At 42.0% G+C, this 72,089-nt stretch overlaps 1 protein-coding gene across 1 annotated transcript; it reads left to right on the top strand.

Moving 5' to 3' along the window:
* The first annotated feature begins 40,436 nt into the window (after positions 1-40,436).
* Positions 40,437-59,437, top strand: LOC119826904 (sterile alpha motif domain-containing protein 7-like). The gene is made up of 7 exons (XM_038348420.1): positions 40,437-40,537; positions 41,664-41,788; positions 42,749-42,827; positions 44,410-45,023; positions 47,166-47,284; positions 51,300-51,410; positions 59,321-59,437. The coding sequence occupies exons 1-7, from the start codon at positions 40,437-40,439 to the stop codon at positions 59,435-59,437; spliced, it is 1,266 nt and encodes a 421-aa protein (XP_038204348.1).
* The last annotated feature ends 12,652 nt before the right edge of the window (positions 59,438-72,089 follow it).

Below are 72,089 nucleotides of genomic sequence, written 5' to 3'. Positions count from 1 at the left end.
GAATCTTTCATGAAGCAGGAACCCTGAAGGACTGGCTCACCTTCTTTAGGCAACTTTTGTGGGTGTGTCATGTCCAGTTAATACAACATACCATCAAGCAGTCCAGGCAAGAGCAGTTTCTTGCTCAAATGGGTAGCAAAATCCATAAGGAGCCTCTTCAATGCCCATCATCTTCTTGAAGTAGATTGGTGCTACCAGAAGCAGACATGTCTCATTGTCATGAAAAGTCCTAAGTTCTTGAAACATTTTAAATGCCATGTTCTCTTAGTCTTTAAAAGGTTTGAAGGATAACTATCCTCCATCTGAAATACATCTCTGCACATCTAGAAAACCTAATTAACATGGCTACAAGCTTAACTATTATAGATGATTATCTATTAACCTGTATTTCTTAATTATACATTACTTTTTATATGAGATGCACAAAACAATACCTTAAACAAGAGCAGAAATATACATATAAAATTGAACTTAAGTTTGTATCAATAAATCAATATCCATACCAATGCCAAGTGTTCATCTCTGTATAATATCCCCCTCTAAATGAAAACAAAGATTTATAAACAATATTTGGGATTTGGGTATTGTTCTCTCCAAACTACTTCCTTCGGTTTTTTGGATGAAGTAATTTTGGGGTTCATGGAGACCTTTCAGGGGCTCTTGGTCCACCAAAACACATTAGTCTGGAAGGAATTTACAGGCTCTCCTCCTCTGTAGAAGCAAAAGAAGAACTTATTTTCCAAAGCAACATATCCTTAGATTCAAATTCTGAAGTCACGATACCTTTAAAGTATATATGTTGGTTTAGCTTAGCAGCCCCCAGAACCAAATATCTCTCTGTACTTAGCTCAATAACAGTTAAAAAATTCAAGGACAATAATATATATAATCTAGACTCTCTGTGCATATTCCATCTTTACATGGCTTATTTTTCTTTTCTCCTTTAATCTAAGACTGTCTGTATTCTGTCTCTTTAAAGACTTCGTTTTATTTATTTATTTTTTATCCAACGCTGTGGCCCATTTAGAGGTCTTTTTCATCTGAATCTGTCTTTATTGTGTATCTGTAATCCTTTCTGGCCAGGACCACTTCTTAAAATGCTAAGCGGTGTAACTAGAACTAAGGCTGCTTTGCCTTTTGGCTCCACTCAGTCCAACATGGTGGAGGCATGTTCACTGCCTCTGTGAGTCATGTACACCACCCTAGTTGCAGGTATTCAGTGGGTTTATATCATACCATTAAGCAGTTTGTAAGATGCTGCTTACAAACCCCATTTAAATGTTCTGCCTCCTGAAAGAGTGAGAGATGTTTGTCCAACTAGCACAAAGCAGAAAGCCTTCAGAAAGGAGCCACACAGTTTTTGCTGCTACTGCTGAGTCAGAAAACCTTCCTTAAAGGAATCACACGCCTCTGCTTGCTTCTAGCAAACAGAGCCTACCAGAGAAAATGCTGCTACCAAGAAGCTGTTCTTAACTCTGAACTTTTGTGTCTAGAATTCCTTTCAAGCTCTCTCAGGTTTTATGTGGATGTAGTCAGCTCACATTGCCTCCAATGTTGCAAATGAATCTTTGTGTGACTTCCCAGGTAGTTGTCATTTATTGCTTATTTTGGAAGTTGCTTGATTGCACTTCCTGTTTACTCAAGTAATACTGTTTCCCTTCTTAAGTCTTTGATGGGGTTGAAGACTAGATAGTCATAGTTACCTTCCTCTCATGTCTTAGTCACACTATGTCTAATACAAGACTTAGACTCCTTAGGATAGGATAATTATTGAAACCTTCAGCATATGTTTCTTGCTTAATATTGTTTATACTGGTTGTAATTCTAATTTTATGCTTGTTATTTGTTTTTATTGTATAGAGTTTTGTATTAGGCTTACAACTCTCTTATTTAGACAAAAGGGGGAGGTGCTGTGAGAACTCCTTAAGCCTATAGCCTTTAAAATACCTGCCCACTTGGACATGGTCTCTTATACTATAAATGCAGCCACAAAGCTTGTGCTCTTTCTCTTTCTCTCTCTCTCTCAGCTGTGGGATTTGGTTCCTGTTTCCTGCTCATGCAGAGAACTGTGATCTGGGAGTCTACACCTAAATAAAGAACTCTTTATTATACTCAATTCTGAAGTAGTATGGGACGGTTTTATAACATCCTTCTACAAGTTAGGCTCATACTTACCTATTTTTACTTTTTTTGGTTTTGCTTTTAGTGCTGTATCACTGCTTTGAGGTTTTTTTTTTTTGGTTTTTCGAGACAGGGTTTCACTGTAGTTTCTAGAACCTGTTCTGGAACTAGCTCTTGTAGACCAGGCTGGCCTCGAACTCAGAGATCTGCCTGCCTCTGCCTCCTGAGTGCTGGGTTTAAAGGCGTGTGCCACCACCGCCCAGTTTACTGCTTTGAGTTTTATAAACGAATCTGTGAGGAAGTAACACCTATGTAAGATTGTCAGGTGCCATGAGAGTTACAGCAGTTGACAACTAGTGCCCAAATGTCAGCCCACTAGAGGAATAATTACTTGATGGAGGTTAACCCTGTCCATATAAGATCTGCAGGACCATCAACTCTGGAAACTGTTGCTCACTTTTGTTAAAGCAGCTTGGTGTCACTCCAATATTTGCATTGTGGAATATAATCTCACGTGATGTGTATATGTAATCATGTAATTTTATGATTACATATCAATCTTTGGAGCACATAATTTGTGTATGATCAGGAAGATGGTTTTTCATTTGGCTATATAATTTATATACATACATACATACACACATATATATGTATATATATATATATACTATATATATGCATGCTTTATAACTAGATCTATTTGTCCCATGAGGATTGTAGACACTTAAAAACCTGGTCTGTTCCTTTTTACTCAGACTAATATCAAAAATAACAATTTCTCCTCAGTCTAACACAAACTGCATATGATTAGTTCACTTTTACCTCAAAGTCAATTCAAACTAGAGTAAAGCCTTTTTGAAAATAGATCATAAGTTTAAAACCTTGCAGCTGTGCACAAGGTCAGAGATGCAGATGTCCAACAATGTTATAACACAAAGCACCCTAAGAAAAGCATGCCAGTTCTTTGCTTGCCAGTCTGCTGGCAATAGAGCTATGTCTCAAAGTTTATCTCACTGGGCACTGACCCCCTGCCCTCTGGCCACACTCTTCATCCTGTAACCTTGGACCCTTGTGTTGTCGTGGTAAATGGCTCAGCTCCTTATCACTGGCTCTAGCAATGTGCTTTTGTCAAATGAGAGGCAACTCATATTTTTTATCACTTCAAGGCTCCTGGGAAAGGAGAGTTTTTAGGCTAGAAGAAGAAGCTAGGAGCAATTAGAAGTAGGGCAGGAGAATTAGAATAGAAGCAGAACAATAAAGAGATTGGCGTAAAGAAGTGTGGAGTAAGAGACTCATTTCTTGCCCTTAGATCCCTAGCCTTCCCCTGAATGTAGATTTCTTTCTGAACCTTGAGAGAGCTTGGGGAATCACCCTCAATAATGCTCACATTATAAGATGTTTTTCATCTATAAATAAACATTAGATTTCCTTTTTACTTAATTCTTCTTTAATATATTTCAAATAAATATTCAGTGTCCCAGACATATTTTTTACTCATTTGTAAGTCATGTAATTAATTTTTTGAGGTGTGATCTTACACATAGCTAGTCTGCCAAAGCCTTTATTAATTCTGAGAATTTAATGTAAATATTTTGTGGGGAGGTTCTTATGTAAATGAATATTATTCAATATGTGATTCAGGAGTCAATGCCCATTACTGGAGAATTTAGTGATGCTCTGGGTAAGATAAATTTTGACTGAGAGTTGGGAAATATTTTTATGAAGCTGACAGAACAAGGGAATGCATATGCTGAATCTAATAATAAAAATTATGTTTTGTATTGTATATCCTTAGTTTCTTTATTAGGCCACCTCTTATTTTTTCTAAAATATCAGACTGGCAGTTTTGAGAGAATGTCTTTTCTTGTGGTTAGGTTAAAAACACTAATATTGCTGGGCGGTGGTGGCGCACGCCTTTAATCCCAGCACTTGGGAGGCAGAGTCAGGCAGATCTCTGAGTTCAAGGCCAGCCTGGTCTACAAGAGCTAGTTCCAGGACAGGCTCTAGAAACTACAGGGAAACCCTGTCTTAAAAAACAAAAAAACCCACTAATATTGACAATATGATCAGCTAATCACAGCATTTGGTCCTTACTTTTCATCTACATGATATGACACACATAGTATTTAATAATCTTAGGTTTGCAGTACATTGTTGAGGAAAAGCAGTACAGATGGCTTGGTTATTAGTTTTCAGCACTATTGACTGTTTTCCTTGACACATTTTTTCTAACTTACAGTGGAATTTATGAGGATTCTTCTAGTCTTAGCCTTAAAAAGGATTTTATGTATACTGTAAGTATTGTTAAATTCCGTCAAATGCTTTCCTTCTTCTATATAGAGGGTCACCTATCTCATCTTGAAATTTTTTCTTACAAATATGGTGAATTATATTTATGTTTTAAAGCCCTACTTCTGAAGTTGTGGGAATAAACACAATTTTAACATAGTGTAAATTTCTCTTCACGAAATCTTCATTTAGAATACTTTTGGTTTTCCTTAGGAGAAAGACTGTTCTGTAACTGTCTGTGATTTCTTGTTGCAGGTCTTCATCAATAACTATCTATTGACAAAGTGATGGTCAGTACTCCAGCAGCTGTAAAAATAACATGAAACCATGTGAAAAGCCATGGACCACACTCTGAGACAGAGAACACCAAGTGCTGAGAGGAAACATACAATATTGGTGTGGAGAGAGAAATGAAGTGAGCGTTTACAATTTTAAAATAAATGTGTCCCCTTAGGGAAAGCTAAGGAGTTAAGAGAAGTAATTGTGTATGGCCAGGAAGGGTCAGCCAGTTCAGAGTGACTGACTAGAAGCAAGAACGCAAAGATGATCTTGTCTTGTTTTTTTATTTTATTTTTTTAAACAATCTTTTTTCTTTTACATATCAATCTGGTGTGGGGCAATTGTCTGTATTCTATCAATTATATTTTAAATAAATGCTGATTGTTCAGTAGCTGGGCAGGAAGTATATAGGTGGACAACCAGACAGGAAGTAGAGGTGGGTCAAAGAGAACAGTAGAATTCTGGGAAGAGGAAAGCTTGGTCCACAGTCCTGGCCTAGCCACAGAAGAAAGCACGATGTGACTGCCTTGCTGAAAAAGGTACCGAGTCACATGCCTAACATAGACAAGAATAATGGGCTAATATAAGTTATAAGAGTTAATAGGAAGCCTGAGCTAATGGGTCAATCAGTTTATAACTGATGTAGACCTCTGTGTGATTTCTTTGGGACTTAACAACTGTGGGAACTGGGCAGGACAGAAAACCTCAGACAACACCAATCCAAGTTCCCCTCCTCCTTCTCCCCCACCTTTTCTCTACCCCACACCCGTTTACTACTCAGAGAGGGTGAGGCCTCCTATGGGGAGTCAACAAAGTCTGTCACATCACTTGAGGCAGGACAGAGACCCTCTCCCCTGTATCTAGGTTGAACAAGGTATCCTTCCTTAGGGAATGGGCTCCAAAAAGCCAGTTCATGCACCTGGGATACATACTGGTCCCACTGCTAATGGCTCCACAAACTGCCGATGCCCCACAACTGCCACCCACATTCAGAGGGCCTAGTTAGGTCCTATGCATGTTCTCCAGCTATCAGTCTGGAATCAGTGAGCTCCCATTAGCTCGGGCCACCTGTTTCTGTGAGTATCCCAATCATGGCCTTGACCTCTTTGCTCATGTTATCGCTCCTCCCTCTCTCAGACTGGACTCCAGGGGCTCAGCCCAGTGCTTAGCTGTGAATCTCTGCATCTGCTTCCATCAGTTACTGTATGAAGGTTCTATGATGAGAAATAAGGTAGTCATCAATCTGATTACAAGGGAAGGCCAGTTCAGGCACCATCTCCACTATTGCTAGGAGTCTTAGCTCAAGTCATCCTTATGGATTCTGGGGGATTTCCCTAGTGCCAGATTTCTTGCTAACCCCATAATGGCTCCCTCTATCAAGATATGTCTTTCCTTGCTCTCTCCTTCTTATGTATATATGTGAATGCCTGCTATCTGTTTGTGAACCATATTCATGCACTTGCCTGTGGAGATCAGAAGAAGGCTTTGGAACCCTAGAACTGGAGTTACAGATAACTATGAGTCTCCTGGTATGGGTTCTGGAAACTGAACCTGGGTCTTCTAAAAGAACAACAATTGCTCTTGATGAGCTATCTCTTCAGTCCCCAGTTATGTTTTTCAAAATAACTCACAGGAACTAACTAGGGTTCCTTTAAGTTGGAAGCTCCTTCTAAGAGAAATGCTTCCAAAGACTTTATAACTGCAAACTATACTCCACTTCTTAAAGATGCTACCACATCCTAACAAACCACACTAAAAAGCCAAAGCTTCCAACACAGGAACCATTGGATGGCCAACTACATCCAAACCATAGGAGACTGAACTACTAGAGAATGAAGAAATTCTAAGATGGAAAAGAATTGGGGATAATTATTCAAAAAAATTACATACAGTTAGATGTACCTTACAGAATAAAATTAAAAAATTGAGGAGTCCTGCCCATATTAACATTCTTTAAGGTTTATGTTCAACAGAAATATTAGAATATTAGGAGAAAACTTATCTGTGAGATATCTTGGGTATGGGATTTGTGCAATGAGAAAACATCTAGTTAGTATTTTACTGTCTTTAATTTTTAAGAACCATTTGACCAAGACAGGTTAGGAAGTGGCAACACCAGCTTCCTAATACATGCCCAGTGCAGGAAAGTAGTGGTTCTACTCATTTAGTCTCCTGGGTTTTAGTGTAAATTTCTACCATTGCTGTTCATAAGCTGAGAGTAACAGAAAGCACACCGTTGAAAATTAAATGCTTCTGCCCGAGAATGACATATCTCTCAGCTCACAATGCCTGAGCAATCCTTTTATAGGGCCTCATCTATCTTTAAGTAACAGAAATATGCACAGATCATGGAGTCCCCCAAAACCCAACTAGCAGACTGAGTCCTGTATGTAAAAGCAAAGAGCCTGTATTCAAGCTTAAGCTTGGACTCTCAGTCTGTCTGATGCAGTGGTTGAAAGCACAGAGTGCCAAGACCAGTTGGGGTGAGGGGATTTCCAGGGTTCAGGACCTTGATTGGCTGATATTTGTCTAGGGGTCTTGGAAAAAGGACACTAGGTGAGTCCTGGGCTCGGGATTACTGGTGATCTTACCTAAGCTTATCTAATGGTTGAATGTCAGATACTTCCCTTTAGATGTTGGCTCTCCCTGGGTAATGTCAGCTTATGGCTTTCCCTGGAACCTGGTGCAGCCTGCCATGGCAGCTGTGCAGCCTGTGCTCCGTGTATGCCCAGGCTGCCCTGGGTCCCACAGCTAACACTGGTGAACACAGTTAATGCCTCTGAATTGGATGTTCCCTGAGACATTTTTAAAAGTCTGCTTGTTTATAAAGAAAGCAATACAATGTTATTTGTTGTGTTGGTCATTACCATATCTGTATTTATTTTCTGCTTTTAATTTCTAATACTTTTTATTCATGTCATTGTTGTTTCTATTTTCTTTGTTGGGATAAAAAATGTAAATATGAAGGTTTGGTTATTTTAATTGCTACAGTCCTCTAATGCCATCAGTAGATTAATAGTTAGAGAAGAAAGAAATATGCTGTATGAATAGAAAATGAAGTAAGTTCATGAATAATAGTAATCATATTCTCTTGTCTCTTATTCAGATGACTATCATTTGTGAATGTTTCTGTATTGAGTTTTCTATTGTGGAGCCAAAAGCATTTGCTCTAGGCATCTAACCAATTTGTTCTTGGGTTTTAATGAGATAAACTAATTAAAGGTAACAAGAATAAACATGAGGTCCTTATATGAGCTAGGTAGTGTTGGAGACCAGCTTCAATAAGTGTACCACTTACAAGGGTAGGGGCATGGGCATTAAAATAATAAGTAATGAGAATGAAGGCATGAGTGAAAATAATAAAACAGAAAACATAGGATAGTACTTGGAAAAAGTTCCAGTGAATACTGAAATCATCTGTGTTTAATTTTCCATACACTATTATATCCCAATACAAAAGAGGGGAGAAGGCAAAAAGACTGCTTTAACATGATACAAAGGACACCTAGAACAATAATTTGTTTCAATACTTGAGACATCAAGTCATTAATCCTTGAGAAAAGCATTCTGTTGTTTAGGCAGTGAATCCACCCTAGGTCAAGTATCCTGAAGGCAGTTACTCCCTAAGTCAAACCTCTTAATTCAAAAGGAGCAGAAGTAACCTTGTATTCTCTGACCTTTGGTCAGAGTGGAGAGGATCTACCTCTATGGGCCATCTTAATGTCCAAAACACCAAGTAATCACACCCTAGGTCAAGGGCAGCCGCACTTGTTGTTAACAACTTTGAGCAACCTCAAACTCTCTGACCTTCAGACAAGGTGGAAGAGGCTCACATTTCTGGCCTCCACATAGTCTTTCCTTTTATTAATTTTAATAAAACCCGTGCTTCTGCAACATAACCGATGACTTGTCTGTCTTAGGTGAACATTTTCCTGTTTTTCAGACTTTCCTGTCTTCCGTACATGCATTCTAATCACGCATGCCCATTGTCTTAAGTGTCTGGTTTGGAGAAGATCTTGCCCATCGCTCACCACAACCTCTGTAAGCAAAGGGCTAAGGAAAAAAACCATCTTTAGGAACCCGGAGTCTTTGAGCCACTCTTTGTCAAGAGAGTTTACCAATAACGAGATAACCATGCACAAGCAGATGATGCTTTGCCATATACATGCTCCTTTGCCTGCGGTATCTTCCTAATAAAAGGAGTAGATGATCTTCGGGGTGGAAATGCCCTTTTTAATTGGACTAGGGTGTGTATTAACAGTTTTTACTTGTATCAAGATCTAAATTTGTCTTATTGAACATGTCAAATCCAAGAACTCACTGACAATGTTAAACTTCCCTTGGATAAGTTCTCATCTTTCTAATCAATAGCATCTTATAGTGAACTTAAGTAGTTACAAACGTTAACAGGTCAGTACCCTACGTCTATCATAGATATTAATAATAAACACAATTTGTCAAATCTCAATTCTCGTAAATCCACTCTAGTCAAAATACAAGAAAAGATTTCTGTGATGGGTGAGAGTCTAATTGCGATGCTGCTTTTAAGTTCCAGTCTCTGAGCAGTAGCAAAAACCCTTAGGCTACCCTCCTCTTCTCTGAAGAGGGGCTTCAGTTACTCTTTGTAACAAGTCTTTTTTTCCAGAGGGGAAACCTGAGGTCTTAGTTCTCAGGTTCTTTCAATATTTTAACATTTCAATAGCAGATTGAATATCTCACTGGCAATTTGTATCCCAAATATAAAATAGTCAAATGTTCAATTGACATTTTGGGGATGGCTCCAAGGTAAACAGGACTCACTAGGTCTGGAAGTTTGCAGAGCAAGTCCATCAAGAGGCTGGGAATCGCCATCACCATGATCTTCCTTCCCTTTTCAGACTTCAGCAATCTTATTAAGTCAGGAATAGGTTCAGAAACCTCTTTCTGCTTCTTCTATGGAGTCATCAGCAGCTGCGATGTCATCAGGGCTGGCCTTCTGCTGTACATGAGGTCATCTCATTAAGCTTTATTTTCTTTCTGTGAAAAAAGCACAAATATGTCCTCAACCCCGTATTAAGACAGAATTGGGTTCTTTCCATAATCCAGTGCCAGGGTCTTTCCACGTTGCTTTAGCAAAGGTCACCTTGGTGGCACCCTTTGGAGTGGTGTATTTCAAATGTCAAGACATTTTTTCATTCTTTGGAAATTACATGCATTATGCAATGTATTTGAATTATATCCATCCCCTATTATCTCCTTCCAACATCCCCTTCAAGAATCTCCAATAGCCCTGTTTCAATAGTCTGCCTGCAGCAAGGTAGGCCCTTTGTCAGTGAGCCGCTTGGCCAGCAAGGAGACCTGACTGTCTACCAGAAGATCCATCATTCATAGGGGTGAGTGAATTGAATTCATTGGGGTGAATTGAACTTCTAAAAGAAGACCCAAAGGGGATTATTCAGAGGAAGAAATGGGCAGGCGCCAATGCAAGAATTCCTCCAACAATTTGAAAAAAAAAAACATGAACGCACCAGAACCCAGCGAACTTACAACAGGAGGACTTGAACACACTAATCAAGAAGAAGTAGAAAAAGTTGACTTTATGAAAGTAATAGAGTTCCTTAAACAGGAGGTGAAAAACTCCCTTAAAGAAATGGACAAGAAGAATAACAAAAAGTTCAAAGAATCCAGTAAATCCGTAAACGATATCCTAGGAAACCAAGAAAAAATAATCAAACAGATAATGGAAACAGTGCAAGACATGTAAACTGAAATGGAGGCAAGGAAGAAAACACAAACCGAGGGCCAGCTGGATATGGAAATTCTATGTAAACGAACAGAGACTACAGAAACAAGCATAAACAACAGAATACAAGAGATAGAAGAAAGAATCTCAGATTCTGAAGATACCATAGAGAAAATAAATGCACTGATCAAAGAAAACAGCAAATCCAAAAAATTCTCATCACAAAACATTCAGGAAATCTGGGACACAATAAAAAGACCAAACCTAAGAATAATAGGCATAGAAGAAGTATAAGAATTACAGTTCAATGGTCCAGAAATTATATTTAATAAAATTATAGAAGAAAACTTCCCAAACCTAAAGCAAGATCTTCCTATTAAGATTCAAGAAGCTTACAGAACACCAAATAGACTGGATTAAAAAAAATCATCCCCTCACCATATTATAATCAAAACACAAAACATACAGAATAAAGAAAGAATATTAAGAGCTGCAAAGGAAAAAGGTCAAGTAACTTATAAAGGTAAACCTATCAGACTAACACCTGACTTCCCTATGGAAACCATGAAAGCCAGAAGGCCCTGGATAGACGTTTTGCAGATGCTAAGAGACCATGGATGCAAGCCCAGATTACTATACCAAGCCAAGCTTTCGTTCACTATAAATAGAGAAAACAAAATATTCCAAGATAAAAACAAATGTAAATAATACATTGCCACAAATCCACCCTTACAGAAAGTAATGGAAGGAAATTCACAAACAAAGGAGTCCAGCATTGCCCAAAATAACTCAGACATCTAGCGACCCTTCACCAGCACATCTCAAAGAAAGGAAACACACATTCTCTACTACCAAATAAAATAAGACGAACCTGCCCTGGAAGAGAGCACAGACCCCCCTACCCCCACTTCCCTCTGCAGGCTTGTGTCGGTTTCTCCCGTCCCTGTGTCTCCCAAGCTTTCCCTAGTGTTCTCAGGTGTCCTGCTCCTGTTCTAAGGCCATCCACCCAGAGGAATCAGACTCTGGCCTCCAGGCAGGTCTGAGGATTCCTGCAAGGGAGTGCGGGCTTCTTCAGATTGTGCTGCCAGGTTCGCTGTGTGGTATTCCATCCCGCCCTGCCCTCACCTTGGCCCTTTTGTCTGGGCTGCGACCCTGGGCTGCCTGGAATCCCTGATCCTGTGCCCTGACATTCCATCTGAACTGGTGAGTGAATGCGGACCCTGGGGCAACCTGCCCTGGAAGAGAGCACAGACCCCCTACCCCCACTTCCCTCTGCAGGCTTGTGTCGGTTTCTCGGCGTCCCTGTGTCTCCCAAGCTTTCCCTAGTGTTCTCAGGTGTCCTGCTCCTGTTCTAAGGCCATCCACCCAAAGGGGTCAGACTCTGGCCTCCAGGCAGGTCTGAGGATTCCTGCGGAGGGGTGCGGGCTCCTTCAGATTGTGCTGCCAGGTTCCCTGTGTGGTATTCCATCCCGCCCTGCCCCCACCTTGGCCCTTTTGTCTGGGCTGCGACCCTGGGCTGCCTGGAATCCCTGATCCTGTGCCCTGACATTCCATCTGAACTGGTGAGTGAATGCAGACCCTGGGGCAACCTGCCCTGGAAGAGAGCACAGACCCCCTACCCCCACTTCCCTCTGCAGGCTTGTGTCGGTTTCTCCCGTCCCTGTGTCTCCCAAGCTTTCCCTAGTGTTCTCAGGTGTCCTGCTCCTGTTCTAAGGCCATCCACCCAGAGGAGTCAGACTCTGGCCTCCAGGCAGGTCTGAGGATTCCTGCAAGGGAGTGCGGGCTTCTTCAGATTGTGACGCAAGGAATAGGTCCTCCTCTGGCACTGGGGAGATCCAACCAGTTTCAGTCACAGCAAAGATTGGTCTAGGACACCAAACGCCTCCGGGCTCCTTTTGAAGGAAGAGATGGGCAGGCGCCAATGCAGGAGCTCCTCCAACAACATGAAAGGCAACATGACATCACCACAAGCCAGACATCCCGAAACAACAAGAATTGAACACCCTACCCCAGAAGATGTAGAAGAAACCGACCTTAAACAGTACTTTATGAAAATAATAGAGGACCTTAAACAGGAGGTAAAAAACTGCCATAAAGAAATGGAGATGACAAACAAAAAGGTAGACGAAATAAATAAATCTCTCAAAGATACCCAAGAAAAACAAGAAAAAGCAATCAAACAGGTAAGGGAAACAGTACAAGACCTGATAAATGAAATGGAGGTATTGAAGAAAACACAATCTGAGGGACGACTGGAAATGGAAACTCTGAGTAAACGAACAGAAACTTCAGAGACAAGTATTTCCAACTGAATACAAGAGATGGAAGAAAGAATCTCGGACTCTGAAGATACTATAGAGGAAATAAACTCACAGATTAAAGAACTAAACAAATCTAACAAATTCTTAACACAAAACATTCAGGAAATCTGGGACACTATGAAAAGACCAAACCTAAGAATAATTGGGGTAGAAGAAGGAGAAGAATTACAACTCAAAGGCCCAGAAAACATATTCAACAAAATTATAGAAGAAAACTTCCCCAACCTAAAGAAGGATGTTCCTATGAAGGTACAAGAAGCCTACAGAACACCAAATAGACTGGATCAAAAGAAAGCATCCCCATGCCATATAATAATCAAAACACAAAACATACAGAATAAAGAACAGATATTAAGAGCTGCAAAGGAAAAAGGTCAAGTAACATATAAAGGGAAACCTATCAGAATTACACCTGATTTCTCAATGGAAACCATGAAAGCCAGAAGAGCTTGGATAGATGTGCTACAGACACTAAGGGAACATGGATGCAAGCCTAGACTATTATACCCAGCAAAGCTTGCATTCACCATTGATGGAGAAAACAAGATATTCCAGGACAAAAACAGATTTAAACAATACGCAGCCACAAATCCAGCCTTGTAGAAAGTAATAGAAGGAAAATCACAAACCAAGGAGTCCAACAACACCCACAATAACTCAGGCATCTAGCAACCCTTCACCAGCACAACTAGAAGAAGGGAAACACACAAACTCTACTACTAAAAATGACTGAAGTTAACAAACACTGGTCATTAATATCACTTAATATCAATGGACTCAATTCACCTATAAAAAGGCACAGGCTAAGAGACTGGATACGAAAACAGAATCCAACATTTTGCTGTTTACAAGAAACACACCTCAACCACAAAGACAGACACCTACTCAGAGTAAAGGGTTGGGAAAAGGTTTATCAAGCAAATGGCCCTAAGAAACAAGCGGGTGTGGCCATACTAATTTCCAACAAAGTTGACTTCAAACTAAAATCAATCAGAAGAGATGGAAAGGACACTTTATACTCATAACAGGAAAAATCCTTCAGAATGAAGTCTCAATCCTGAATATCTATGCCCCTAATATAAAAGCTCCCACTTATGTAAAAGAAACACTTCTAGAACTCAAGGCAGCCATCAAACCACACACACTAATAGTTGGAGATTTCAACACTCCTCTCTCACCAATGGACAGGTCAATCAGACAGAAACCTAACAGAGAATTGAAAGACTTAATGGAGGTAATGAACCAAATGGACTTAACAGACATCTATAGAACATTCCACCCAAATAGGAAAGAATATACCTTCTTCTCTGCGGCTCATGGAACCTTTTCGAAAATTGACCATATACTTGGTAACAAAGCAAACTTCCACAGTTACAAAAAAATATTAGTAACCACCTGTGTCTTATCGGATCACCATGGATTAAAATTAGAATTCAACAACAATGCTACCCCCAGAAAGCCCACAAACTCATGGAAACTCATGAACAGTCAACTACTGACCCACACCTGGGTCAAGGAAGAAATAAAGAAAGAAATTAAAGTCTTTCTTGAATTTAATGAAAACAAAGACACAACATACTCAAACCTATGGGACACAATGAAATCAATGCTAAGAGGAAAGTTCATAGCACTAAGTGCCCACTTAAAGAAAACAGAGAAAGCACTCATTGGTGACTTAACAGCACACCTGAAAGCTCTGGAAAAAAAAGAAGCAGACTCACCTAGGAGAAGTAGAAGACTGGAAATTATCAAACTGAGGGCAGAAATCAACAAAATAGAAACACAGAAAACAATCCAAAGAATCAATGAAACAAAAAGCTGGTTCTTGGAGAAAATCAACAAGATTGACAAACCCCTAGCCAAACTAATCAAACGGCAGAGAGAGAACACACAAATTAATAAGATCAGAAATGAAAAAGGGGACATAACCACAGACACAGAGGAAATTCAGAGAATCATTAGATCTTACTACAAAAGCCTATATGCCACAAAATTGGAAAATGTAAAAGAAATGGACACTTTTTTAGATAAGTACCATATACCAAAGTTAAACCAGGACCAGGTAAATGCTCTAAATCATCCTGTTAGTCGCGAAGAATTAGAAACTGTTATCAGAAACCTCCCTACCAAAAAGAGCCCAGGACCTGATGGGTTCAATGCAGAATTCTACCAGAACTTCCAAGAAGACCTAATACCTATACTCCTTAAGGTGTTTCATAATATAGAAACAGAACAGTCATTGCCAAATTCCTTTTATGAAGCTACAATTACCCTGATACCTAAACCACACAAAGACTCAACCAAGAAAGAGAATTACAGGCCAATCTCACTTATGAACATCGATGCAAAAATTCTCAATAAAATACTGGCAAACAGAATCCAAGAACACATTAGAAAAATTATCCACTATGATCAAGTAGGCTTCATCCCAGAGATGCAGGGCTGGTTCAACATACGAAAATCTATCAATGTAATCCATCATATAAATAAACTGAAGGATAAAAACCATATGATCATCTCATTAGTTGCAGAAAAAGCATTTGACAAAATTCAGCACCCCTTTATAATAAAGGTCTTGGAGAGATTAGAGATACGGGGGTCATTCCTAAATATAATAAAGGCTATTTACAGCAAGCCGACAGCTAACATCAAATTAAATGGAGAGAAACTCAAGGCCATACCACTAAATTCAGGAACGCAACAAGGCTGTCCACTCTCTCCTTATCTCTTCAATATAGTACTTGAAGTTCTAGCAATAGCAATAAGACAAAACAAGGGGATCAAGGGGATTCGAATTGGAAAGGAAGAAGTTAAACTTTCATTATTTGCTGATGATATGATAGTGTACATAAGCGACCCGAAAAACTCCACCAAAGAACTCCTACAGCTGATAAACTCCTTTAGTAGTGTGGCAGGATACAAGATCAACTCCAAAAAATCAGTCGCCCTCCTATATACAAAGGATAAGGAAGCAGAGAAAGAAATCAGAGAAGCGTCACCATTCACGATAGCCACAAATAGCATAAAATATCTTGGGGTAACTCTAACCAAGGAAGTGAAAGACCTATTTGACAAGAACTTTAAGTCTTTGAAGAAAGAAATTGAAGAGGACACCAGAAAATGGAAGGGTCTCCCTTGCTCTTGGATTGGGAGGATCAACATAGTAAAAATGGCAATACTACCAAAGGCAATCTATAGATTTAATGCAATCCCCTTAAAGATCCCATCAAAATTCTTCACAGATCTTGAGAGGACAATAATCAACTTTATATGGAAGAACAAGAAACCCAGGATAGCCAAAACAATCTTATACAATAAAGGAACTTCTGGAGGCATTACCATCCCTGACTTCAAACTCTATTACAGAGCTACAGTATTGAAAACAGCTTGGTATTGGCATAAAAATAGAGAAGTCGACCAATGGAATCGAATAGAAGACCCAGATCTTAACCCACAAATCTATGAACACCTGATTTTTGATAAAGGAGCTAAAAGCACACAATGGAAGAAAGAAAGCATCTTCAACAAATGGTGCTGGCATAACTGGATGTCAACCTGTAGAACAATGAAAGTAGATCCGTGTCTATCACCATGCACAAAACTCAAGTCCAAATGGATTAAAGACCTCAATATCAATCTGAACACACTGAACCTGTTAGAGGAAAAAGTGGGAAGTACTCTACAACATCTGGGCACAGGAGACCGCTTCCTACATATAGCCCCAGCAGCACAGACATTAAGGGCAACATTGAATAAATGGGACCTCCTGAAGCTGAGCAGCTTCTGTAAAGCAAAGGACACTGTCACTAAGACAAAAAGGCAGCCTACTGACTGGGAAAAGATCTTCACCAACCCTGCAACAGACAAAGGCCTGATCTCCAAAATATATGAGGAACTCAAGAGACTAGACTTTAAAATGTTAATTAACCCAATTAAAAAATGGGGCACTGAACTGAACAGAGAATTCTCAACAGAAGTTCGAATGGCCAAAAGACACTTAAGGGCATGCTCAACCTCCTTAGCAATCAGGGAAATGCAAATCAAAACAACGCTGAGATACCATCTTACACCTGTCAGAATGGTTAAAATCAAAAACACCAATGATAGCCTTTGCTGGAGAGGATGTGGGGTAAGGGGTACACTCATCCATTGCTGGTGGGAATGCAAACTTGTGCAACCGCTTTGGAAAGCAGTGTGGAAATTTGGGATCAACCTACCCCAGGACCCAGCAATCCCACTATTGGGAATTTACCCAAGAGATGCCCAATCATATTACAAAAGCATTTGTTCAACTATGTTTATAGCAGCATTATTTGTAATAGCCAGAACCTGGAAACAACCTAGATGCCCTTCAGTGGAAGAGTGGATGAAGAAAGTGTGGAATATATACATATTAGAGTACTACTCGGCGGTAAAAAACAATGACATCTTGAATTTTGCATGCAAATGGATGGAAATAGAAAACACCATCCTGAGCGAGGTAACCCAGGCCCAAAAAGATGAACATGGGATGTACTCACTCATAATTGGTTTCTAGCCATAAATAAAGGACATCGAGCCTATAATTCATAAAAAATCCTAGAGAAGCTATATAAGAAGGTGAACCCAAAGAAAAACATATAGTTATCCTCTTGGATACTGGAAGTAGACAAGATTGCTGGACAAAAAATGGGAATATGGGGGTGTGGGGGGATGGAGGGATGGGGGGATGGGGAGAGAAAAGTGTGAAGTGGAGGATGGGAAGAGCTTGGGGGAATAGGATGGTTGGGATATAGGGAGGGTGGATATGGGAACAAGGAATTATATATCTTAGTTAAGGGAGCCATTCTAGGGTTGGCAGAGGCTTGACTCTAGAGGGGTTCCCAGGTGTCCAGGAAGACGCCCCCAGCTAGTTCCTTGGGCAGTTGAGGAGAGGGTGCCAGAAATGTCCAGATCCTATTGTCATACTCATGAATATCTTGCATATCACCATAGAACCTTCACCTGGCATTGGATGGAGAAAATGACAGAGCCCCACATAGGAGCACCAGACTGAGCTCTCAAGGTCCTGATGAGGAGCAAAAGGAGGGAGATCATGAGCAAGGAAGCCAGGACCGCGAGGAGTGCTTTTACCCATTGAGACGGTGGACAGATCTAACGGGAGACCACCAAGTCCAGTCGGAATGGGACTGATGGAACAGGGGACCAAACCGGACTCCATGAATGTGGCTGACGGTGGAGGAGGACTGAGAAACCAAGTACAATGGCAATGAACATGAACTCTACAGCATGTACGGGCTCACTGTGAGCCTTGTCAGTTTGGTTGCTCACCTTCCTGGACTTAGGGGGAGCTGGGAGGACCTTGGACTAAACATAGTGAAGGGAACCCTGATGGCTCTTTGTCTTTGGAGAGGGGTGGAGTGGGGGTATGGGTGGAAGGGAGGGGAGGGAAGGGGGAGGAGAAGGGGAGGAGATGGAAAACTTGAATAAAAAAATGAGAAAAAAAAAAGAATGATCGTCATGAAGGCCATGTGTTCCCAGGTAATTGTTCCTCTCCCACAGTGGGCTTCAGAAATCTGCATGCCTTTTGTCTTTGACAAAGTCAGGTGATGAATAGTTTTTAGTTTTCTTAAGAAATTCAATCCACATTCTAAAGTAAAATTCTATTTCAGGCAATTTTGAAAAAGAATATGATGATGTCATGATCAAGATGGTTTTTGCTGTCGTACAAATAATTGGATTTTTCAACTCTATCTGTAATCCCATCGTGTATGCCTTTATGAATGAAAACTTCAAAAAGAATTTTTTGTCTGCAGTTTGTTATTGCATGATAAAAGAACGCTTCTCTCCAGCCCAGAAGCACCAAAATTCAGTAATTTCAATGATGCAGAAGAGAGCAAAGTTCTCACGACGACAGTGTCCAGCAGAGGAAACCAAGGGAGATGCTTTCATTGATGCCAACATCGAAGTCAAATTGTGTGAACAGCCAGGGGAGAAAAGGAAGCTCAAGCGACAGCTTGCTTTCTGTACTTCTGAACTTTCTGAAAATTCAACTTTAGGCAGTGGACAAGAATTGTAATGATAACTTCATAATTAATATTATTTGTATGGAAAGTTCTTTTGAGCAAAGATCAAAGACTATTTTTAAATGATGGCAAGAAGGAAAACAAAGCACGTTTTCCATTTAAACTGACAAAAATGGACCGAACGTGCTGACTTTGTTATCTTTACTTAACGACCAAACACATGACTTCAGGGATGACAATGAAAGTTGTGTGTGTTAATATGTATTTATCTATAAATAAGTAATAAATTCGAAGTAGAAAGCCATCCCAATGGCTCCCAAAAGAAGAATGACCAAATAGACAATGCTACATCAGTGGGCTCTATATTTTCAAGGAGCATTGATGGTCATGTGTGTGAGGTAAAGTAATTTTAGTAACGGGAAACTATGCATCCAAGGACTTCTAGTGTGTGTGTGTGTTTGTGTGTGTGTGTGTTGGGGTTTGCTCGTATGTCTGTGTACCATGTGCAGGCCTGGTGTCCATCGAAGCCAGAAGAGGGCATCAGATCCCTAGAAACTGAGCTGCCCGGTGGATGCTGGAGATAGAATTGATATATGGGTCCTGGGAACAATACCTGGGTCCTCTCTTTCATTGGATCTTTTACTACAGCCAAGCCTATAAAATTCCTTTATTTGACATTCCATTAGAAGTTACTTTTTTCATTCTAAATTCACAAAATGAATCTTCCAACAATTTTGTTTTATTGCCCAAAGCTGAGCACACAGCCCCTTAACTCCATTGCCTGTGAGAGCAGCAGACCCTTTAACCAAAATGGTGAGAAGTCAGTGCTGTGAGCAAAGACAGGGAACGAGTACCTGCTTTTCAGATGCAGTATCTGGGGTTGTATGGGGTCTCTGGTAGAGATACTGCTTTTCAGATGCAGTATCTGGGGTTGCATGGGGTCTGTGGTAGAGATACTGCTTTTCAGATGTAGTATCTGGGGCTGTATGGAGTATGTTTAGAAAGAACAATGGGACACTATCATTTAGTCAGATATTAACATTTTTAATTTTATTTTTTGGATAAAGATAACATACTTATATTATTTCTCCCTTCCCTTTCCTCCCGCCACACCCTCCCATATACCCTTTTCTACTCTCCAATGTGTGCCTTCTCAGTGTGTCTCATTCACCCCTTTGTTGGTGCAGGGAGAGACATAAGGAGAGAGGGAGAAGAGAGGGTCCTGCACTGGTCTAATCTCTTAAAAGGATTCATATTAAAAATACAAATATAAAAATATATTCAGATAGTTATTTCAAAAATGGAAGCTTGAGGCCTAAGAGACTATGCCTTACTAACTCATTTCCAAATTAAACACGCCTCAAGGTGTTCCATCATACAACTACCTGGACTTTGTGGGACTGTTCCTGATTGAGGAGGAGAAGCCTTTCTTCACCCCACATCAGACACCAGTGACAGACAAAAGGAATGATTCCTCCAAAGTCCAGTTTGATGAGCCAGTTAGTTTATCTGAGTCTCTTACAAGAGTCTGAGTGCGGGTTTCTTCAACAAACACAGACAGCTTCCTTCTGGCAGAGGCATCCCTGACAAGTCACGCCCCTTCCCACATCCCTTGAGGTCTTCAGGGCAGGTCAGGGCGCAGAATGTCTTAGTGGTTCTTACTGCTTATATCACTTTGGGGAGAGATGGACCCGTTAATCTTCTGAGTTTTAGCTCCCACAACCACTTATCAGTTTGTTAACTTCTTGGGTCTCATGTGCCTTTGTCCTCCCTCCAGGAGAAAGTATTTCAATTCAGGAGAAATTGCAATACAAAACTTGAGTGTAATAGTCACATTTGAATTTTGACAATGGCAAGTAGAGGGGCAGAACTTCAAGCGACTCTACTGGAGTCACGTTTCCCTTTCCTATTGTGAAAAAGATTTAGTTAGTCCCTTGAAATATAGAAATTCCCAATACTGTACACCTGCCCCCTTGTTCCTATAGCTGCCACTAAGAATATTTGGTAAAAAGGAAAAAGAGCAATTTTATTAAGAAATTCAAAATGACACCACATTGTCATCTGATTTCTTCTGTACCATGAATATCCAATTGTTTCCTCTGTGCTAGAATGTGATGTAATACCCAGATAACAAATCAAATAAAAGTATTAGCTATGAATAGGAATTCTTAAAATTTAGCTATTAAAGACGAATCTTTTCTTAAACCAAAACAAGCCACTCTTCATGACATCAGGACTGCAAGCAAACTCTCAAAAGTCCCTTGATGCTAAAATAACAATAAATTTTTTCAAGCTCAGTCAATGTAATATCACCCATAAATTGTTTACATTCAGCTTCCAGTGGTTGATTTACAAAATATTAACATAAAGCTGGGCTGTCCAGCATTTTTCCAGGAGCACTTTTATTGCTATCTCTTTACAAGTTAGCATTATCATAAATAGTCACCGGAAAGGCAGATTTTTCTCTAGCCTGTTCTTGTAAAGAAGCAATTCTGTAAATCAATAACTGTAGTAGGTCAAATGGGATCCTAGGATTTGGCAATAGTAAAGACCCATCAACTTCAGCTTCTCGTCGCCCTGAAATCCCAACGCCCTTTCCTGGCAATTTTGGCTTTGACTCTCATGGATCCTGACAGCTTTGCCAGAGTGCTTTTCCCAGTGTTTCCAGACCTCCAGTCCTACAGCTGGAGGTGCTTTGTCTCTCAGTATGGGAGCAGTAACAACTGGGCAGCTCTACCAGCAGCTTCTGTCCGTACAGGCTGTTATCATAAGCCGTCTCAAGAAGCGTTAAGACAATCTCTGAAGGGTTTTAAGAGGTAAAAGGCAATACTCATGGAGCATTTTTATAAAATATTAAAAAGAGGATCCTTCTTTATAGATCCCAAGTAACATGTTAGCCAGTTTTTAACAGTGTGCATCAAGCAATTTACCTGTATTTTACTTAATGAAAAAATAATTTCTGTAATTTTTATGAGTGTTACCTTAGTAGCCATATCATCTAGTAACCTAACAATCCAATCTGTTTCAGGTGCTTCATTTTTCTAGAAATTAACCATGAATTTTTAGAAAACTACTTAAAAACGAGAATGAAATTTTCAGTAATGATAAACAGACAAGACCATATCCAATAATATAATTTAAAATCAAGGATTTTGTTCTTTTAGTTCATTTACTATGAAAATTAAACATTCATTTAAACATTAATTAGACAAGAGAAACATGCATCCTCCATACAATAAGTTACTAATATCTTTGAAAAGTTAAATAGCATTAATTTAATACTTTATGTCCTGACAGCAATTGTTATTTCCAATATTAGGAAAATATAAAAACATTTCCCACGAAGAGACCTTTAATACTGAGTTATTCTGCTCTGAGGGAAAAACAACAACAACAACAAAAATTTTAACCAAAGTACATACAACAAAATTCTAAGCTCTGGACTTTCTGCTGATGGCTCAGGCTGCAGAAGGGAGGCTGGCTTGTTTTTATTCAGATGCTTCAGCTGTGTGCCCCCAGAGACAGAGAGGAGAGAGAGAGAGAGAGAGAGAGAGAGAGAGAGAGAGAGAGAGAGAGAGAGAGAGAGAGAGAGAGAGAGCTCTGACTTTTACCTACTCAGTTTCCACCAGAGAGAGACACAGGGACAGAGAGACAGAGACAGAGAGAGACAGAAACAGAGTGCTCTGAATTTTTACCTATTTTGAGTTTCCTAGAACAGAAAGAGCCTTTTGACAGACAGCGACTGCGCAGAGGGACCAAGCGGTGAGTGATCAGCCACCCAGCTGGACACTCCAAACTCTAGGCCCTTGGTAATGGAGCAAAACACCGGTCCACCTGCCTCAGCTTCACTAGCCAGCCAGGAGTCAAGCCTACTGCAGATAAGCTGCTCCAACCTCCCCCTTCCCCAATCTATTGGACTCTGTAAGCTTTAAGTCCCACTCCAGCCCCAAACCCACCCATCCCCCACGACCTTAGATGATCTCTGACGCATAAACTGCACAGAGAGAATCAAGAGGTGAGTGGTCAGCCACCCAGCTGGGTGGCTCAGCCTCTAGGACCTAGGTACCAGGGCAAAACCCCAGACACCTCCCTCACCTGGCTCAGCTTCACTAGCCAATCAAGAGGGAAACCACTTGCAGGCAGGCTGTTCTAACATACCCCCCCCCCCATTGATCAGACCCTGTAACCTATGAGTCCCACTCCACCCCTACACACACACACTCCTGGAGACCTCAGCGGCTCCCTGAGACACAGATAGCAATCACACAGTGTAGACCAAGAGTGGCTCCCTAAGACAGATACAGCAACTGCAACAGTTGGTCCAAGAGGGGTCCCGGAGACAGGACACTGCAAGGATTGGACTAAGAGGCAAAGACACGGCCAGCACCAACTTGAGGCAGAGACGGGTAGGCACCAATGCAAGAATTCATTCAACAATCTAAAAGCAACATGGTAACACCAGAACCCAGAGGTCACACAACAGGAGGACTTGATCATCCTAAGCCAGAAGAAGCAGAATATGACCTTAAATTTAACTTTATGCAGATAATAGAGGCCCTTAAAGAGGAAATGAAGAATTCCCTTAAAGAAATGGAGAAAAAGACAAACAAAAAATTGGAAGAGATGAATAAATCTCTTAAAGAAATCCAAGAAACCCAAGAAAAAAAGAATCAAACAGGTGAAACAAACAATTCAAATACTTCAAGACTTGAAAACTGAAATAGAAGCAATAAAAAAAACACAAATGGAGGAAATTCTGGAAATGGAAAATCTGAGTAAGCAAACAGGAAGTACAGATGAAAGCATAACAGATTACAAGGGATGAAAGATAGACTCTCAGGAGTCAAAGATGTGATAGAGTAATCAGATTCATCAGTCAAAGAAAATGTTAACTTCAACAAATCTTTAACACAAAACATCCAGGAAATCTGGGAAACCATGAAAACACCAAACCTAAAAATGATAGGGGATAGAAGAAGAACTCTAGCTCAAAGGCACAGAAAATATATTCAACAAAATCATAGAAGAAAACGTTCCCAATTTAAAGAAGGATATGCCTATGATGGTACAAGAAGCTTACAGAACACCAAATAGACTGGACAAAAAAAAGTCCCCTCGCCATATAATAAACAAAACACTAAACATACAGAATAAAGCAAAACTATTGAGAGGTGCAAAGGAAGAAGGCCAAGTAACATATAAAGGCAGACCTATTAGAATTACACCCGACTTCTCAATGGAAACTCTGAAAGGAAGAAGGTCTTGGAAAGATGTACAGCAGACACTAAGAGACCATGGATGCAAGCCAAGACTACTAGATTCAGCAAAGCTTTCAATCACCATTGGTGGAGAAAACAAGATGTTCCATGAAAAACCCAGATTTAAAAAATACCTATCCACAAATCCCGCCTTACAAAAGTACTAAAAGGAAAGTACCAACCCAAGGAAGCAAGCTACACTCACAAAAGCACAGGCAACAGATAACCTCACACCAGCAAATCCCAAAGAAGGGAAATGCACAAATACTACCAACTAAAGAATCAGGAACTGGCAATCACTGGTCACTAATACCTCCTAATATCATGGATTCAATCCACCTATAAAAAGACACAGACTGCCGGGCGGTGGTGGCGCACGCCTTTAATCCCAGCACTCAGGAGGCAGAGGCAGGCGGATCTCTGTGAGTTCGAGAACAGCCTGGTCTACAAGAGCTAGTTCCAGGACAGGCTCCAAAGCTACAGAGAAACCCTGTCTCGAAAAAAAAACCAAAAAAAAAAAAGACACAGACTAACAGAATGAATACAAAAAGAGAATCCATACTTCTACTGCATACAAGAAACACAACTCAACCTCAAAGACAGACCATACCTCAAAGTAAAGTGTTGGGAAAAGATTTTTCAATCAAATGGACAAGCAGGTGTAACTATTCTAATATCAAACAAAATAGACTTAAAACTAAAATAAATCACAGGAGATGGAGAAGGATACTTCATACTCATCACAGGAAATATTCATCAAAATGAAGTCTCAATCCTGAATATCTATGGCCCAACTACAAGAGCACCTACATGTGTAAAAGAAACATTACTAAAGCTTAAATCACACATCAAACCCCACACACTAATAGTAGGAGACATCAACACCCCAGTCTCACCAATGGACAGGTCTGTCAGTAAGAAATTTAACAGAGGAATAAGAGAGCTAACAGATGTCATGACTCAAATGGACTTAACAGACATCTGTAAAACATTTCAGCCAAACACAAAAGAGTATACCTTCTTTTTAGCACCTCAAGGAAACTTCTCTAAAATTGACCACATACTCAGTAACAAAGCAAACCTCAACAGATAAAAAAATTGGAATAACCCCCTGTATCTTATCAGATTACCATGGCTTAAAGTTAGAATGCAACAACAACACTAATTGCCGAAAGTCTACACACCACTGGAAATTGAACAGTACTCAGTGGAATGACCCATGGGTCAAGGAAAAAATAAAGGAAGAAATTAATGACTTCCTAGAATTCTGAATGTGCAACATACCCAAACTTATGGGACACTATGAAAGCAGTGCTAGGAGGAAAATTCATAGCTCTAATTGCCTACATAAAGAAAGTGGAGGGGCTGGAGAGATGGCTCAGAGGTTAAGAGCATTGCCTGCTCTTCCAAAGGTCCTGAGTTCAATTCCCAGCAACCACATGGTGGTTCACAGCCATCTGTAATGGGGTCTGGTGCCCTCTTCTGGACTGCAGGCATACACACTTTCAGAATATTGAATATATAATAAATAAATATAAAAAAGAATGTGGAGAAATCTTATACTAGTGACTTAACAGACACCTGAAAGTCCTAGAACAAAAAGAAGCAAACTCACTCAGGAGGAGTAGATGACGGTAAATAATCAAATTGAGGACTGAAATCAATAAAATAGAAGCAAAGAAGAAAATACAAAAAAAAATCAATGAAACAAAGAGCTGGTTCTTTGAAAAAAAATCAACAAGATAGACAAACCTTTATCCAAACTAATCAAAAGGCAAAGAGAAAACATCCAAATTAACAAAATCAAAAATGAAAAGGGGGACATAACAACAGACATAGAAGAAATTCAGAGAATCATTAGGTCATACTTCAAAAACTTGTACTCCACAAAATTGGAAAATGTAAAAGGAATTAACAATTTTCTGGATAAATATTACACACCAAAATTAAACCAAGACCAGATGAATAATTTAAATAAACCTATGACCTGTAAGGAAATAGAAGCAGTCATCAAAAGCCTCCCAACCAAAATAAATCTAGGGCCTGATGGTTCCAGTGCAGAATTCTACTAGAACTTCAAAGAAGAGCTAATGCCTATATTCCTCAAATTGTTCCACACAATAGAAATAGAAGGAACATTGCTCAGTTCTTTTTATGGGGCTACAATTACCCTGATACTGAAGCCACACAAAGACTCAGCCAAGAAAGAGTTACAGATCAATCTCCATCATGAAAATACTCAATTGATGCAAAATAGTCAATAAAATACTTGCAAACTGAATTCAAGAACACACCAAAACAATCACATACCATGATCAAGTTGGCTTCATCCCAGAGATGCAAGGATGTTTCAACATACAAAACTCTATCAATGTAATCCATCATATAAATAAACTGAAAGAAAAAAACATATGATTATCCCATTAGATGCTGAAAAGCCTTTGAAAAAATCCAACACCCCTTCATGATAAAGGTCATGGAGATATCAGAGATACAAAGAATTTCTTTTTTCTTTTTTCTTTTGGTTTTTACTGGTGTTTATTCACATTCTTACAGCAAACAGGGAGAGGGCCTCTTTTGTCTACACCCTTACCAAATCTTTTTCTTTTCATCTTTGACAGCAGCTATCCTGACAGCTAAGACACAGATAACTGGAAATTTGCATTTTTCTAATGATTAGGGTTAGAAGTACTTTTGTTGTTGTTGTTTTTGACAAGGAATATTTCTAAACATAATAAAAGCATTATATAGCAAAATGACAAAATCTAATTAAATGGAGAGAAAAATCAAAACAATCCCACTAAAATCAGGAACAAGAGAAAGCTGTCCACTCTCTCCATATCTATTCTAGTACTAGAAGTTCTAGCTAGAGCAATAAGTCAACAAAAGGAGATGAAGGGGATACAAATTGGAAAGGAAGAAGTCAAACTTTTGCTATTTGTAAATGATATGATAGTAGACATAAGTGACATCAAAAATTTGATGAGGGAACACCTATAGCTGATAAACACCTCAGCAACATGGCAGGATACAAGATCAACTCAGCAGTCCTCCTATATATAAATGATAAAGGGGATGAGAAGCTGAAATCAGAGAAACATCACCATTTACAACAGTCACAAATAACAAAATACCTTGGTGTAACACTAACCAAACAAGTGAAAGACCTATATGACAAGAACTTTAAGTCTTTGAAGAAAGAAACTGAAGGAGATATAGAAGATCTCCCATGCTGTTAGATAGTTAGGATCAACATAATAAAAATGTCAATCCTACCAGAAGCAATCTACGGATTCACTGCAATTCCATCAAAATCACAACACAATTTTTCACAGACCTCAAAAGAACAATACTCAACTTCACATGGTGTAGTAGGAGGCCACTTGTTTGTTCCTGGCTGCCCACACTCAAAATAACCACAAAGAAACTGTATTAATTAAATCACTGCTTGACCTATTGGCTCTACCTTCTCATTGCCTAGCTCTTACATCTTCATTTAACTCATTTCTATTAATATATATATATATATATACATATATATATATATATATATATATATATATATATATATATCACCACATGGCTGTGGCTTACTGGCAAGGTTCTGGCTCATTTGTTCCTGGCGGTGGCTAAATGGTGTCTCTTTACTCTACCTTCTTTCTCCCAGCATTGTAGTGAGGGGCTACGGGCAGGCCTGCTTTTCGTCCCGCCCAGCTCTGGGCCGCCTGGCTAGCTTATGCCCCAAAATAACAACACACACACTGTATTCATTTAAACACTGCCTGACCCATTAGTTCCAGCCTCTTATTGTCTAATTCTCACATCTTGATTAACCCAATTTTAGTAATCTGTGTAGCACCACGAGGGGTGGCTTACCAGGAAGATTCTAGCCTGCATCCATCTAGGAGAGGAGAGTCATGGCGATTGTCTGAGCCATTTACCTCACTTCCTTCTTCCTGTTCTGTCTACTCCACCCACCTAAATTCTGCCCTATCAAAAATCCAAGGCAATTTTTTTATTAACCAATGAGAGTCCTCCATCATCAGCATTTAGTTTAGTTTTCCCTGCCTACCTCTATTCTGCCCTGCACAGGCCCAAGACAGTTTCTTTATCAACCAATGGTATTCACAGCATACAGCATGGAATCCCACATCACCTCCCTTTTCTGTTTAAATAAAAAAGAGGGTTTTTAACTTTAACATAGCAATTATATATAATAAAACAGTTATCAAGCAAGAATTACAGTTACAATATTTATATCTACTTTATCTTTCAGATAACTAAGGAAAACTATAACTACCTATTTTTCAACTCCATCAAAGACTCCAGGAGCATATAATATTACCTAAGTAAACACTGAGTACATTGTAAGCAACTTCCAAAACTTAGAATTGACAGAGACATCTCACTGCCTAAACAGACACCCAAAGTTCTTCTGTACCATTCTGTCTTCAGTCTACAGGCCCATAGTATCCGGAAGACCTTTCCATGAAGCAGGAAATTTGAAGATCTGTTCTGCATTGTAAAGGCAAAGTCCATCAGTCACTTGAATGTCTGGCAGACTCTTTCATGAAGCAGGAAGCCTGAAAGACTGTCTCACCATTTTTAGGCAATTTTAGCAGTCATTTTTATTACTCCAAGCCCATAACTTTCTCAGTGAATTTTTTAGTGGGGCTATTAAGAAAAGTAAGACAATTTAAAATTAAGGGGGTTAAAGAAAAGCTAATGAAGACCTCTTGTGTTTATTGTCTTTCTTACCTTACCATTTCCAAAATGCTCATTCTGTAGGAGCGAGAGATAAACCAAGGTCTGGAGATGTAGCTCAGTAGTAGACTGTTTGTCTAGCACACGTGATGCTTTGAGATTGGTCCCTGGAACACACATGTGTGCACATACATGCACACATGCACACATGTGCAAGCTCAGCATAAATATATGAACATTACACATATGCATGCACGCACACACAGGAACAAAATCAGTGGAGCTGCCATTATAACCATAGTGATTAGTCATGTGCACGAGCTAAGGCGTGCTTACTGTTTCTGCCTCAGTCATCTCCATGAGCAAGCACTCTATGAACGCTCTAGTCCACACAAGGCTTATGTCAAATGTGGCTGTATACTCATAACTGGAAACATGGTAAAATAGCAATAACAGTTTTATGACTAGTTATTACTACAATATTTTTAAAAATCATAATCTTGCTGGGCAGTGGTGGCACACACCTTTAATCCCAGCACTTACAAGGCAGAGGCAAGTGGATCTCTGTGAGTTCGAGGTTAACCTGGTCTACAAGAGCAAGTTCTAGAACAGGCTCCAAAGCTACAGAGAATACCTGTCTTGAAAAACCAAAAAAAATCATAATCTCATTGAGCTGAAGGTTTTAACTATTGAAGGTTTTAATTATTTGCCACTCCAGTTCTCAGGAGAGTGAGGTCTAAAATGAGGGAGACTAAAGCCTCGTGTATTAATCAACCTTATTCAGAGTACCACACAGTTTCTACTCTGAGGATGAAGAAGAATCACGTGATTGAGGTGTTCAGTCACAGGACTAGCCCATATGACAAAAACATGTTTTTCCATAGAGGCTCATGAATAACAACAGCTAAAGTAAACTCCCTCCTACCCACTATACCTGGGAGGAGCACAAAACACATCCCTAGAGCAATGCTGTGTTTGTAGAAACAGGTCACAAGATTCTTGTCTTGCTTTCTTGGGGTTTCTCACAGGCACTCAGAATTCTTGCACCCCAAGAATGGAGTCCAAGACTGTGTTCCAACAATTCAGGGTTTAAGTGTATTTCCTGGTTTGCTTAGATCTTGGAATAATCACCATCTGCACTTCATCAAAGAAGGAAAAACACAGATGGAAAAGAAAGGTTTTCTCTTCTGTCCTCAAAAGTATTTAATTTACAAAGAAAAATATATCCTTGTAAAAAATTAAACAAATAAGTAAACAACATTAGCATATTGTGTTTCTATATCTACAAGCTTACCTTTTAGAAAGGAGAACTCAATGGTGTTAATGAAATCAACTTCAAATGCATGTGGGAATCAGATGTGTCAGCATCAAATGGCTCCGTAAGACCCTCAGATCCTGTAGTTTTCAGCATGTCCTTAACTGCATCTACAGGATGGCACTGATGCAAGAATTTTAATTGGAATCAATATTGAAAGCCAACTGTATGTTTGTATGTCAATGATATAAGTGAAATAGCAGCCCTGCCTTCTGGGAGCCTGAAGGCTACTCTCTCAATAAGGACATGCTAACAACTCCGGTCATTGAAAGAGGCTAGGGGTGGGGGAAAGACTGATTTTGATCTTATGTTTCTTTTTTTAAAGTATCTAGCTGAGACATTTGTTGTTAAGGTTAGACTTGCTAGAGAGACACTGAATAACTTAGCTCCAGATATCCCCTGGTTAACAAGACAGGGCCACCACTACAGAATCCCAAAGCTGCATTTATGTCTGAGTGAGGCTAAAGGAAGGTGCCTGACAGTAGAGGGTGTTCTGAAGTACTAAGTGGGCAGAGGAGAGAGTTTCCTTAAGTCCTGACTGGCTCTTGTCCCATGGTTCCTGTGGTTTCCTAGAAGCACTGGCCTGGAGCAGAGCCCTGAAACAGTCCTGGCTTGCCATGGCCAGGCCAACAGCCAGCCTTGGCTAGTTTCCCAGAGTCACTCAGGGTTCCAGAGACCTAGAAGCACCTCCACACACTCAGATGACATAAAAGGAGCAGAAAGCATCTGGGAAGTTTGCTAAGGTGGCCACTAAGGCTCTGGCAAAATTAACGCTGTGGCTGAGAGCTAGGTTGTGGACCCTGTAAACCAGGGGGAGGGGACATGGCAGTAAGAATGACCTGATGAACAGGCCTTGTAATATATGAAACCAGTGCCGGGCTATCAAAGGACAAAGCATGACCCCTCAACACTATCTAGTGGCCCTTCTCCCCACTCCTACTTCTCTACTGTCTAATGTCTTTCCTTCTTTTGAAAAAGAGTCTCATACATTCAAAGCTGGCCTCACATTCACTAGGGAGCCAAGCATGACTTTGAACTCCTGATCTCATCGCAGGCATGGGCCACCAAGCCTGGTTTGTGCAGTTTTGGGTCCGACACAGACTCTCTGAAAACTGAGCCACACTGCAGCACAGTACTAATTTCTTGTGTATCACGATGACCATCCCTGCAGCACAGAAGCCCCTACAGGAGGAAATGGGTTTCAGTGCTTCTTAGGAGCAAAGTGTGCTTGTGGGAGGATTGGGCAGAGGCTTGACCTGTATCAGCAGGAGTGTGAGGCAGGGGCTTGTTAAAAGCCACAGACAGGAACAAGAGTACACTACACTGGAGCAAGGGGTGGCTTTGACCTTCAAGTCCTGACCCACTATGACCTATTTCAAAAGACAGAGCTCACCTCCCAAGTCCTCCACAGCCTTGAGTGCATCACCACAAACTGGGGTGCAAACTTACAGGACTCCCCTATGATTAACAAATAACCACCATCCTTACCCACCTCTCTCCCTGCCTGTGAGCTTCCTGCAACAGTTCCCCAAACAGCCGAGGTCCTGTAAACTTTCCATCCTCACTTTGGCAATCATGACTTTGAGAGGTCTCCTCAGCACTCTAGAGGGAGGACCCTATACGAGAGGCTGGAGCAGCTGGGCCTGGGGAGAAGCTAGGGAGGAGCCTATAGGAGAGGAGCTAAAAGATGAGACTATAGGAGAGACTGGAGCAACTGGGCTCTGGGGAGAAGCTAAGTGAGAAATCTTTAGGAGAGGTGGAACAACTGGGCCTGGGGAGAAGCTAAGGGAAGAACCTATAGGAGAGGTGGAGCAACTGAGCCTGGGGAGAAGCTAAGAGAAGAGACTATAGGAGAGGCTGGAGCAACTGGGCCTGGAGAGAAGCTATATTGCAACCAGAGTAGAATTAATGCTTTGACAAATGTAGCATAAACAGATTGGGATATACTAACTGAGTTCCAGAAGTCAGTCACATGTCCAGTCAGATCCCTCCACATTTCTGGAAACTTCTGTTTCTCTCACTCCTTCCATTCCACTTGCCAGAGTTCATTCCTTAACAGGTTCAGAGGTATTCAGGAGTAGGAGCTGGTGTGGGGAGTAAAGATGCAACACCCACAGGTGGGATCTTGGGGGTAAGAAGAGGCCACAGGTCATCTACAGTTTGGTCCTGAGCTTCCTCCCAGCAAGCGCAAAGAGAGCAACATGCTACTTCCATGATTCCTGCAATCCTACTGTGGCCTTATTTTTAGGAATAATCGCAATTACTCTTAGTAATACAAGCAAGAAAAGTTTACCTTGTAGATTTCCAACAGAAAACTGCATCTAGATGAAGGGCGTAGAACTGTTTGTATTATTTTTCTGTTGGTAATGTTTAAGATACTAAGCTGGGCTATGGAGAGAGCTCAGCAAGTGAACTGCTTGCTTTGCAAGGCTGAGGTCTTGAGGTCATCCAGAACCTGCTGTAGAAAGCTGGGCCTTGTTGCCGAACACTAGACAGACTCTGGCTTTTATATGCATTTTGTTTGGATTTTTTTTTGTCTTATTGATTTGCCTTTTTATCTTATTGATTTTTATTTTGTGTTTTTTGTTGTTGTTTTCTTGATTTTTTTAAAAGAGAGAGAGAACATGAGGTTAAGTGGGTAAGGAAGTAAGAAGAGTGGGGGGAGGGTAAAGAATATGATCAATACAGAGCTAAATTACAATACAGTACCAAAAACAGCCTGGTATTGGCATAAAAACAGACAGGAGGACCAATGGAAGCAAATCAAAGTCCCAGATATTAATCCACACACCTATGAATACCTGATTTTTGACAAAGAAGTAAAAAATATAAAATGGAAAAAAGAAAGAATATTCAACAAATGGTGCTAGTATAACTGGATATCAACATGTAGAAGAATGCACAAAACTCAAGTTCAAATGGATCAAAAACCTCATCATAAAACCAACCACAGAGAACCTCATAAAAGAGAAAGTGGAAACTTGGATGCATTGGCACTGAAGACCACTTTCTAAATATAACCCCAGGAGCATAATTAAAGAAACAATTAATAAAAAGGACCTCCTTTCGTAATTTGGAGGATGTCTTATAGAGATGCTAATTCATGGCCTTCGTGACAGCTAGTATACTTGCAAACAGATAGATGCAGATGTGACAAGAGGCCATTCACCTGGTTACCTAGGAGACAGCCTAATGTATTTCCCCGCTCAACTGATGGGATGATATATAAACTCTTTGGAGAATAAATGAAGGAGCTGGCCCTTCAAGGATGACCGTAAAAAAAAGGACCTCCTGAAACTGAGAAGCTTCTGTAAAGCAAAGGACATGATCAAGAAAACAAAATGGCAGTATACAGAATGGAAAAAGATTTTCGCCAACCTCACTTCGGAAGGAGGGCTGATCTCCAAAATATACAAAGAACATAAGAAATTGGTCATCAAAAGAACAAATAATTCAATAAAAAATTGGGTACAGACCTAAACAAAGAACTCTCAACAGATGAATCTAAAATGGCTGAAAGACACTTAAGGAAATGGTCAACATCCTTAGTCATCAAAGAAATGCAAATCAAAACAACTCTGAGATTCCATCTTACACCTGTAAGAATGGCCAAGTCAAAAACAGTGATGACAACTTATGCTGGAGAGGTGGTGGGGTGAAGGGAACACTCCTGCATTGCTGGTGGGAATGTAAGCTGGTATAGTCCCTTTAGATATCAGTATGATGATTTTTCAGAAAATTAGGGCACAACCTTCTGCAAGACACAGCAATACTACTTTTGGGTATATACCAAAAGGATGCTCAATCATACCACAAGGACTTGTGCTCAACTATGTTTATATCAGCATTATTTATCATATTCAGAACCTGGAAACAACCTAAATGCCCCTCAACCAAAGAATGGATAAGAAAAATGTGGTACATTTACACAATGGAGTACTACACAGCAGAAAAAAATAATGACATCTTGAAATTTGCAGGCAAATAGATGGAGCTAGAAAACAGAATATTGAATGAGGTAACCCAGACCCAGAAAGACAAATATCATATGTACTCACTCATAAGTGGTTTTTAGACATAAAGCAAAGAAAAATTAGCCTACAATTCACAATCCCAGAGAACCTAGACAGAGTACCCTAAGAGAGACATATATGGGTCTAATGAGCACAAGAAGTAGAAAAAGACAAGATCTCCTTAGTAAATTGGGAGCATAGAAAAGGGGAGAGTAAAAGTGCAAGGGAGAGGAAGGGAGTGGAGCAGAGAAAATATGCTGCTTAATAAAAAAATTAAAAAGAAAAATGATCAAAATATAGTATATGAAAAATTACTAAAATAAATATGTAATAATAATAATAAAGCTGTGTCTGGTGAACCCCCACTTGTAATCCAGCACCGAGGAAGTGAAGACTGGAGGGCTCCTGGAGCTCATGGCCAATCAACCTATTCTGCCTAGTGAGTTCCAGCCAGTCAGAGACCCTGCCTCAACAAAATAAAGGAACAGCATCCCAAGAAACAACAGCTAAAGATGACCTTTGACCTCCACACATAAGCTCTCGCTCACACACACAAGCTCTCACGCTCACACACACAAGCTCTCACACTCACACACTACATTTTAAAGGTGAAATAAAACAATTCATTGCCTATGATAATAGCTAGAACATAGCGTACGGACTAGAAGGAATTACCTAAGTGTTTTGCTTATACCACCGGCTTCATTTCTCAGAAAGCACTCTGTGTGGCTCTTCAGAGATGAAGACACTGAATCGCAGTAACTTACCCATGCAGCTAACAAATGGCACAACTTGCACTTGACTGTGTCCTTTGTGTCCCCACTGCTGAGCACGGCTTCAGGAGCAATGACCTGTGGTAAACACAGTCAGTCCGAAGGATCTCAGTAGTTAGTGGCAAATCCTGATCTTCAAACCGGAAACTAAAGTGTTAAATGTACAACAACTTTAAATTTTTATATTAAATTCTTGTTTTGTGTTTTACTCTAGTGTATTACAAACTGGACACTATCAGTTATATAGTATAAACTGTATTATAATATATGGTATGTTATTGTAACAAACCATATTAACTTTTGCTGAACAGTTTCCTTGACAGTGCCTGAAACACAGAGGTTCTTTGTCAAGGCTATAAATGTGTCTCAAGCAAAGGAAACAGGACATACTTTACAATGTTATGTCCTCTTCCTATAGAGTGCCAACTCTCTCACCTAGGGCGTGAAGGGTTTTTCTGACTTCACGTGAAAACAAATAGCTGTTGGATCTAAGAAGTTCATCCTTTAGATGCTTAAAATTAAATCATATGGTTCTATAGAAAATAACTTTCTTTTCCCACTTGCAAGAGAAACATTCCCACTCAAAGCCTATTGGGAATACAGAATGAGAAATCATTGTGTTACTTATCCTTAGATATTTTCCTTTCTATTAAACTGAACAGTGGTATTGGATGAATGCCCACAAAGCATCTTAAGGGCTAAGGAAGGATTATGCTAAAGGCTAAACCCTGAGACAGGTTTATGTACCCTGCATTGCACTTCTCTTGGGCTTAACATCTTTTAGCCTATCTGCAGAAGATGTCGGAGCACAGAGTTGCTGTTGGGAAACAGAATTAAGCAACTTAGTTGAGTTCGTATTTAAGGCAAGGTTTTCTTCCAGTAAGACATTTCAGAAGGGGCTCTCAGTCGGGGCAGCCACTGACCACCCAAGAAGCTGCTACAGCAGAAGGGCAGAGGCTCTGGTGGTCCTCACACGGGAGGCGCAAAAACCAATCTATAGAGAGGACGTAAGTACACAAATCCTGTGGGTCTAGCTACTGAATCATTCAACCTAGCTATGCTTAGCAAAATATTGCCCACAAAAAGGACATTTTATCACAGAAATTGGTTAACTTTATAAATTTCATTGGGTATGTACTAGCGGTATGGCAGCTCATAAGCATGATTTAACTGAAGTTGCCCAAAAGTAAAGCCTCTCTTCCATTTCTGCCAGATAAACACTGCCTGGCTTTGTTTGGTTGACCAAAAGCAGATGTGGAAGGGAATGTTTTTATAGGTCAGTTCAAAACTGACTTTGAAGCATAAGCATTTGGTCATCTCCAAATAGATAATCTTTTTACGTTACTGCTGTGCATTAACTATCCATTTGTGTTTTCTTAGCCTCTAGCGTGTGCAATAACAATTTGCATCATGACATTTCCACACATGTAATGTACTCTGAGCACATTCACCCTGTCACCCTTGCTCCTTCTCTTCCCACTCCTTTGAACCCTCCTTCCCAAACAATGCCATTCTACTTCTGTGTCTTGGGTGTGTGAGAGACTAAGGGCTCAATTAGTGTGTTACAGGCTCATGGAGGAGGGGTTATTTATGAGTGTGGGCAACTTACCAGAGCCTGTACTGCTGAAGAAAATGCCTTTTCCTCCACCATTGTCACTGATTGCTTGTAGATACTTGGGGAGGGTGTTTTGACTCATTGAGACAATGTTGTACTATGCATTCTAGGATAGTCTTGAACTCATGACCTTCCTGCCTCTGCCCCCTGTCAGGGATTTCAAGCATGCACCACCATACCCAGCTTTATACTGCTTTAATGGCCTCCATCACTATAATTAATTACATTTTAAAAGTTATGTTGTGTGAAGCATAAACTATCGGATTAGAAATTTTCAAATTGGAAAAATCAATGATAACCATGAAAAAAATCTATGCCACTATTTCTTAAATCATTCTCTAACTACAATACCTAATATTCATGTCAATTGCATTGGTACTTCTATAATTTCACGTTAGCATACATACAAGCTCACATATGCTGGACTTTGCTTCACAACACCTAAATTGTATTGACTCCAAGCAGAAAAATATATAATTTCTACTTGGTTAGTGAGGATAAAGTCTTATCTTTTTATTCTAATAATCATGAGTGTGCCTGGAACTTGATATTGCAAGAAAACAAGGATGCTCCTAATGTCAAAGAGCTTTCTAGAATGAAAAGAAGCCAAAGAGAAGGGTAGCATGCATGCAGCCATCTGTCCTCAACAATACTTCCCAGGGTGTGTGAGGTGAGATGCATTCAGGAAAATGCTAAAGCATATGCTAGGCAAAGGGGAAATTCACTAAAAATCGTTCTCAGTGTTTCAGAAATAACTGTCATTGTTGGGGGTGCTGCTCGTTATTATCATTAGTTTTTCTTTATTCTGTGCTAGGGTGTCAAAGTAAAGATTTATTGTTTTTAAAACAAAAATAAATCACACTTAAGTCTAGTTGCTTTTTAAAGTAAACTGTTAGTGATATAATTCAAACAAGTGGGAAATAACTTTCTAGGGGCTTGAGAGGTGGCGGTCAGTGATTTAATGCTACTGAAGCTGGAGGACCTCAGGTTAGACCCCTGGGACTCATGTACAAAACCGTGAAGTGGCACATGCCTGTAATTCCAGCACAGCGGTACACGCTTGTAACCCCACAGTAGTAGCAAAGACAGAAGGATCCCTGAAGCTGATTGATAGCCATGTTGGCTTCAGTGAAATACCTTATTTCAAAAAATAAGCTGAAGAACAATCTAGAAAGACAATATCCAACATCTGCACACATACACACACAAAGAGAAACAGAGACAGACAGACAGACAGACAGAGAGAGAGAGAGAGAGAGAGAGAGAGAGAGAGATCCAGAATGTGGCAGCTCAAAACTCAGAGTTTAATGAACAATTACAGTTACAGCTCAGCCAATCGAAAACAAATACAATCAAACTGTGCTTGGCAACTGTGCACTGGGCAAACATTCAGTAAAAGTCTGCTGATTTGCAAGGGTCCATTTCCCAAAGTGCAAGTCTTACTACTGCTGCCTGATGAACTGAGAAAGAATTAGTACTAGCTAAGTCGTCTGTGTGCCTTGGGAGGGGTTTGTGGAGGGTAAGAGTCTGAAGGCAGAGATTAAGGCATCTTCATCCTGCTAATGTGCTGGCCATCCAGGATTAGGGCCCTGGGTCAGGGAAATCCACCCAACTGCAGACCTCAGCATGGCACGCTCTGCATGGGGATTTCCAGGCACGCTGTCCTCTGAAGAATACCACCTGCTTGGTGATGTTACTCAAGAGCCTTTCAGCCACTGTAGCTGAGCTGCCTGCTCACAATCTGCTAAGATGTGTGCAAAATAAAAGAGGTTACCCCGAAAATAAAAAACTTAACATTAGAAAGTTTATGGATTGACCATAAAGCTTAGCAACCCCCAAAGTGGTGGTTTTGGGAAAATGTGTATTTGGACTTTCCAGTGTCTACCTGGGGGATAAAGAGAAGTTCTGGTCACCCTCAGAACTTCCCCTAGAAAGTGTTCTCGCTGTGTTTGCTTTACAATACCATTTGATTTGGGGCAGTGCAAGTGTTCTGTGAGATATCATAGCTATAGTTACATGCCATTATACTTTTGCCAAAACCCATAGCATACAAACCAAGAGTGAAAGACAATGTAAAGCGTGGACTCGGTCGGTTCATTGATTGGTGCAGATACACATCTCCAACAGCATGGTGATGGAAGGGCAGCTGTGCTTGTGTGCAGGGAGCAGAGTGAGCGGAAGCACTGCGTTCTCCACTCCACTTCTTGTGCACAGAAGATTGCCCTAGACAACGAATTATGAATATATAATTAACAAGCTGAGGCATTTACATGGCATGAGGAGCATCCTGAGAGAAGATAATGCTTGTTTTCTTGTGTGTGTTATTTATTATTATTATTATTATTATTATTATTATTATTATTATTATTATTTGTATCTGACATGTGTGTGGAGTGTGGGCACATGCGTACTCCAGTGCACATGTGCACAGAAAACTTTAGGGAGCCAATTACAGAAATACAGAGGAAATAACCAATCAAAAAGAACTTTAAAATTAGGGAAATGAAGGGGGAGTGGCTTGGGGGCGAGGAGAGCTGGGTCCAGCTGGGAGGAGTGGAAGGAGGGGAAAATGTGGTTGAGATGTATTGTATGAGAGAAGAATATATTTTCAACAACCACAGAAAAACACAAGCGGACAAAGCTAGGGCTGGATGACCCAGGTACTTGAATTTCCCATATGATCAGATTTCTATCAGAAAAAGAAATTAAAGAAACAATAGCGTAGTTAAATGCTGTTACATTTTCAGTTTTCACACCATACAAATAAATTATAACTATTTTAAAAATTCAACCAAATGATACACAGAATGAAAAAAATGAAAAAGAAATAAGAATCTCTCCATGAAAATCAGAGTATTTCTGACTTTTCTTTTTTCTTGCCCCAATGAAGATTAAGCCCAGTGCCTCAATCATGCTGGGAAAATCCCCCCATTTTCTCCTGTGGTCTCAGATGTTTAAGATGACGATTGAGAATGAAAGAGAAACTAAAATGAATGACCTGTTTAAGTAGTACTGTTTAATATTTAAAATAATCCCAAGGATGCTAACGGTTAAGAGAGCATAAGGCAGCCAGCCCCCCTTTCACAACAATCCATCTCTGGCCACAGGCTGCTGAAGGTAACATATGCAGACACGTGTTTATATACACGCGAATAGAATTTGTTCCCTCGTTCTGATTAAACCATCTCAGGCAATCAGCCCATACCCGCCCAAATCAGATGTCTTTTCAGTCATTAAGAGGACCTCTCTCCCCATTTTCTATTTGAATCTAGTCAACTATATAGGAATATTTTCCCAAAGACCAAACATCCGGGAGGGCTTGTACACTTCCACTCTGGAAATAGGAAGGATGTAAATAACTTGAAAGAAGAAGCTGTATCCCTGGAATCTTACAGGGCTGGTTCCATGTTATGATTGCTTGTGATGTGGTGTGGCATTGCCTTGTGGACTGGAACAAACTCCAGGGCACATTTATAAAACAGAAAGTTTCAGTGACTTCCTTTGGCGGATTTTTGTAGAGTTGAAGTTTGGTGCAGTTCATCTTCTTAGGTGCTGTGAAGAGGTTGTCCTTGTGTTTAAGAAAAACTCAAGGAATTCACAAAAGTACAGGCATGGGGACCAGAGTTCAATGACAAGAACCCACATAAAGGCAAAACAAACAAACGAAAGCAGGTGTGCGATTGTAACCCCGGCGCTGGGAAAGCCAAGACAGGAAGTCCCTCGGGATTACAGGCCAGCCCCAGGTTCCCAAAGCACAAAGTGGGCAAATCTTGAGGAGCAGCCGCCACCTTTGTCTGGATGGGCGCACACACACACACACACAGAGAGAGACAGAGAGACAGAGAGAGAGAGAGAGAGAGAGAGGGAGGGAGGGAGGGAGGGAGGGAGGGAGGGAGAGAGAGAGAGAGAGAGAGAGAGAGAGAGAGAGAGAGAGAGAGAGAGAGAGAAGAAAATAATTTTCAGTAGGTACTGGTTAATGTACCTGTTTCTTTTTCGAATTCCATCAGAGTCACGAGATCTGATGACAAACCCTATGATGCCTGTGAACCCTTTATTGACAGCATCAGGACATCAGAGGATCCCACTGCTTCCTGCACCATTTGGGCCCCCAATTGTGGACAGGTATTTCTCTCCAATATAATAGAGAATCAGAAGAGTAAATGAATTAGCATCAGAGTTTGGGACAATGCTAGCATTAGCATTAGATGCTAGACTAGACCAAACAACATTGGGGTTAGCTCAGTGAACTGTGCCACGACTCACAGCTCTCTGCTGGTCTTCCCTTCAAAATTTAAGACTCTATTTTCCCTTTGAAGTTCCATGTCCTCACAAGGCTGCCCTCCGTGTGCACAGCAGGCAGGGTGCCCTCCAGAGTCCTGCTCCTCTCCCTAAGAGAACCAATCCTATCAGATTAAGGTGGCTCCACCCTAAGTCTGTAACACCTGGATTGCTTGTCACCTAATCCTTCTTTCAATAGCATAGAAATTGTCAGCATTTTGGTTATACATTCTGGCAATATTTTAGATTCCCTTCTTTGTGATATTTTGGCATTCTGAAGATAAAATAAAACCCAGTATCTGTCCTTGTTTGTAGAAGGTGAACAATAAATAAGTTGCCCCCCCCCGGGGTGGCCAAACATTCATCCTAAACGGCCAATACTACCAAGGGAGCATTATATGAGCAGACTGTGTGCTCAGAGCATAATGCCCGTTGTGAGTACTCCAACCATGGCATTGACTGCAGTGGGTCTCTTCCCAAGACAGCCCTGAGCTATCTTGCTTGCTGTGCTTCTTCCTCCTACTCTTCCTCACCATGCTTCTCTGTGACCACAAGAGTTCGGGGCTTCGCACTTTAGACCCAAGCAACTCTTACAAACCCCAGGACCTAAGTGAATTGGTTACTTTTGTGTGGCTGTGAATACTACACCTGATTTTGGCTATACTTCTAGAAGATTCTGTCTACCACAGCAGGGAAGGTCTGCCACAGCAGAATAATCCACAACATGCTGGGCCCCAAAAGAGAGGACACTTGCCTTCTGCCCACTTTCTCCTTTGATTTCATCAGACTCCCACGAGATCCTGCCCTCAATAACCCTCTTGAAATGCCCAAGTGAGCCTGTCAAGAAGTGTGCTTCAATTTTCTAGATGATTCTGAATTCTATTAACAATGAACTTAGATCATCACAATAAATAATAGAAACTTTGTATAATTCCAGCCATAGTCTGCTTATGTCTGTTTTCCCTCCTAGAGATGTCTTGTCTTCCAGTGTGGCTCCAGCTGGAACAAGCCAGTTTTGTGTTCCTTCCCAATCTGGATCCTCTTTTGTTCCCAATGCAAATATGCTAAACCCGCTGTCGGGTCACATCTACCCAGGTATGAGCAATGAGTGTGTGGCTCCAGTCTGTGGAGCCCTGTGAACAACTGTGGGTTGTTTAAGCGGCTGTTGATGCTCAACTCTGGAGACCTGAGCAGCAATTAAGCCTTTGCAGTTTATGCACTTGCTTTCTAGATGGAGCTTGTGCTGGTACCACTATGTGAGCAAGACTGAGTTGCTTAACCCATCCAAGCACCAACTTAATCACGAATGAGGGCAGACTTGCAACATTACCGTTTTTCTTATGTTTCAAGTGAGGAACTGAGGGATCTGAGATTTAACTGCTGTGGGCATTTTATGACTTGTGATGCCGGGATAGCATAGCTCCATGGCAGAGCATCTGACTAGCACTCATGAGGACCAGATTCGGTTCTCAATACCCCAAAACCAAACCAAACTAATGAAATAGCACATGGCCTTATAAGTCATAGTAAGAATTTAGCTTTTATTCTGATTTCATTCTGGAGATGCTTAATACAGTATAATACTCAGAATATATAATAACGTGTTACATAGTTAAAAATTGCTGATGGATTTCAAAAGTCTATACCATAAAATAATAATGATATGAGATGATGAATATGTTATTATCTTGATCTAACCATGCTTCCAATGTAAGCATTTATCAAAGCATCACATTGGACCTTAGAAATGTCCACCATTAAACAGACAAGAAAGAAACATCAAGGAGGTATAAGCCATCTTCTCCCATTTGAAGTTGGACAGGAAAATGCCACCAGTCATGAGACTGGCAGTTCAAGGAAAACGCAGAAACCTATCAGGTTCCAGCTAACCAGTAGAAGATTTCGATACCATTTCCCACATTCCATTCCAGCTAAGGGGTAACTGCAGATCCTGTTTTGAATTATTTTACTATTTTCAAGTGCATGCCTCTAATTTGTTTGTGGGATGGGGTGTTCTCTCCCTCTCTCCCTCCCTCCCTCCCTGCCTCCCTCAAGGCTGGGGCATTTTACCACCTGAACCCACAAAGGCAGTGGCCACAAGGAACGAGATGTTTGAGAGACATCATACTGCCAGGTAACTGAATAACATTGTTTGATTTGTCTTCTATTCAGTCCCATGACTGTTCATCTGAGCTGTCTTAAGTAAATTAAAATAAATGAATTAAAGTTAAATGATTAAAATAAATAAATTATCAATACATATAAATACAATAGAAGTACATACAGGCATGATGACAAATGCATGCCCTCTATACACATACACATGCACTGATCATTTACAGAAAGTACTTCAGGTGCATTGTAGAATAAATTATTCAAGCTTTCTAATAATAAACAGAAGGTTAAAAAGCAGACAGTGGGGTCTGGGGATTAAAAAGTTTAGTGAGGATGCTTGCTGCACAAACAGGAGGACTTGAGGTCAGATCCTCGGCATCCGCGTACAAAGCTGGGTGAGACCACACGTGCTTTTAATCCCAGGGCTAGAGGCAGGGATCAGCGACAGAAGATTTCTGGGGTTTGCTGTCCTGTCAGCCTAGCCAAAGCCTGCTAAGCTGCCATCTGAGTAAAAGACCTACCTCGAACAAGATAGTCAGGTAGGAGGACACAGGACAGGAGGACATCCGAGGTCCTCCTACAGTCTCTGCATGCATGTGCACACGTGCTCAGGCACACACCACACACACCACATGCACATACCTACCCGTGCCACTCGGCACAGCAGAGCTAAGAGTGGATGGATCTGCATATTCAATAGCTTTCCATTGGCCCAAAATACAAAATCCTGGCTGTGACTCCTCTGAATCCCCATGGCATTTCTGTCTTAAATGGTTTCCGTTCTGGCTGAAGACAGGAGTGAATTGCTCTTCAGATGATGTCATCAGGACCCAGGACATCTCATGTCAACCTAACAATGGTCTTCTGTCATGGCCAGCAACAAATAAAGTACACCCATAATTAACAGAGTTTGGACTCAGGGAGAGGGGAAGGTCCCGGTGGTCACAGACCAATGGGCAAAGTGGAGTGAGCAGAAGCAGGCTCCCTTCCTTGTCTGCCCATCCGTGTGCAGTGATCTAGACCCAAGACAAGCACCAGCTGCTTGAGTACCACTAACTATCAGTATGCTGTGGAATTAGACACCTCGATGAAGTTTAGTGTCTGACAAGAAACTACTGGTGCTCCATCATCCCCTCACCCGCTAAGGCTCTGTGCACAACAGGTAAGGCCCACAGCAGAGCCTCAAGTGTGCACTATGACAGTCGCCCGACCCCTCCTATTTCAGGCCTCCTCCCAAAGCCCATGCTCCTCCTGCCTCCATCAAACAGGTTCAGACAAACACTATAAGCATAGAGACCAGCTTAGGGAAGGCAAGGGCCTCCTAAAATTACATTTCTTGGGCCCCAGGATGGCTCCGCAAATCAAGGTGGTTGCTGCCAAGCCTGCCAATCTGAGTTTGATCCCCAGCATACACATAATGGAAGGAGAGATCCAACCCCATCACCATTAACCTCTGACCTCCACACAGACACGATGGCATGCATGTACCCACCTCTCCACGCTCCAAATAAATAATAAATGAATAAATAAAGAAATTTTTAAAACTATTAAATTTCTAATGATTGTCTGGAGTCATGTAAACTATATCATTCTGTTTTTAGGGCAGAAATGGAAATGTATTCTCTTCACCAGCAAAGGAGGATGGAAAGAGTTAATCCCAAGGGACTGGCTGGTCTAGGGATACCCCTTTTTTATGGATCAAGTTGCCTGTGTGGTCCTGCAGGCTTCCAAGGCAGGGGCACAGTACCTGCCAGTTATCCGCATTTACACAGAAGCACCTCCAGACACCTTCAGGGAAACCCTATCCTACTGGGAAATAATAGACCACACTTTACAGAATGCTGGGGCCAGAAGTACCGACTCAGGAGAGGCTCAGTTTATCAGAAATGTCTAGAGAGCAAAACTGAGAGTTTCAAAAATCAAGCAGAAGAAAAGGACTCAGGTCAGATGCCTGTGGTTCCCTATGAAGAGGAAGAGGATAGCAAAGACCCAGAAATTGAAGTAGACAACAGTCAGAAGTCAAAGGAAACTGATGACAAGCCAACCTGGGGCCTCGCCAACCCCTGCATAGAGCCACAGCCACGTCAGACAAAACCCTCTTCCCCAGAAGCCAAGGCTCAGGATGGTGGGAAGGAAAAGCCCTCGGAGAAGGTCTGTGAAGGCCGTGATGAAAAGAATGGGCTTGGTCTGCAGATTTCCATATTGCCTCTGCCAGGTAGGTGTCTGGGATCAAGGGCAGGTCCTCAGCAGCTCCAGGTGACCAGGGCTTCCCATTGCGGAGGAAACTGTGACAGCCATGCTTCGTATTTTGGACTTCATTTTCATTTTCAAACCCTCTGTCTATCTCTCTCACCTTCATTTTTTTTAAAAAAGAGGTATTTATTTTTATTTCATGTGCATGGGTCTTTTGCCTGCATGTGTATAGGGCACCATGTGTGTGCAGTACTTGCAGAGACTGGGAAGAGAGCACTGGATCCTCTGGAACTAGAGCTACAGGAGGTTGTGAGCTGCCTGGGGTCCAAACCCAGGCCTGCTGGAAGAGCAGCCAGTGCTCTTAACTGCTGAGCCATCTCTCCAGGTCCTTCCGCCTCTATTTTCTTAATCTGTTTTAAATGCCGTCTTGAAGTCATTTTATTTGGTCACTTCTCATAAGTCATATTAGAAACACTAGTCTTGATATTGCTGTATAATAACCACTTTACACAGATTAAGAAAATAAATATAGGAAACTAGGGAGACTTTTAATTAAAATTTTAATTTACTCAGATGGTGGTGGCTAATGCCTTTAATCCCAGCACTTGGGAGGCAGAGACAGGTGGATCTCTGTGAGTTCAAGGCGAGCCTGGTCTACAAGAGCTAGTTCCAGAACGGGCTCCAAAGTTACGAAGAAACCATGTCTCTAAAAACAAAACAAAACAAAATTTAATTGTTAATTTTTTAACATGAACTAGAGGTCTATTTTGTTGTGGATTTGGGGGTTTTGCTTTGCTTTTTACTAATTTATTTTTCTTTATGTTTTTTATATTTATTTTTTAATATTTATTTATTTTTCTTCATATTTTTCACTGATGTTTTGCCTGCATGTTTGTCTCTGAAGGTGTCAGATCTCCTGGAACTGGAGTTGCAGCAGCAGACAGTGAGCTGCTATATGGGTGCTGGGAATTGAACCCTGGTCCTCTGGAAGAGCAGTCAGTGCTCCTAACCACTGAACCGTCTCTCCAGGCCCAAGGGCTTTTGTTTTAAAGTATAAATTCTATCTCTCCTGTATCCAAGTGTAGAAAAACTGACAAAAGCATGAATGATCAGTTTTGAAAATATCATTGCAGTACAGAGAAAATCTCACATTGGATAGCTCTCTAGACCTTATTTGGAAAGAAAATGAAAACACAGAGGTCTGGCATGTCTCTGATGGTTCTGTCTTCCTGTCTGTTGCCGTGATAAAACAGCGTGACCAAAAGTGACTTTAGGAAGGAATCTATTCAGGTTACAGTTTTTGGTCACAGGCCACCACCCAGCAAAGTCAAAGTAAGAACTCAAGAGAAGAACTTGAAGGTGGCCTGCTTGCTATTCCACACAGCGTTCCCTCCAAGGAAGGAATTCATTTCCCAGAGAAGAAATGTGGCAGGCACCATGACAAATGTGGTGTGCAGTCTAGCAGAAAAGTTCACAATATGAGATAGCTTTTCTTATCTGGTTCAAGACCACCTGCCTTGGGGTTGGTAATGCCCACAGTGGGCTGAACCCTCCTACATCAGGGAACAATTAAGACAATTCCCCTAGGGAACACCAACACACAACCAACCCACACACACCCCCACACACACACCCCCACACACACCCACACACACACACACACACCCACACACACACCCACAACCTGTTCTAGGCAATGCTTCCATTGAGACTCCCTTAGCTGATCTTAGGTTGTGTCAACTTGACAGTTAATGTGAACTAGGGCACAGGTACAGCTGCCACACCGACCACTTCACTGTGAAGTTCTTCATTTGGGTTCAGACCATGATGGGCACAGGAGACCACCTAACATGGATATTGCAGCACTAATATGGAAGATGAAGCTCACCAGGCCTTTCTGTCAGCACCTCAGAGACCACAGAGCAAATCAGCCCCTTGTCTGTTCACCTAGAGTGACGTCACTGAAGAGACCTTAAGAGAGGGCAATAAACCACCTGTCAATGTGTCTGAACATCTTTAGGAAGTTCAAAATCGTCCAATAAAAATGGAACACCTGTGGTGACAGACGTTAGTGAGTTCGTACAGTGAACCACAATCCTGTGTTTTAAGTGTCTCCTCCTGAGCGGAAGCTTCACACCACATACGACTTTTTCTCACGTTACAGGAGCACAGGCACTGGGTGCACTCAGCAAAGCCTGTTCCTCGGCTAATATTCAGAAGTGGACCGTAGATGACGTCCATGACTTCATCAGAAGCCTGCCAGGGTGTTCAGACTATGCCCAGGTAACTCCGTATTTTTGCAAAACTATGAAAACTTGAAACTATTTAATGCACAATGAGTTTTGTCAAACTTCCTTTTTCCCCTGGAAGGGGAAAATTCCTGCTAAAACCCCCGTTTTTTTACACCATTTCTCATTGGAGAGATGGCTATGACTAGTAGACACAGGTACTGGAGAAGCTCTGGGAAGCAACTATTTAGCTTAATTTTCTACCCTGTCTAGACTCATGAGAAGGTGACTCGGAGACTAAATATCCAGAAAGAATGAGAAATATTTACTATAGTGCCTAAATAACGGAAATATGTACTTTGTCCTAAAAAAAAGACAAAAGGGGCTGAGGAGACAACTCAGTCAGTAGACTGTCATGCAAGCAAAAGGACGTGAATTTTCAGTCCCCAGAACACACACATACACAAGATACACAAGCACATACATACATAGACACACATACACACACAGACACACACACAACGGGAGGGCTCAGCATAGAAAAAGCTTACTGTAACAGTGTAAGGACCGGAGTTCTTAGCTCCAGAACACTTATAACCAGATGTGGTCATGCACAACTATAATCCAGTGTGCCTAAGAAGAGATAGGAGGTAGAGACATGAGAATCCCCAAAATCACGTGTGTCAGAGACCCTGGCCTAGGCATCACCAAACAAAAAGACTATCTCAAGTATGGTAGGAGCATAGTACCAACACCTGATGTTGTCTCTGACCTCTACACATGCATTGCATGGTGTGCACATTACGTTCACACACATGAATATGTACATATACACACATGCCAAAGTCAGACATTCTGGTGCCTGCTTGTAACCTCAGCACTGGGGCTTAGGGTGAAGACAATGGATCCTTGGGGCTTGCCGGCCAACCAGACTAGTCTGCTTGTCAAGTTAGCAGTGAATGGGAAACCCTGTCTCAAATAACAACGTGGATGATATCTGAGGAATTACATTCAAGTTATCTTTAGACCTTTATGTGTGTGCACACACATGAGCACAAACACACACACAAGAAACCAGGAATAATGGCATACATCTGGAATCTCAGCCCTTGAAAGGCTGAGCCAAGAAGATTGAGAATTTGAGGCCATCTTGTGCTGCACAGTGGGGACTTGCCTCAACAAACGAGCAACAAAGAAACAGTCTTGCTCCTACAACAGTATTACCGGTAGGTGATGCTTGGTGTAAGTTGTGCCCTTGTGGGCAGACAGAAGTCATACAAACATCAACACCTCAAACTTGGCTGGCTCATTGTGTCCAAGTGGGTATCAGTAGCCCAAGAAAGTCTACCACTCGTTTCTAGAAGTTTCTCAAATGTATCTAGGATGACCACATTTTGAAGTTTTCTCCCTTTGAGCTACTGCATGTGACATCAACTATGGAAGGCCAGCTGCCCTGCTAAGCACCCACTGCTACTCTCTGAGAAATGAGGAGATGCTAGTGCATTCTGGGTACACAGCCCCAAAGGACTGTTTCCCACACAGTTCTCACAGGAACCTTTGCCAAAGGTGCCTCCTTGGCTTTGATTCACAGCCCCATCCTTTGAAAGCTTTTGTTTAACTGCCCGGGACTGGTCTGCTCTCCGCCCAGCACCCTTTTCTGGATGCTCATCCACCTTGCCAGCCTTGTGCAAATGGAATCTTTAGAAGATGTCTGGGGTCAGGTGTGGTGGCGTACACCTGGAATCTCTTCACTGGGAAGCCGAGGCAAAAGGACTGTGTGTTCAAAGCCAGCCTCAGCTACACAGTGGTACCTCCCCCTCACCTGAAACAAACAACCAAACCTCTAGAGAAATAAAGCCACAAAAGGAGCTCAGTCTTTACATCATACATACTTTGTCAGTGCTATGCTACTGGTTACTGTTGGGGTGGAAGCATCGCCTCAGTCCCTGGCATCCATATATCCAAAGAGTCTGGAACGTTTGGGTGGAAGTTCCAATCACAAGCCCTGTTCCCTGAGAGTTGTCTCAGTCCAGACTCCACCTCAAGAAAGCCCATCAAATGGTGACCCCTCCCCAGTGATGCTCAAGACCACTCCCACATTTATTTAAACTGTTCCCCCTCCCCAGAACAAACATGTTTCTCTCTCTGGTGCTGGAAGGCCACCTGGGAATGATGGTGTCCATTAAACCTGGGCTTTTTCTAATTTTGGTTGATTTGGTCTGATTTGGAGTATTGCGTCTACAGAGAGGTTTATCGGACTTTTCATCTAGAGGTTTTATTGTAGTTTGTTGTTGTTTGTTATATTCTCTAAGAAAGAAATTTTAATCATAAACCAAAAGTAATAAATTAAATAAGGAGATAAAATGATTTGTGACTTAACTGTTTAGGGATGGCCAGGAAACACTGTAACAGTTTATTTTAAGTAAATATCTAGTTCTGGCATATAAAATATTTGTCTCTAAAAATATCTGAAATTGGTAAGAAAAAGTGTACATTTATATTGTAGATTTGGCCCAATCTGCACTAATAAGAATGATACCCCATGTCTAGCATGTCAAAGCTCCGTGTTCAATCCCCAGTACCCCATAAACTCCTGCATGGTAGTACAAACCTGTAACCCCAGCGCTGGGAAAGTAGAAGAAAGAAGATCAAAATGCCAAGGTCATCCTTGACTGCATAGCCAGTTTTGGGGCCTGACTGGGCTTTATGAGACCCTATCTCAAAACAACAGTAAAAATAAACAAACCAAGCCATTCAGAAGTTATCAGTACCTAAGTCTGTCACAACCACAGAGGGCTGGTCTTGCCGAATGTGGCCAGAAATGTAACCAATTTAAGCAACTAGAAGAGGATCATGTGTTTGGTGTAGCACAGGCACCTGGAGAACCAAGGAGACAGGATTAAGGGAAAGATGAGGAGCAGAATCTCTTGAGATGAAGAATGGCCAGGAGGTGACATGAATACAAGAGTATCAGGCTGCATCTGATCAGTGGGGCTGTTGGGGAGGAGAGGAAGGCAGGTGTGGAGGTGGAGTGTGTATTGTCATTCCCATCAGCCTGGAGTGCTATGGCAGCCCTCTTATGTGTTAATGCAACAGCAAAGAGGAGAGGAGGGAGACTGCAGAAGGGATCCTGCTGTGAGCCCCTACAGAAGGGATCCCCTGTAAGTCCCTACAGAAGAAATCCCACTATGGGCCCCTACCACGGGGTGGGGTGGGGGCAAGAGAAGGAGCTTCAGCAAACTCTTAGATTAAACAGAGAGGTAGGAAGACTTCAGGTCTATTGTTCAAGTTTACAGGAAATTCTACCTACCATTTTCTTTTCCTCTTCTTTATAAATTAGAAGGTTGTCTGAAAATGAAGGGGAACCTTCTGATGTCTGAGGAGAGGGGAGATTTAAAGAGGAAGCTCAGGAGTGAGCACGGCAGGTTTCTGAGACAGGGAGAAGCTGGACATTAGGAAGTTAAACCACTACAGACAGGCACACTTCTTCACATCCACTTCCTTACCTGCCTGGATATCTACCCTTCTTCAGCAGGCTCCTAGCTTCCAGGAGGAGGGTGTGGTGCATTGGCTAGAGTCAGAGCAGGATCTGCTAGGAAGCCCTGGTGGACAGCTCTTCCCCAGGCTCTCCTTCCCTTTGTCCACCATACACTTGGCACAGAAGACAAAGGCACTGCATCTGGCTGCATGAGGGGCCATCTTGTCTGTGATGCCTCTTTCCCCATCCCTTTATGCCAACCATGTTCCCATTTGCTGATTTCCCTGGGACAACATTCACCGCGCTGCATCAGGGTTGCACAGTAAATGAGACGCAGATACTGCCCTCAGATAATTACCCCAGGTTGAAGTGAGTCCCACAAACGGAACTATTGAGCATTCCAGATATTATTAAAGACATCATGGCACTGGAGCACAGACAAACCAGCAACAAAGAGAGGTTTATATGGCTCTGTGCCACCTCCAAGCGGCCTTCTGTATGCACATACTCCAACACCAAACCCTCTGTGTAGTAGACACTGGCTTTACTTCAAGACTCGGCAACCAGGCTAATGATTTTTGGGTTTCTTCAGGTATTTAAGGATCACGCAATTGATGGAGAAACACTGCCCCTTCTCACTGAGCAGCATCTTCGAGGCACCATGGGGCTGAAACTAGGACCAGCACTAAAAATTCAGTCTCAGGTATGGCAACTGCATACAATAGTACACAGCAATCATAAAAGCCCAGGAGAAATGGGTCACATTATGGTGTTGTCATATTAATATGTAGAATACTTATTTAATCTCCTCTTTAGCCTTTCCCCCTCTGTAACTGAGGATGTGATTGAAGTGAGGTGAGCTTAATGTGGAAGGGTAGTACACACTTCTAGATGTGGCAGGGAGGCGGTATGCGGCTGTGTGCTGGTAAGCAGTTAGCAGTTCTGTCTCTTTATGAAGAGAAACAGGCCTGACCTGTAACTTTCATAGTGTCAATGACCCCTACAGACTGACAAATTCATAATTGTCGGTGGATACAGAACTGGGAAGAGACACATTGCAACACCTCATTTCTGAGTACACCATATGTAACAGGCACGTTGTATCTCAGGTGTAAATATCCCTAAGAACATAGATAGCAATAAACAGTAATTATAGATAAGTTAGGTTTAAATCAAGTAGCAATGTGCAAATGGATATTTTTCTCCTGACAGCCTGTTTCTACATACCCTGCAAATAATTGAGTTGGAAGCTTAAATTAATAAATTATAAATTAAATTAATAAATTATAAAAGCTGGACCAATAAACTCAGGCTTATTACCAACTAGCTCTTACATTTTAAGTTAATCCACTTTCCTTATTTACACTCTGTCACTTGTTGCTGCCTTTATTAGCATGGTGCATTCATCTCCTGCTCCCTCTGTGTCTGGCTGGTGACTCCTGACTCTGCCCTTCTCCTTCCCATCATCCTTAGTTTGGCTGTCCTGCCTATACTTCCTGCCTGGTTACTGCCCAATCAGCGTTTTAATATAGCAATTGGAGTGGCAAATCTTTACAGATCACAGGAGGATTATTCCACAGCAGCAATGAGTTCTAAATATTTACTACTTCCATTTGTCAGATAATTAATTTTAAGCTTATTTAAGTTTTAATGATGACATGTTTTTAAAAACTAGCTTGCAAACTTCCTAGAAAAGAATAAAAAGGTAATAATTGGCTCTTGAGAGTTGCCAGTACCATCAGCTGTCAGTGATGACTTCACAACCAAGTTCCTCTGGTTCTTCTCCCTGCTTCTGCTCTTCCCAAGCCAGAGTTACTCACGTGCCATGAAAGTTGACTCTTTATACCTAAAGCAAACCATGCCACTCTTCCGCTGCACACCCTGTGGTAGCTCCCCAGTTTCTTTTTTTCTCTCTCTCTCTCATGGTTTAATTTTTTTATATTTAAAAATTTCCATCCCCTCCTCCTCCCCCTTCCCTCCCCTCCTTCTCCCCCTTCCCTCCCCTCCCCTCCACCCATACCTCCCCTCCCTCCCTCTCAAGGCCAAGGAGCCATCAGGGTTCCCCACTCTATGCTAAGACCAAGGTCCTCCCAACTCCCCCCAGGTCCAGGAAGGTGATCGACCAAGCTGAGAAGGCTCCCACAGAGCCCATCCATGCAGAAGAATCAGAGCCCAGCGCCATTGTCCTTTGCTTCTCAGTCAGCCCCCGCTGTTGGCCACATTCAGAGAGACGGGTTTGGTCGCATGATCCATCAGTCCCATTCCAACTGGAATTGGTGATCTCCCATTAGTTCTGTCCCACCGTCTCTATGAGTGAACGCACCCCTCACGTTCCTGACTTTCTCCCTCATGTTCTCGCTCCTTCTGCTCCTCATCAGGACCTTGGGAGCTCAATCCAGTGCTCCAATGTGGGGCTCAGTCACCTTCCCCATCCGTCGCCAGCTGGAGGTTCCCTCACGGTCCTGACTTTCTTTCTCATGTTCTCTCTCCTTCTGCTCCTCATCAGGACCTTGGGAGCTCATTCCGGTGCTCCAATGTGGGGCTCTGTCATTTTCTTCATCTATCGTCAGGTGGAGGTTCTATGGTGATATGCAAGAAATTCATCAGTATGGCTATAGGAACTGGCCTTTTCAGGCTCCCTCTCCTCAGCTGCCCAAGGAACTAACTGGGGGCGTCTCCCTGGAAACCTGGGAACCCCTCTAGGGTCAAGTCTCTTGACAACCCTCAGGTAGCTCCTTAAATTAAGATATATGCTTCCCTGCTCCCATATCCACCCTTCCTATATCCCAAGCACCCCATTCCTCCGAGCTCCCCCCATTCTCCCCTTCACACTTTTCTCTCCCCATCTTCCCTTGGCCCAGTCTCGCCCAGCCCTCAAGTTCCCAATTTTTCCTGGCGATCGTGTCTACTTCCAATATCCAGGAGGATTACTATATCTTTTTTTGGGAGTTCACCTTCTTATTATCTTCTCAAGGTAAGGGGTACACTCATCCATTGCTGGTGGGAATGCACACTTGTGCAACCACTTTGGAAAGCAGTGTGGCGGTTTCTCAGGAAATTCAGGATCAACCTACCCCAGGACCCAGCAATTCCACTATTGGGAATCTACCCAAGAGATGCCCAATCATACAACAAAAGCATATGCTCATCTATGTTCATAGCAGCATTATTTGTAATAGCCAGATCCTGGAAACAACCTAGATGCCCTTCAGTGGAAGAATGGATGAAGAAACTGTGGAATATATACATGCTAGAATACTACTCAGCGGTAAAAAACAATGACTTCAAACTCTATTACAAAGCTACAGTATTGAAAACAGCTTGGTATTGGCATAAAAACAGAGAAGTTGACCAATGGAATCGTATAGAAGACCCGGATCTTAAACCACAAACCTACGAACACCTGATTTTTGATAAAGGAGCCAAAAGTACACAATGGAAGAAAGAGGGCATCTTCAACAAATGGTGCTGGCATAACTGGATGTCAACCTGTAGAAGAATGAAAGTAGATCCATATCTATCACCATGCACAAAACTCAAGTCCAAATGGATTAAAGACCTCAATATTAATCTGAACACATTGAGCTTGATAGAGGAGAAAGTGGGAAGTACTCTACAACAAATGGGCACAGGGAACCGTTTCCTGCGCATAACCCCAGCTGCACAGACATTAAGGGCAACATTGAATAAATGGGACCTCCTGAAGTTGAGCAGCTTCTGTAAAGCAAAGGACATTGTCACTAAGACACAAAGGCAGCCTACTGACTGGGAAAAGATCTTCACCAACCCTGCAACTGACAAAGGTCTGATCTCTAAAATATATAAGGAACTCAAGAGACTAGACGGTAAAATGCCAATTAACCCAATTAAAAAATGGGGCACTGAACTGAACAGAGAATTCTCAACAGAAGAACTTCGAATGGCCAAAAGACACTTAAGGTCATGTTCAACCTCCCTAGCTATCAGGGAAATGCAAATCAAAACAACTTTGAGATATCATCTTACACCTGTCAGATTGGCTAAAATCCAAAACACCAATAATAACCTTTGCTGGAGAGGTTGTGGGGTAAGAGGTACACTCATCCATTGCTGGTGGGAATGCAAACTTGTGCAACCACTTTGGAAAGCAGTGTGGCGGTTTCTCAGGAAATTCGGGATCAACCTACCCCAGGACCCAGCAATTCCACTATTGGGAATCTACCCAAGAGATGCCCAATCATACAACAAAAGCATATGCTCATCTATGTTCATAGCAGCATTATTTGTAATAGCCAGATCCTGGAAACAACCTAGATGCCCTTCAGTGGAAGAATGGATGAAGAAACTGTGGAATATATACATGCTAGAATACTACTCAGCGGTAAAAAACAATGACATCTTGAATTTTGCAGGCAAATGGATGGAAATAGAAAACACTATTCTGAGTGAGGTAACCCAGACCCAAAAAGATGAACATGGGATGTACTCACTCATAATCGGTTTCTAGCCATAATTAAAGAACATTGAGCCTATAAATTTGGGATCCTTGAGAAGATAATAAGAAGGTGAACTCCCAAAAGAAGATATAGTAATCCTCCTGGATATTGGAAGTAGACACGATCGCCAGGCAAAATTGGGAACTTGAGGGTTGGGCAAGACTGGGCCAAGGGAAGATGGGGAGAGAAAAGTGTGAAGGGGAGAACGGGGGGAGCTCGGAGGAATGGGGTGCTTGGGATATAGGAAGGGTGGATATGGGAGCAGGGAAGCATATATCTTAATTTAAGGAGCTACCTGAGGGTTGTCAAGAGACTTGACCCTAGAGGGGTTCCCAGGTTTCCAGGGAGACGCCCCCAGTTAGTTCCTTGGGCAGCTGAGGAGAGGGAGCCTGAAAAGGCCAGTTCCTATAGCCATACTGATGAATTTCTTGCATATCACCATAGAACCTCCACCTGACGATAGATGAAGAAAATGACAGAGCCCCACATTGGAGCACCGGAATGAGCTCCCAAGGTCCTGATGAGGAGCAGAAGGAGAGAGAACATGAGAAAGTCAGGACCGTGAGGGAACCTCCATCAGGCGACAGATGGGGAAGGTGACTGAGCCCCACATTGGAGCACTGGACTGAGCTCCCAAGGTCCTGATGAGGAGCAGAAGGAGCGAGAACATGAGGGAGAAAGTCAGGAACGAGAGGGGTGCGTTCTCTCATGGAGACGGTGGGACAGAACTAATGGGAGATCACCAACTCCAGTTGGAATGGGACTGATGGATCATGCGACCAAACCCGTCTCTCTGAATGTGGCCAACAGCAGGGGCTGACTGAGAAGCAAAGGACAATGGCTCTGGGCTCTGATTCTTCTGCATGGACGGGCTCTGTGGGAGCCTTCTCAGCTTGGTCGATCACCTTCCTGGACCTGGGGGGAGTTGGGAGGACCTTGGTCTTAGCATAGAGTGGGGAACCCTGATGACTCCTTGGCCTGGAGAGGGAGGGAGGGGAGGTATGGGTGGAGGGGAGGGGAGGGAAGGGGGAGAAGGAGGGGAGGGAAGGGGGAGGAGGAGGGGAGGGAGGGGGGAGGAGGAGGGAAGGAGATGGAAATTTTTAAATATAAAAAAAATAAACCATGAGAAAAAAAAAACAATGACATCTTGAATTTTGCAGGCAAATGGATGGAAATAGAAAACACTATTCTGAGTGAGGTAACCCAGACCCAAAAATATGACCATGGGATGTACTCACTCATAATCGGTTTCTAGCCATAATTAAAGGACATTGAGCTCCCCAGTTTCTTTAGAGTCCAGGGGAAAGTCTAGCATTCACACTCTGTTTAGCAGCCCAGCACTTCCTTCCCGCCCACCAGTAGCACCTCCAGACACCTGCTCACTTGCTGCTGGGGCTCCTTGAACCCCTTCAGACATATTCTCTACTAGGGCACTCATCATCTCTGGAAAGTCCCAGCCTAATATCCTCATTCTTGGTCCCCTCATCTTTTGGAAGGTTTTGCTTGTTTGATTTTCCTTTCTTATTTATTTTGTTGTTGTTAGTTTTTGATTCTGCTTTGTTCTGAGACAGGATCTCACTCTATATCCCAGGACAGGATCAAAGTCACAGAAAATCTCCTGCCTCATCCTTCCTGGTGCTGGACTATAGTCGAGAGCTAGCAAGCTTAGTTCTTACCTTCATCTTTGCTCAATTGCACCTCCTCACTGAGATTGCTGTACCCACCTTATTTAAAGCCGCACCCCACCCTCCCAGACTGCTGATGTTTCTCTCTGCTTGTTTTTTCTCATACACTTTTGCCCCATCATAAACAGATCTATTGGTCATATACAGTTTTAATTGTTATTTCCCTCTGTCCCCTTTAGAATGCATGTTTCATGAGAGAAGGAAACTTTACTCTTTTGTGAGCTCAGAGCATACAAGCTTTTCTAATAGATCAGTTTCTGTTTTAAAGAGTGGACTGTCTCAAATGAAACAAAAAGGCAGCAATTAGTGTGCAGCTAAATTTATGCAGGCCTGCCTGTGTTTGCCAGAAATATTTACATCAGGAACTAGAACTTCAGAATGTCCTTTCAGGGCCAGAGAGATGGCTTGGTTGGTAAAGCGTCACTACATGAGCATGAAGAACAGAGTTTAAATGCTTAGCACTCATGGGAAAAACAAAAACACTGGGCACGATGGCATGTACCTGCAATCCTAGTGTGGCAGAAAACAAAATCACTGGGCACGGTGGCATGTACCTGCAATCCTAGGGTGGCAGAAGGCAGAGGGCCCCAGAAGCACACTGGCCACCTGGACTTCCCAAACCCACCACTGCTTCAGTGGGAGCCTTTCACTGAAATATAAGGCAGAAAGCAACCGAGGAAGACATTGTGGACCTCTGGCCTTCACATGCATCCCCTCATATACATGAACATATATACATAAGCACACACACATGAACATGAACACATACACACACACATGAACATGTACACATATAAACACAACCCCCCAACTTTTAAAAGAAAGAATATCCTGCCACTATCATTTTTGTTTGCCTAAAATTTTTAGGATATGGAAATTCTTTATCTTTAATTCTATGGGAATAGGTACTATTTCTACACGTGGCATCCTGTATGTGCCTAGTGCCCATGGCAACCAGAGCAGAGCACCACATCTCCTGGAACTGGAGTTACAGACACTTGTGAGTTGCCTTGTAGGTCTGAGGATTGAACTCGGGTCCTCTAGGAGAGTAACGAGTGCTCTAAGCCCCCGAGCCATCTCTCCGGGCTGGAAGCTATTCAGCAGAGCACAGTAGCACCCAGCTGTTTTTCCAGGATTTAGGACACCGAGGCAAAAAAGGCAATGAGTTTAAGTCCAGCCTCAAAATAAAAGAGAAAGAAAGGGCTTCTGCTGTGAACACCTCAACACCTAATGTTTTGCCAGGATTCTGTTGTGGGCTTTGTGTTTGCTTGTTTCTTTTAACTTTTCATTATAGGATAATTTTAGAAGTAGTGAAGTTGTAAAAATAAGACAGAAAGTTTACCCTGCTCTCCCAGTATCAACACAACATCTACCAGAACAGGATCCTTTTTGTCGGAACTAAGAACTAACACTGATACAGGGTGGAACTATTTTTCAGTGACTTCTTTTCGTTTAGCAAGAACAGTATCTCTCTTGACATACTTACAGACAGTTTAGGGGTCAGTTCTGCTGGACTTTGATTTGCTGTTGTTCCTTTCTGGGTTCCCAAGTGATAGCTTTTCCTCCCTGAAAGCCAGCAGAGTGTTAGATCCCAGGTACCATCTGCTGACTGGGGAAGCCCCCATCAGTAGCAGTTGTCAATCAAAGAGACAGTATGAAGTCCTTGTGACTGGGAACCAAAGTAGCAGAGTTGGAAGTCCCTGGTTAACACCTAGGGATTCAGAGAGTAAACAAGCAAAAGTTTGCCATTGACTAAGATAATAAGGTCTAGGTACCCAAAATGGAAATTGAGGGCAATCCCCATGATCTTGGACATGATCAAGAGTAAAGAACCACCCTGCTGCCAGGATAGAATCCTAGAGGATGGGTCTGAGCTGAGCATGCAAAGGAAGAAGCCGGATTTGGAAGCAGGATTTTATATGCAGAGCACAGGAGCTTTGGAGTTTGAATCATTCAGATGTGGCCTGGTTTCCATCCAGGGCCAAATTTATTGAAGTTGGGGTGATGGAACCCCAGTGTAGGTACATCAAGGTACCAACTCCCACAGCTGCCCCATTTGTGGTTCACTAGTGACCGGTAATGTGCTAACATGATTTGAAGAATTTTGGCCTAATCCAGAAGAAGAGCTGGTTGGTTTTGGTGGAGGTGTAGCAGAGGGGAAATGTGGGATGGTCCTAGAATGAAATTGACATAGGAGCAGAAGAACTATAGCAGGACCAGAGAAGAAATGGAAATTTGGAGCCAGTAGACTCCCAGTTTACAGCTGTAAATATCACAACACTCTAAAAACCAAACAAGGCTTCCCACATACCAGAAGTGCGACCTCCTCCATCTATATAAATGCTCTCTGTCTGAAATTACCTCAGCCTTCCGCCCCCACCTCCCACGGTTAATGCAGGGTTAGTTATCAAAAGAATTCAGACTTAATTACTATAATTATTTTGTCTTCAAAGGTATCTCAGCATGTGGGAAATACGTTCTGTAAGGAAATTCCTTCACTCCCCACCCATGCAAGGCAATCATTTGACGATCCAGCAGATGCATCCCCTCTTTTGGATATTGATTCCTAGAGTGACGGGCTGAGCATTCCTTCTTCCCCGGATATAATGATTCCTAAAAGAACTGAGCAGGACAGTTTGAGAAATTAATAATGCTCAAAGACAAATAAGTCACTCCCAGTTTTCTAGAGTTGCAGATGTTACTAGAGATGTGTGACAGCTTCCTGTGGCCAAGTTGGGGACATGGAGAGGAAGCCCATGCTCCTAGCATTGTCGTGGGAGGATTTCACCCAACAGGCTTCTTTCCTGCCAAACTGAAGCTACCAAGCACCACTGTTCTGGAGAATTGTCCTTAGAAGAAAATGCTAATGGGGATGAGAATTTACAAACATCTTGCAAGCTACAGTCTGTGACACCTCTGTGAGGAATACCCTGCAGCAGCTGAGAGAAGAAACTGAAGAGCAACTCCTTCTCCTCACTCCTCCTATTGCTCAGCCCTGGTGGAGACACAGGCTCCGATCTCAGGGGGCAGAAGAGAAGCTGACCACAGACACTGACCTTATCTCAAGATGGGCAGCGTCTAGCCTGGGGTAGGCCCTGTGAGGGTGGAGTCAGGATTTGTTGGAGGGGTGAGGAGGAATCATCTGTATGCAGCAGGCTGGAACTCGCAAGAGGGGGTGATTGTTGAGGAGACTGTGTCTGCTCCATGTGGAGTCCCAATCTTCCACTTAACATTTGACAGAAAGACTAAAGGAACCCAGAGGAAAAGACAGAAGTTCCATCGGAGAGGGGACTTAGCTGCAGGCATAGGAAAAGGTCTTATTTGACTGTTCTGCATTGTACAGCATGAGAACAAGTGTCTGGTTTTAAAATTCACAGCTCTTGTGAACTAACCCTTGCAGGAAGCCTTTCAGGAAGCCCCATTGTCTAGTGTGCTTGCCATATGTAAGCCTTACCCTTAGAGTGAGGCTGGCCTAAAGAGGCCTTCCTAATGAAGCACATCCAGAAGGCCTCACAGGGATCACTCCCGTGCCTTCTGTCTGATTTCTATGCCAGTTTTCATCTCCAAGCAGCCCTGGGTAGAGAGCCACGTGACTAGACTTGACAGTGGACACTCAGAAGCCTGCCAACAGCCTCGTGCCATTCAGGCACATGAATGTGGCATAAGTCTTGGCCCACAGCCTGAAGCCAGCTCACAAGACCCTGATCCAGGCCCTCAGCCATGCCTCTGCAGGTTCCTGACCACAGCACCGCTACAGCAAACATGTTTTTTTCAACCACTGTGTTTGGAGTCATTTCACAGCCATGGAGAAGCTAAACACACAGATCTCACCTAGTGACACAAAGACCACACTATGAATCCGCTTTCGATCTGGACGTTGGAGTCCAAAACCCTTTCTGCAGAGACCTTGCTGATTTACTTGGGTTCTGCTGCCTTTTGTTTTTTACCCCACAACACTTTTTTTTATATAAAACTATTTTACAACATTCCTATGTACATGTTGACATCAGTGTGGCTTTAGACTTTGACACTAGAAAGGAGAAGGCCAATAGAGACATCGAGGGCTTCAGTCTCAGACTGTGGATGTGTCTCATGTGTGACATGTGAGTGGAAAGGGGGTTACTGGAGTGGGAGGGCATCCGAGGGCTGAGGGGCTAGAGACAGAGGATGAAAAGGCAACGAAAATAGTCCGTGTTTGGAAATCCCATTATCAGACCTAAACCTTTGTGAGTTAATTTTAAAATTAATTCTAAAAACCCTTTCATACCACCAAACCTGAGAATTTCTAGCTTAATCTCTTGATCCCTTTGCTGAGGGTCAATCAAAAAGAAGAAAATACCCACAAATTTCAAATTTTTTTAATTTTGCTTAAGATGACAATAAGCTGGAGGAGAGCAAGCAATGGGATTTTGATTAATGTAACTTGCAGAACCTCAGTCTCTTTCTCTTTTTAACTCATCTAACCCTCAGTGTAAAGAACTATCTGGACATGTTACCTGCTAGGAGTCCTGGGCTCCAGAAGTTCCATGAAATGTCCACTGTGGCATAGCAGATGCTGGGGAAAGAGGTAAAAACTAACACGTCATTGATTCTCTGGTGTGGTAAAGGGATCAATGCTTCAATCCACATCATAAATTTCTTATTCCTGCTAAAGATCTGTCAGGCTGGGACTGCCTGATTCGAGCGGATTTGTGTCAGTGTTGCTCAGAGGAAGACACTCAGATGCGCCAGCCACATCTACACCAAAAGCACTCAGCTTAATTTTAGGTCCTTGCATTTAAAAAAGGAATCAGAGATGGTAACAGAAGTCTGCCTGGCTCTGACAACTCTTTATCAAAAAGGAGACTGAAATAATCTGCCCAAGAAGCTCCCTGCTCTCTTTCTGGTTAGAATCTACTTTATATTTTAAAAAATTACAATTATTTATTTTATTTAGGTGTAGGAGTGTTTTGCCCACATGTACTTATGTGCTTATGTGCACACATACATGTCTGGTGCCCTCGGAGGTCAGAAGAGGACATCAGATCCCCTGAAACTGGACTTTTGGAAGATTGTCAACCACCATGTGGGTGCTGGGAACCAGTCTCTCATACTCTTCGAAAGCAGCCAGTGCTCTTAACCCCTGAGCCATCTCTCCAGCTCCTACTGGGTGCTATTTAACAAAAGGGCTACTTAGTGACTGGGATTCTTAGGATTATGCTGTCCTTTCCGGTTCCCACAATCCTTAAGTCCCAAAGAAATCACACAGAGGTCTACATTAGTTATAAACTGAGTGGCCCATTAGCTCAGGCTTCTTATTAACTCTTATAACTTTGACTAACCCATTATTCTTATCTGCATTAGCCATGTGTCTTGGTACCTTTTTTGGCAGGGCAGTCACATCTTGCTTCTGTGGCTGGGACAGGACTGCAGAGGAATGGGCTTCCTTTTGTCCAGAATTCTTCTGGTCTCATTGACCCACCTCTACTTTCTGTCTGGTTGTCTCGCCTATACTTCCTGCCTGGCTACTGGCCAATCAGTGTTTATTTAAAATATAACTGAAAGAATACAGACCATTGTCCCACAGCATTCAGGTTCTTCAGTTGTCTGGTGGGATGCAGCAGTGAAGCCATCTTAGTCCTGGTTTCTTCATTGGGCAGCTGCTACGTCTTCCATCACGTTGTCCATGATAGATCTCTTCAGTTTCTTAGACCCTCACAATGAATGTGTGTCTAGAAGAACAGTCTACATTTTTCAATCTATTGAAATGTATTTGTTAACTGTCTGTGTATTTCATAGTATATTGAAGTATCATAGAAACTTGGATTTTAGTAATATCAGTTTTATTTGATTTAATTGTATCCAGTTTTCTCTCTTATTTATGTTACTTAGCTGTTTTTCTATGTTATCTTTTCAAGCAGGTAGCCATTCCTTTCTTTAATCCTTCATGATTTTTCTTTTCCCAATTCATTAATTTGAGATCAGAACTTAGTATTTTTTTTTGTAGGTGTTAGGTTTGGCTTATTCTTGTTTTCTACAATCTTGAGATAGCATCATTAAGTTATTTACTTAATGTCTCTTTAATTCATGACTATATACGTTTCTTTCCTATAACTGATTTTGCTATATCCCACACACTCACATAACTGTTTTTTAATTTTCATTTGATTCTATGAAGTTTGTAATCCTCCCATTTCTTCGGTGAACCACTAACATTCAATAGTATATTATTTAAGTTTCATATATTATTTACTCACAGTTGATTTCTGGCTTTATCCCATCATGATCTGATGAGTATAAGAAGTTATTCAATATTTTTATTTGTTAAGATTTCCTTTAGGGTGTGATATAAACTATTTTGGAGAAAGTTTCATTGGCTGCTGAGTTCAGTGTATTCTGCAGCTATCAGGATATTCTTTGTGTGAGAGTGTCTGTGTCTAGGATGTTTGGTCTTTGGTACAGTTTAAAGTTCGCTGATATTTTGTCTAGATGCTCTATGTATTGATGAGAGCAGGGTGTTGAAATTACCTACTGTTGTATCTGTATTTATCTGTTCTTTATGTCCAATAGTGTTTGTTTTATGAAATTGGCCTGCCAGTGTTCACTGTGTGTGTGTTTGTACACAACTGGTTTATCTTCTTGATGAACTGGTGCCCTTATTAGTTGGTAGGGGAGAATTGTCTGTATTCTGTCAATTATGTTTTAAGTAAATGCTGATTGGCCAGGCAGGAAGTATAGGTGGGTCAACCAGACAGGAAGTAGAGGCAGGGCGATGAGAACAGGAGAATGCTAGGAAGGAGGAAGCCCATTCCTCCCACTCCGGCCCAGACTCTGAAGAAGCAACATATGATCTGTCCCACTGTGAAAGGTACTGAGCCACATGGCTAACATAGATCAGAATAATGGGTTAATATAAGCTATAAGAGCTAGTAAGAAGCCTGAGCTAATAGGCCAATCAGTTTATAACCTAATGTAGACTCTGTGTGATTTTCTTTGGGCCTTGCTGGCTGTGGGGTAGCGGGCGGGATGGAAACCCCAACGAGCAGGCCCCCTCATGTTACAATTAGTATTTAATCATTTCTAGTTTCAACTAATTTTGCCCTGAAATCTCTTCAGATATTAGGATAGTTACAGTAGCTTGTTTTCTGGGTTCGTTTTCATGGAATATTATTTTCCAACCTTTCAGGCTGTGTGTCTTTGCTAGTGCTGTTTATTTCAAGTAGGCAACAAAAGTTGAATCCTTTTTCGTTCAAGGAGCCAGTCTCTGTTTTAAATTGGAGAACTAACACTAGTTATACTTAGGTTTGTTATTGAAATTTACATACTAGTTTCTATTTTTTCTGATTGTTTGGAATAGTCTATTTTCAAATTAATCATAGTGTATTGCTGCTTTATTGTGATACTGTCTTAATCCTAATAATCATTTGATTATTTCTTTAGTAAGATTTGTTCTTTCTTAAGCTCTTAGTATTATATATATTGTTTTCTTGGTGTGGGATACCTTTATATATTATTTGCAATATTGGCTTAATGGTATTAAATTATTTTGATATACAGTTATCTTGGAAGGTTTTATTTCTCCACTGATTTTAAAGTATAGTTTTACTGTAAACATTACTGTTGGTTGGTAGCCATTTTCTTTCAGGATTTGAAATATATCATTCCCTGTTACCTTGGTCTTAAGAGTTTTTGCTGAGAATTCTACTGTTATTCTGACCAGTTTTCCTTTGTAGGTAACAAGATGGTTCTTTCTTGGAGCCTTCAGTGTTCTGTGTGTTACTCCTGTGGTTTCACTAGGATTTTACATAGAGAAATGGATGTCCATATATTTTCTTAGATTTTAGCTATTTACAGCTAGTTCATGAAATGAGTTTTCTGTGCCTTTAGGCTGTATTTCAGCTCCCTCTTCTATACAAAAGATTCATAATTTTTGTCTCTTGATCGTGTCCCACAAGTCTGGATTATTATGACCATGATCGCTCATTCTTGTTGCTCTCTGGATGTAAGAGCTCATCCGCCTCATGCACAGTTCCTCGGTCTTTCTTCGCCTTGCTCTGGTCAGCTGGAGAAGCTTCCTGGGGAGTTCTTCTTATAAGCTTTACAAGATCTTTTCCCAGAGCATTTTCCTTCTCTTTGCTTAATTTCTCATCCAAGCTGTGACTAATTTTAAAAAATTATTTGCTTTTTTTATTTGTATTCTTTTAAAGTTATTGATCATTTCTTACAGCAGGCTTTTGAATTTTTTGTCAAGCATTTCATGCACATCATTATCTTTACATTTGAATATTTAAGGGTTATCGGCTTTGGATGGAGTTATTTTCCTTGCTTTTTCAGATTGTGTTTTTGTGTTTACCTTTGAGACACAAGAGTCTTAGCAACCAGCCTTCTCTTAAGGGTTCAGTGCCTGGCGGGACTTCTTGGGGAGAAACCCCGAGATAACATCACAGCACACAGCCAAACCTGATATATAAATGTAGCATGAAACAGCAACACACACTGTGTTCCCAGTGGTAACAGGAGGAAGGGCACAAAAATAAGATAGGTTAAAGAAATGGAAAACTAATAGTTTGAAAGTGAATGGTGAAAGGGAAAAGGAAAATAGAAAGAAAAAAGTTCCAGATTAGATTTGAGAAAAGGCGAGGGAAGGAGCAGCACGCAATCAAAATGGAGAGAAAAGTCCGATCTCTCCCTCAGGGAAGACAGACGGCTCTTCCCTAGGCAGCCGATGTGGGAGTGGAGCAAGCAGTACATTGTTTTCCTTGTCCTCCAGATGGGCAGAGTCTGACAGTAGAGAGGCCGATCCTTGTCCTGCCAGCCTGCAGGAGCTGAGAGAAAGTGTCCACTTCAGGGTTCTGTGTGCACCGATGTGTGATGGAAAACTGTAACCCTGCATATTTATGCCAGACACCTGTTTCCTGGTCCTGTGAGTGGGTGTCCACAGGCACCAGAGTCACTGTCCGTGTGAGTCTGAGCATGGGAAGTACGAAGACAGTGGGAGCATATCCTCTGAGTGTCTCTGAGCATGGAAAAGGTACCCACGCCAAACGCTCACCTAGCCCTGCCCGTACTTCCCATCTCAGCCCCACAGAGATGCGCAAGGGCGCACACAGAGGCTTCACTCCCTTTGGACATTGGAACCGCTTTAAATAGGAAAGAGCGGTACTCTTGCCACGTAGAACTGGGGAAGAATTTTAAGTAACAGTTATTTTCCCGAGGTGGCTGCTGGCTCCCTGTTAGATGACCTGTTAGACTTCCCTAGGACGGGGAGGAGACTGCAGCATCAGCATGCTGCAGGGATCCCAGAACTGTTTCAGACTCTGCAAGCTGCCAAGTTTTAGGTTTCAAAACTTAAGTCTCTGTGTAGCCCTGATGAGTGGCAGCTCCCCCTCTCCTCACCATCCTCTGGGGTACACACTGGTAATATTGTGTTTCCATTCCAGCCGAAGGGTCTGTAATTTCTAGATTTAGTCTGATTGCTGCCCAACTGGATGGTGGTAGTTCAGACTGAGGGGCTTCCAAGTGGAGCCTGATCTCAAACCTGAAGATCTGCATGTAGCCCAGGCTTTACACAAGGGATGTGCAGATATTCCGACAGAGTTTATCTTTGGGATTTGTTAAGACTACAGCTCAGGCTAGACCCTTAGAGCAGAGGTTCTCAACCTTCCTAATATTGTGACCTTCTTGCACATGAAAGAAGAAGCTGTGCACTGGCTCAGTGGATTGATACACTACGTCTTCAGAGAAGTCTAGTTGGTGACTGTCCTGGACAAACAAGATCTGACAGCAAGGTGACATCTTGGAAAACACCTAGCCTGCTAAATTTGGTAAATCAGGCCCAGCTAGAAACTTCTACCAGATCAGAGAGAGCCATCCTGAGGCTTCCCAAGTACTGCTCATGGGCCAGACCTTATCCCTCAAGAGCAGGCTATGTCTAAGAGCAGTAATTACTGCTGAACACTGCACAGCCCTTCACTCTGCCTACTGACCCCATCTTGTAGGCAGCCTAGTGACCATGGCAGCGGCAACAGCATGTTCTGCTCTGGGTGCACAGGGTGAGAAGAGGGCAGAGGATGGGCCCACCGGATCTCAGCTCAGACAGCTGCTCCCGTTTGTAGAGCACTGAGTCTAAGGAGGACTAGGTCCCAGCTCTCTCGACCTCCTGCTTCCAGGACCTCCCAGCGCAGAGAAATAGCTCAAGGCCCATTGCCTAAGGGATAACTGCTACTCACTTTTTAATTTTGCTAAATCCTTCCCCAGAGAAATGAGGTTCAAGACAAAACAACAACCTCGTTGTACACTAAGTTAAACTAATCCAACTGTTAGTGAATTTTGCCTTATCTAAAAAACAAACAAACAAACAAAAAAAAACCAGCAGCAAGAACAAAACCCACTGTGACTAAGTGAAGATTTCCCATTGTTTTCAATAACCTTGGTAAAGAGTACTAAGCAAACAAGTGTGTGCAAGGAACCCCCTGCTATCTCTGCAGCACAGACCTAACAAGTCCCTGCTGCTGGAGTCCATGGCTGTCTGAATGAATTATCTGTCACCTTTGGCAATTGAAGATAATGAGATGTGCTTGTCAGATCCATAAGAAAATTAGGGTTGGGGAGTTAGGAAGGGGAATTCCCATGTTTGCCTCCCTCAGGTACGTTCTATCTCAAAAATTCTCTAATGACTCACGAGTTTATTTCTTCATGTAGTCCAGGCTTTACACATTCCCAAGGGATGTGTAGATTTCCTGACAAAAGATTATCTTTGGAATTTAAGTCTACAGCTCAGGCTAGACCCTTAGAGCAGTGGTTCTCAACCTTCCTAATGCTGTGACCCTGTAATATAGACAGTTCCTCATTGTGGTGACCCCAAGCCATAACCTTTTGTTGCTTTTTCATAATGAATTTTGATACTGTTATGAATCATAATGTAAATATTTTTGAAGGTAGAGGGTTTCCAAAGGGGTCCTGACCCCAGGCTGAGAACTGCTGTCTTAAAGAGAATACTTGCCCAACAACATCTTGAACAGATTGAGGCTAGTTATTACTTCAGGTCTCCACAAACAGTGAAATTTCTATCAAAGTACCTTATGCCAATTTCTTCCTTGCCTCTACTTTCTTAAATAAGCTCATAGTTGGCAATGACAGGTGTCCCTGTTGTTTAAGAAGTTACAAAACAATTCTGTTGAGAATTTTTTATTTAAATTCACACATTAAACTACAAATCTGCCAAACGTTTCAGTGCCTCAAAATGAGATTTCTTAAATAAGATCACCATATTATGATCTAGGGAATCAATCAAGAATATATGGTGATTATAAATCTACATGCATTTGCGGTCCAGCATAGCACATTTTCAGCATTTAGGAAACTGAAGCAGAACCAAGAATTTGTGACCAGTTCGAGTTACATTCTGTACCAAGCCAGTATCTCCATGCATCTAATAGTGAAGCACCTAACCTCGTAAAATACATCGACTCAGAAGATAGGCCCTGTTGTGATCCAGCTGCCCTCACTCCCCCTGACTAACAATGGAACTTCCTTGTGGTCTGTAATTGACAAGGATGTTTGTGTACTTTCTGGCTGGTGGGTCTCCACAGAAGGAGTAGAGAGAGGTATAAAAGGTTGCTGGGCAAAATAAAGGTTGCTGTTCTTCCACCTGAGAAGAAGCCTCCGTGTCTCAATCCTGTCACACACCCACACCCCTCCCCCGCCAGTCTTGGCTATCCAGGCTGCCCTGGCCGTAGCAAGTGGAGGTCCCACCGAGATCTGGAAAGTGGGGATATGTGAACTGGGTCACTCCAGCCGCCGACTAAATTGAGGAGCGTATTGGGGAAGGTAAAGTGTTTTTATTTTTCATCTCCAGAGATAACTCTGAGGGACATCCTCCAAAAGATAAGCAAGTATAAAGAGCCGAGAGGGTGAATTGAAAGGCCTCAAAAAGTAACTGAAACTCTTAAAGCAACAAGGCACGGAAGTAACAAGGAAGAGAGCCGAAGATTTTGTACAGGAGGGGGTTTAAATGTTCCAGACTGGGAACAAGGCAAGTCCGATTAAAATGAGTATGTGTGTCTTCATCCCCAGAGATGCTCTGAGGGATGCCCTCTGGAGATTGGCCAGTAGGGAAGAAATAAAAAGGAGGCAGGAAGGTGAATTGAGGACCTCAAAAGATAGAATGTGTAGAGATATATGTTATTGTGTTGATTGTATTGTCTTTTGTGTTCTGGACTGGAGAAGGACATTTTATTCTGGAAACTGCTAAGAAAGGTTATTTTGACTTTAAAATGCAGGCCTAAGGATTTGATGCTTTGGAAAAGAGGTTTTGCTTTTGTCTCCACAGAGGATGAAAACCTGTGCATTCATTGCAAATTTATGTGGTTTCAACCACCAAGACCTCCTGAAATGTTGAAAATACTCCCAAGAATGCAGCACCCCCGCTCAGCAGGAAGTAGCCAGTCAGGTTGATGACGCCCAAACTCCCTAAAAGATTGTTCAAGTGGGGCCCCTTCAGTGATTCTGGAGCAGGAGCAGCGAGCCTGCTTCTCTGAGTTCTGCTCCACTCCATGCAGCAGTTTGGATTCAGAGTGAGTGCGGCTGGGGCCAGAAGGCAGCTGGAGCAGAGCTTTGCCACCACAGCTACTGCTGACGGACTTGCTCTCTCACAGACTGTGCAGACGGCTGAGACTGTCAACCAGCTTGCTGTAAAGAGCCAGCAATGCTTTGGACATATTCAGTTGGGCATATTGACCTTGAGCCAACAAGTAACTCTGGTTCAGGAGCAAGTGGACTATCTTTGGACTTTTCAACAGTTAATCATGTTATGTGTGTTACTAATAGCTCTGTATTGCATGCTTCTGCTACTGTTATGGAACTCAGTTATATGAGAGGGCTTTGGAATACTGCTTTTGTTAATTTTACCACCCACTTAGTGCATGCTAGATGTTTGCAGCACTGGTCTGGCTCATTGGTGCTGTCAGTCCTGGGGTGGAGCAAGCCCGTTTTGTGCTTCCTAGAATACAAGTGGTTGTCACTCAAACTGTTCAGTCAGGGCTAAGAAACCATTGATCCTTCTCTGCAGAATTCTCCAGAGAACCCTGGGGATTTCTGTTGTGTTGAAGATGAAGTTTGGTATGGAGTGTTGAGCAACAGTGCGGGCCACATCTACCCTCTTTACCTGGTGCCCCAGGTGTGGCTGGACTAAATGTTGCTGACAGGTCAGGAGCATCCTGCTTCTCAGGTCTGGAGGCCTGGCCACCATGGCCCTGGATCCTAAAACAAAGAAAGTATCACACACAGAGGCACCATTTGCCAATCTCTAACTCCCTTTCTTGCTTGGGAACTTGATCTTATCAGATACTCTGTGGAGCAGGCAACCTCACTCTAGCTCCCAGTTCAGTGGTGTCCAAGCATGAGTCATCTCGGCTCAGGCACCAGTGAGGTGTATTTATTCCATAAAATTCATAAAGAATCAAGCTAGCACAAAAATCATTACATTTCACCAAAAATATATCTGGCTCCCCTAGCAGATGTCACCAGTGTGTAAGAATGATACCACTCTCATAATCTCATGAGAAGAACTTTATGACAGAATTACTTATACTTCTAGCAGAAGTCAACAAAGGGATTTAAATTCTATAGTATTCATTTATTATCAGTGTCTGTGCATGTTTATGTGTGCACCCATGGTGAGTTTGTGTGTACTGCATACACGCTAGTAACGAGCAAGAGGAATTATTAACAATTGCACAACCGGGTGCCTCTGGTCTCCGAGGAGGCAGAGCTCCCCTGAACAACAATTCCAGCAAGCTTTTATAGGCAAAAACAACAACTGTCGGGGCAAGTGAGGGCAGCTGGATCACAACAAGGGTCAGACACCTTAGGACATAGTTGTTTGTTCCAACCTGTTCTCAGTAAACCCCAAGATGTTGTTTTTCAAGCTAGGCAGGATATGTGTGGGTGGAGAAATGAGGAAACTGGCCAGAGAAATAGATTTTTCAAATTTTATCTTTTAAATAAAGACTAAAAGACCCTAATTTCTAGGGTTCAGGGAAGGATTCCCCAGACTCAATAAGCCACACCAATGGATACAAACAGCAAGAGGTTCTTTAATGTCGAAGGCGCCAACGGGGAACTCAATACTCCAGTGAGACTGAGCCCCCCTGGTATTCTTCCAGCAAGCATTTATAGGGTCTCAGAGTTACATAATAGGGAACCATAGCAACAGCAATATCATTGGTCAACTCAAATTAACATATGGGGGGATCAACATCAGGATGAAAACAAGTCTAACAGGATAAAAACAAGTCTAACAGGACGAAAACAAGTCTAACAGGATAAAAACAAGTCTAACAGGACAAAAACAAGTCTAACAGGACAAAAACAAGTCTAACAGGACAAAAACAAGTCTAACACGATAAAAACAAGTCTAACAGGATGAAAACAAGTCTAACAGGATGAAAACAAGTCTAACAGAATGAAAACACGTCCATTTCCTTTTGGTAGAAATGGTCCACAGCACTCACTGATAAGGAAGGCTATTGTACAGTAAATTGTCAGTATTCTCTGGTTCAGCATATCTTATAACTGTATAGATTGTGCAGTTACCAAGTTGTCAGAACCTTAAAAACAAAAACAGGTCTAAATTAAGCCAGTTTTCAGCCAGTTTCTGCCTCCTGAGCTTTGATACACAAAGGACTGGGTGTTTTTCTCAAGACTGCTCCTGCCTTCCACAGATATCCTGTTTTGCCCCCTTGGCAGGTGCAGCTAGTCTCAAGGCTGCTTCTGCTACTCATAGGTATCCTGTTTTTCCCTAGGTGATCACAAAAACATCACACAAACATCTTAAGATGGAGACTAGGGTTGGGGTCTTTCAAAGACATACATGTAAAAAGTACGCAGCCCAACAGAGGGTCATGTTCCAGGCTGCTAACAGTCTGCAGCAAAACATAATTTGAATTATTACAGCGGCAGGCTCCAGAAGTTGCCCCAGTCCCAAGGCCCCAGAAGATATTTTCCAAAAGTTAGTTGGTGGTGGCCAGAACACGAATATGTAAGGTGTCGAGCACCAGGACTTGGGTGTCCATCCCCAGGCCCAAGGAGGTGATGTGCAAGAGGCCAAAGGCGGTATCCAGCCCAAGGCCCTACACGGAACACAGCCTGAGGTCTTAAGTGTGCAGGCTCAGCAGACCAAAGGAGGTGTCCACCAAAAGGACCCGGAAGTTGTCTAGCACCAGGGCCCAGATGATGTACTTC

Source organism: Arvicola amphibius, chromosome 11, assembly GCF_903992535.2.
Source record: "Arvicola amphibius chromosome 11, mArvAmp1.2, whole genome shotgun sequence".
Taxonomy (NCBI): Eukaryota; Metazoa; Chordata; class Mammalia; order Rodentia; family Cricetidae; genus Arvicola; species Arvicola amphibius.
This window is presented reverse-complemented; position numbering and strand designations above follow the sequence as displayed.

Excerpts from the sequence above, each read along its gene's own strand:
- LOC119826904 (XM_038348420.1), top strand. The coding sequence starts at position 40,437 with ATGACAAACCCTATGATGCCTGTGAACCCTTTATTGACAGCATCAGGA. Across the intron at positions 40,538-41,663 it reads GGGCCCCCAATTGTGGACAG|AGATGTCTTGTCTTCCAGTG; the intron begins GTATTTCTCTCC and ends TTTCCCTCCTAG. Across the intron at positions 45,024-47,165 it reads TTCCATATTGCCTCTGCCAG|GAGCACAGGCACTGGGTGCA; the intron begins GTAGGTGTCTGG and ends CTCACGTTACAG.